At 35.2% G+C, this 72,089-nt stretch overlaps 1 protein-coding gene across 1 annotated transcript; it reads right to left on the reverse strand.

Annotated features, from left to right (window-relative positions):
* Positions 1 to 2,496: 2,496 nt before the first annotated feature.
* On the reverse strand, positions 2,497 to 40,905 carry WDR36 (WD repeat domain 36). The gene is made up of 23 exons (XM_054589980.1): positions 40,700 to 40,905; positions 39,013 to 39,040; positions 36,594 to 36,694; positions 35,301 to 35,418; positions 33,494 to 33,626; positions 31,777 to 31,831; positions 30,322 to 30,454; positions 29,884 to 30,059; positions 29,457 to 29,577; positions 28,884 to 28,949; positions 27,717 to 27,803; positions 22,976 to 23,121; positions 19,641 to 19,755; positions 19,111 to 19,276; positions 18,768 to 18,876; positions 16,048 to 16,127; positions 10,607 to 10,714; positions 9,182 to 9,279; positions 8,641 to 8,786; positions 6,148 to 6,267; positions 5,882 to 5,963; positions 4,205 to 4,392; positions 2,497 to 2,838 (listed from the first exon to the last, which is right to left on the reverse strand). Exons 1-23 carry the CDS (start codon positions 40,859 to 40,861, stop codon positions 2,689 to 2,691), a joined length of 2,688 nt encoding a protein of 895 aa, XP_054445955.1. The 5' UTR covers positions 40,862 to 40,905; the 3' UTR covers positions 2,497 to 2,688.
* Positions 40,906 to 72,089: the final 31,184 nt, after the last annotated feature.

A 72,089-nucleotide genomic window follows, 5' to 3' on the forward strand; every position in this document is an offset into this window, starting at 1 on the left:
CAGTCTATTTTCTGTATCTATGAGCTTGTTTCTATTTTATTTTTGTTTTTTGGATTCCACGTTAAAGTAAAATCATAGTGTTTGTCTTCACCGTATGACTTAGTTCACTTGGCATAATGTTCTCTAGGTCCATCCATGCTGTAATAAAAGGTAAGATTTCACTTGTTTTTATGGCTGAGTACTATTCCATTGTGTATATGTACCCAGAGAAATCTTTATATGCACACAAAGAGACATACAGGATGACATTCTTTCAGCGTTATTTGTAATTAGAAAAAAAGAAAAAGGAATCTGACCCAAGTATCCATTATAGGCTATACAGGTTGTGGAATATAAGGAGGTTAGACGATTGTAATGAAATAAAATAAACCAAGTAGAAAAGTTGCCTAATGATATCCACATATATTTATATAAAAACCAAAACTACACATTTTATTTCCTGTGGCTATATATAACATCTATATACATTCACAGAAAAAAGGTCTAGATGAAAGCTAACAACTGTTACTTCTAGGGAAGATATTGAGATTGAAGATCATTGTCAAAAATAGACTTTTCTCAGATGTCTTTACAAGTAAAATGTCATATATTTGCAGTTTGAATTTTAAAAAGCAGCATGCAAAAACTGATACATTTTAAGAAAAAATACACAATTCCTTTGTATTTCTTTCCCTCTCCCTCTTGATGGCAAACACATAGGTAAGGTTCTGGAAAATTACCTAAAAATGAGGCTGTATCTAAATATAACAGTACCTCCAATAAAAACAATATTCAACTTCTGTATTATCACTTAAAAGAGAGAAAAAATTCAGTTCAATTTGTAAAAACAATTTGTTTAGTGCTCTTATTACTTTCAGTCTCTTTATAATTTTCACATGGTACATGGTTGCATATTGGAATTTGGTTACATTTTTAGACTACAGTATTTGGGGCAAAGGAAAATAGTTTCTCAGATTAGAACTTAAGTCATTATTAACATTTTGGTCAGTGCCTCTGTTTGTAGACATTCCTAAAAAATGAAACAGTACAAAACCAGAAGTCAGTGGCTTATTCCTTTACCAGTTTACTAATTCTACCTTATACATTAAACCAAAACACAACACTGAAAACAACTTGTGAGGACTGTTCCTTCTGGAGGTTATTCTGTAAAACCTTATCCTAATGAGAATACTGGCATTCAGATACAACCAGGTGAATTTCATGAATAACACTACTTCTGAGTAAATACACTAAACATTGTTTTTAGAGCTATGCTTTTGAGAATTGCTTATTTTTAATTCATATTGCTGCAGTTTTGCAACAGGGAAAGAAAACAATGATGAGAAAAGAGGAAATGCCAGGGCTGTCTGGTTTCACAATGGTGATGGAGGAAAGTATACTCAGCAATTTCTTGCCAAATAAAAATGTCATCAGTAAGGAACAAAAACCTTTGAAGGATATTCTCAATGAATTCGGAATTTCCATCTATCCTGAACGTCTGTTCAACTGTCTCCTGTAGCAATTTGCCTCTCACATTCCTAATTTAGAAGGGCTACAATGCTTAGTTTGTTCCTTAGATTCCACATGAGCAAAATCACATGATGTTTGTCTTTCTCTGACTGGCTTATGTCATTTAACATTAATGTTCTCGAGGTCCATGAATTCTGTCCCAAAAGGTTAAAATTTTCTTTTTTTACTGCTGAACATTATTCCATTGTGTAAATGTCCCATAGTTTTTCTATCCACTCATCTACTGGGCTGCTTCATATCTTGGTGATTGTAAATAACACTTCAATGAACATAGGGGTGTTTATGTTCTTTTGAATTAGTGTTTTGGGCTTCTTTGGATAAATTCCCAGAAGTGGAATTGCTGAGTTGTAAGGCAGTTCCATTTTTAATTTTTTGAGGTAATTCCATACGGCTTTCCATAGCAGCTGCAGCAATTTCATTCCCACCAACAGTGCAAAAGGGTCCCCCTTTCTCCACAGAGCATGCTGACAGCTTGGGGGTGGGAGTGTGTTAGGAGGCGGAAGGATTGGCAAAAACGAAAACGGATTCATGGACATGGACAACAGTGTGGTGATTGTGGGAAGGGAAGGGGAGAAAGAGGGGGATAGATGGTGATGGAAAAAATACAATAAACATAAATTTTTAAAAAAGGCTACAATGGAGATAGCACAAGGGCAGGGTTAGAAAATCTGAGGCTGACTGTAGTGGCTTACAAGAGTGCTGCACGATGGCTGACTCCCCTCCCAGCTCTACAGGTCAATGAAGACCATGTTCAGCAAAGGCCACCAAGAAAGGAAACACCTTTTTACTTCATATCACAAAGGTGCTTTAACTATGTTATATATCTGTTTTATCTTTAGCATAATTAAGCAATATTTTACATGAAACATCCAGCATCTTATATGCAACAAATATTCAAAAAACATGAGCTGATAACAATTAAAAAAAAAGCCATACATATATAACTGATGTGAAGAGGCTCAGAAAATAAATCATGTAAGTAGGTTCTTTAAGTCTTTAAAACAAAAGGCTGGTGTAATTTTATTTCAAGAAAGTATTTTTCTTTTAAGTGGAAAATGAGAGACTAGTCAGTAGTGCTAGCATTTATTTTCTTTCACAAAGAAACCTGAAAAAAAAAGAGTTATACTGAACTCATTAAATATAAAAATCTTTGATTTATAAAAGTACTTAAATTTATTTTTATAACAAAGCACTTTTTATATAATTTAGAACACACATGCTTTGATTGAAGAGTGACTGTAAATGAATCCAGTTTTCTTCCACCTGTGATGACAACTTTGTCATTTCTTCTACAAGTTTTGGCTCTGATGGTAGCATTTTAAGGTGTAACTGAAAAAGAAAAAGATAAACATTTAATTTAAGAAAATTAAAATTGTGTTTATTCTGGATTCAACCTTCCTACCAAGGAACATCAGAAGATATCATTATGAATATTTTTTTCTTAAATGTAGTTTATTACCATATCCCATTTTACTCTTCTCCATCAAACTTTTCTTACTATGAATTCCTTTATAGTTCTGTCACTCTCTTAGCGGAAGAGAAGTGGTCATTACTGTCTTTCATTTAGGCGAAGTTCTGAAATAGATCCAGAAACAAGGACACAGTTCTAACACCAAGTCCCAATTTCTATGCTTCTTTAAGTTTCTCTTTTCATTGTAACCCACTGGTAATCTTTGCTTTATTCTCTAAAGACTTAAGTAACTTTATATTCATAAACTTGATAAATTTGGGAAAGAATGCAGAAACAATTAGTGGCATTTCTATTTTTTCATCCCACATGCTACCATCTAAATATCTACTTTTTAAATAATTTTAAATAATCAGCCCTGGCTAGTGTCGCTCAGGTGGTTCGAGCACTGTCCCATAAACCAAAGCGTCATGGGTTTGAGTCCCGGTCGGGACACATGCCTAGATTGTGGGTTCAGTTCAGTCACCAGTTGAAGAATGTACAAAATGGATAAATGTTTCTCACATCAATGTTTCTCTTCCTCTCTCTCCCTTCCTCTATCTCTAAAATCAATAAGCATGTCCTTGGGTGAGGATGAAAAAAAAATCAGATCAAGTGAAAAGATTTTATACATTAATGATAGATGAATCATATCTGTTATCATTGAAAATTAGCATCATGTACCTTCTTCACTACATTATACTGCTGAATAAGCATGAGTTCTCCATTATATTAGTCATAAAAGCAACTCTGTTACTGCCAAATCACTTGAAACTCCTTCAACCAAGATGGAAGTAAATATTTTGATTTCAGCAGTAGGAAAAACCAAACAAAACAGAAATATAAAACCTGACTTTCTTTTCATGATCACAGGAAAGTAGCCAAAATGTAACTACTTAAAAAGTTAATAGCTTAGTATAATGAATCACATAAATGACATAGAAGAGTCTGAGTTGAGTCAATATTGTACTAAGTAAAAAACAAAAACCAAAACAAAAACTACAAAGCTGCACACACAGTCTAGCTGTCCAATGCGGTTGTCACTGGGCATAGCTGACTGTTTAAATTTAGTTAAATTACTATAAAATAAAAAATTCAGTTTCTAAGTCACAGTAGCCACATGAGACAAATGGTTGCCATGTGGGACAGTATTCCAAAGACAGAATATTTCCATCTTTGCAGAAAGCCCTAACAGACATTACTCTAGAGGAAGGCAAACTGGAAAGTATTGTCTTATATTAGACTTACCTTTAGAAACAATGCTAGGTATGCCTGGGCCAACTCAAAGTCACGCTTTGTGTCTAACATGATTCCTATCATTTTTAAGAAACTCTGCATAACTTCCACAGACCCGCCACAGTCAGGAGACAAGCTTCGCAGCTCTGTTTCAATTCCTGATGGGCCTAATTCTTTCAGAAGGTTAAGAGGAGCTTCATCTGTATTAAGTTTTAAAAATAATCCAGTTATTACCTATGATCAGTTCAGTTAGGAAATTACAGTTTTTATTTCATATCCCAAGCAAAAATAAATAAAAAATAAATATATATGTGTATGAATATAAAATCTCACAGGAAATTCTTTCTGTGGGTTCATTTTTTCCTGTTAAGTGGAATAACACCCAAATTAAATAAAACCAGTGTAAATGATGACAGTAATACAATAAAAAGTACTAAAAGCACTAATTTTTTTGCATTTTCAGTAATTTAAGGTTTTCCTGCTGTTAAGGCTATTAAAGAAAATCTAATTAATGTCTAGCAACAGACACTTTAAGATGCTCACAAATAAATCAGAACAAATCTAAATATAAGAAGGCTATAAAATGTACATATCAAATTATCAATACCAGGTACAAATGGAAATAGAATGAGGTGGGGGAATTTATTTAACCTTCTTTTTTACCGTTAAAAAATTATAAAAGTAGCATATCCTCATTAAGAAACACTAAGTAACAGTACAGAAATATGAGGAGAAAGACGCCACCTTATTCTTACCCATCCCAAATCTACTCCTTTTCTAGAAATAAAACACTCATTCCACATGTATCCTATAAATACATATGCTATGCAGTTAGAACTATTTTAATGTGAGGCATCTGATGTTACAACGGGAATGAATATGCTTTAGTTTTTTAAAAAAGAACACTCCAATGACAAAAGACTAATAAATTTTATTTTCTGTCCTTCAGTGTATACTAAACACTACTGCTTTCTTTCTTCTTTGGCCACTGGCCCCCACCCCCATATACAAAACAAGTTAGTCCTTTTATGATCCCGCTCTCTTTCAGTCATCTACAATGGCCCATCGGTGCTATTCTCTAACTTTGTCAGTGTGGATTCAAGTGACTTTTGGTGCAAAAACAAAAGCACTTGGATGAGGAGACAAGAGAATACATCAAACAAGAGAGTGACTGTGATTTTGTTAATTGCTTAAAGTTCTTATTGTTTATTGTTACTAGCTATAGACTACAGCTTTCAAAATTTAAATCTATTATTAACAAACTCAATTTTAAAATTATCTTTTTATGAGATAATTTGGGAATATCTAAAATCACCAAAAACAACAAAAGTCTCTGCTATATTTCCAAATGTACTGCAAACTGTTTCTGTCAATAAAAACAAAAAACAAACATTTGAAAATAAAAAGCAAAAAAACCCCCTGATTTTCTATACAGAAAGTATAAAAGATTTTCAAGATTATTCTAATATCAGTATCATCTGAGTTTAGTGTCACTCATTTAATATAGCAAAAACAAATTAATATAACAAAGAGCTAAAATTACTTCAGAATAAAGCCAAGATTTCGATCTTTTTAGTTTTTACCATCTTTCAGCTACAAAGAAATATGCTAATATTTCCTTAAATTTCTCTTCATATAAAATAAAATAAGGTGAAGATACTTGGTAACATATTTTATAATTTAACTTACATTTATTATTTACCAGTCCTTCTTCAAGTTTCAAGCAGAAATCTGATTTTTGAGCCAAAATTCCAAGATTTACCACTTTAGACTTAAACAGAAAAAATGCACATTATTCAAAGAATGCAAGTATAGCCAAAACAATGTATAGTATAATTAAAAGCTATCATTAATTTACTTTATATGTGTAAAAACTGTGTCTTGGTAAAAAACTATAAATGTATAATACAAAACACAACCCCCATATACTTAGAATGCCCCAAGTTGTATTTTACCTGTTGGGGATCATTATTTTGTTCAGGTACAGCGAATCTGGGTATAAGGCCAGGAACTGTTGGTATAAAAAATGGTGCTGATTTGGGTACTTTGGGTGGTTCCTTTGGTTTATTCTTTTTCTGATTAAGAGAAAATGAGAAAAGTAAAGACTAGCAAGTAATTATCTTGCCCACAGTTTCTAATATTTAATTCCCAATCAATTTTAAAACAAAGTCCAAAAAATAATAGAGGAATGAAAAATTTTCAGATTAGAATGGTAAAATAAAATTCCATTGATCAGTATCACAGTTATCTTTAAAATGGGCTTTCCTAGGCAAACCTCCAGGACCCTTGCTGACAAAGGAGAGGAAAAACGGGGTTCAGGAGAAGCCCTAAGACAAACATTTCATTTTTCTGAAATATGAATATTTAGGTGAAGAAATAATCAAGCACTTTTGAACTTCTTGAATATTAAAATACAGCTTTTTAACAAACTGGGCTAGAAAGCAAATTTACATAAATGTCCAACAGTTTCTTAAATTTCTTTTCTCCAAAGAAATTCGGAGCCAGTGGTAAACTGTCATTAGAAGTAATTAGGTGAAATTGTTTTTTTTGTGAAGCTTATCTCTAATTCTTCTATTCTGTTGAAATTCTTTTTCCCGTAGTACATTGTGTTTTTAAGAAGCAGAGAGCAATACTGCTTGTTTATAAAATGTTTTAAGTGTTAGTAAAATACAATCAGGAAAATCACCATTAGATTTCCCACTGACAGGGTTTTGCTACATATCACTATCTCAGGACCATTTCATGAAGAGCCTTTCTACAATAAATTGTCTGATAAAGGAGTCTCACAATTTCACCTTACACTATTCCTGTTCCATTCCTTAGGAGCTATGTAATCCTAGAGATTGCTTTTTGAAAGAAAGCCAGGGATGTTTGTGGCCTCATGGAGGAACAGGATAAAAGAAAGTTACTACCTGAAAACAGGTACTGCTAAATTACAGTGTAAACACAGCCCTTCTTTGGGACAGTAGAGACTAATAAGAATCCCAATTACTTTTTGAACTCACTGTTTTGGAGTTAGTAGGGAGACAGTTCCTGAGTTGAAGTAAAAATAAAAACAGGCTTTGGAGGCGTGCATAGCACTATAGAAATTACCAGTCTCCTAAGGCAAACCAAAAGTGGAAAAGTTTCCCACAAACAAATATAAACATTTTAGCTTTTTTCATTCAGTAGGAAATAAAAATATTAGCGATGTAAGGATCTCTCATAAAATTATTCACTCAGTTTTCTATGTAAGTTTTTATGCAGAACAAACTATACCTTAGCAAGGAAAAGGAGTATTTCAAAAACTTAGCTCAATTAATTAGGCATTATTCTGATTGTTCCCTCACACTCACCTACTTATACTTTTTCATGCATTGCTTTTAAAGATATTTCATTGAATACTCCCTTAGACTGAAACATCAGACAACATGACGCAGAGACTTCACAACTATGCTCCTAGACAACATACCTTTATGATGACGCCCAATCTCTCAAAAAGTGAGCAAGTAAAATGAAACATGTTTAACTTCTGTGAGGAACATTAACATGTGAAAACTTCTCTTTTCTTACCAAAGACAGTCATATATTTTTGGGTACTACATTATTACTTACAAAAGTACTTACCACTTTGTCATAGTTATCTATGTCAGCGACCCTTACACTTTTTTTATGGCAGTGCACCATGTGACAGCACACACAGAACATCTAGAGAATGTGTATATCTAACCAAATCAAGTTTCACAAAGCAACACTTAGCACTGTAAGAGGATCATCTTTGAAATTTTCTACTCTTGTTTAGTCCCTTCAATTGTTTTTGCTACTCACCAAATGAGGGGTCATGACACTCACTTTGAAAACACTAATTTATGCTATTGTCCATTTTTCATGTAAAATTGTAATTTCCTCAAGTACAAAGGGGCAAGATTGTTTTTTTTTCAATGCTGTTGTCACAGGAAGTTACCTAATACCCACCTGGTTCTTTTTAACTTACATGTTTACGTCAGCAAGCTCTAAACACTTTCTTATAGCAGACAGAGCAGAGTATGGAACGATAAAGGGTAACTGAAGCATAATTTTCAAAAGACCAGTGAAAGTCTTTCCATCTCCAAATGACTAGCAATAGATATTACACATTATGGTCGCAACATTTGTTTTTAAAGAAGTTAAAGTATTTTATAGACTGGATTTAAAATAGTCAATTTCTAATAGCTCTGTAGTTGCAGGCTATACTCTTGCTATGTTCAAAGGTCTGCTGAGTGCTCTCAAAGTTAATATATATATAAAAAGAGAATCATTCTATAATCACACTGCATTAAACAGGATTCAACTAAATGGCATTCTCTTTATTACCCTAGGTATTAACTGCTCTCTCTAAAGCCCTCAAAGTAGAAACAGCTATCTCGACTAAAGCAAATGCTTCTGGAATGTGTCTTTAGGGGCAAATATTAAGTGTACTATAGTATTACCTTAATAACATCAAGATTAAGAAGGTTTTTCCACCGTGATTCAGGAAGTTGTGACAGAGTCACCAACTGCTCATTCAACTGTTCTGGGGAATCATATTCTATCATTTCATCGCTTTGTTCTATGGTTTCTTCTGATAATTCTACATCTTAAAACAAAAATTTTCAGGTTAAAAAAATAACATAGAACATTTTTATTATGCAAAAGCAATTTAATTCATTCCAAATCCATTAGTATTTCATAACATGTTTACTCAATGTAGACTTGTAAACTTTATTTATTTCATTTCCTCATCTTCTCATATTAACTACAACTTCTATCACTAGACCCAAAACACTTGTCCACTGGCATACTATTAGATATCTTATCAATGCCATATCAATCATATTTTTGTAAAAATTCATAAGGTCATTCAAAATATTTCTCTTCAGTTAAAATTCAAACTTTGGTTGAATGCAATTAACTTTGCCTTCAGTAGCAATACCCCCCATGTTAGGTTTATGACATTACACTTCAAAAATTATTTTACTATTCTGTGATTACCTTGGGTTTGACAAGTACCAGGAAGCATCACTACTGAAGGAACATAATCTGTGGGAAGTGGCCGTAATGAAACAACTGAATACAGGGAAATATTGGACCTGAGAAATTAGAACATAAGATATATTTTAAAACTTATAAATATATTTTGGAAAAATTCAATTATTGGTAAAAAAAAAACAAACAAAAAACAAAAAACAAAATCTCCTATTACACTACAATCTTGAATTTGGCTACAGATTCCAATCACAAGTTTAAAAAAAATCTCAAAAATAAATAGTTATTAATTTGAAAATGCCTAATTCATGTCATAGATGTTATTACATACACATTATTTATGTAGTACAAAAAAGTATTTATTTGAGATCAGTACTAGATAATAAATACTTTTATAAAATAATTTAACCTCCATATATTTATATTGTCTTGACAACTCTCAACCTTTATTTATGGAAACGACTAACTGAAGGAAGGTTGAACTCAGAGATTTAAGTCAGAGAGAGAATAAGATAACTGGATTCTTGAGGTCATAATGTCATAGATTTTCCTTTCCTTAGAGTGGTCCTCTAAGTAGCTGTGTTTCTGCTACTTTGACCCTGCACCATGACCCTGGATAACTAATCAAGATGCAGCTTCCTGTCCCAAAGTGAGTTAGTCAGATTCTGTTATTAACTGAATGGAAAATAAAAATTTGGAATATCAGGTTCTGAATTCTATTAGTAGTGGTACTATATGCTCCTGCTGCTGAGGTCCCAGAGATGCTATTTTTCTCTTGTCTTGATTGTTCAAGCCTCACAGATTCCAGAAGATACTCCATTTTGCTTGTTACGGTGGCCAGAGTTTATTTCTGTTGTATACTGAATTTACTTTTGTATCCTAAGAATTTAATTATAAAATTTTATAGTTTGAAAAAGAGATCATTTTTTTCTCTTCCTCAATAATAACAGCTAAAAGAATTAGACATCTGTACTGAGGATGTAGCCAAAAAATTTTCCTAGGCCTAGATGATGAACCATTTACCTTGGAGTCAGATTTTGCCACAGTGGAGTTGGAAGGTTACCGTATGAGTATCATTACATAATTATGAAGAGCTATGAAACCAGAATGATCTTAGTAAGCATCTTGCCCACACTGATATCCTATTTTATAGATGAAGTGTCTGGATTTGGGAAGTGATGAGCTAAGATCATAAAGTGATATGGGGGTACTTGCAGGAGGGAGGCCAGGACCTGGCTGGGGACTCTCTTTTTCTAACATTTTAAAATTCACTTATTCTTTCTGCAAACAAAAGCTAAATATGATAACATGTAAAAATCAATTGTGTGATTTAGAATGTATACTTGAATAAAGGAATCTGAACCATGGATGTCTGACAATATCATCTTCCAGAACTCCTTACCCCCAACAAAACTGTATGAGAGAACTTACCACAGATAAATTCCAAGGTGGTCCACGTGGGAAGTGGCCAAAAAGTCTCCAGTAGGGGACATAGTAACATTGAGAGGAGCTGAGTCCAACAAAAAGCTGTCTATAAGGCTATAAAATGATCAGGATGTTAAAAGTATTTAAACTCTATGAAAACATTTAATTCATAGAATAAGTTGTTGTTAAAAGATTATAAGAGATGCAAAAAATTTTTGTTTTTTAAAAATCACCAACACCAGTAAGTAATCAATAACAAAGAGCTTTGTCAACAAAGTTACTATGTGAAAATAATCTATCTTAATGAGAATGATGCAGAACATCAAGTCAGAGAAAGTTTCAGCAGGAAGAATATAGGAGAAAATACTCTTTTTCTGGGATGTCATTTTAGTAGACTGACTTGGGTACAATTCTGAAGATGTCACATATTTAATATTTCTGATTTTCACTATTTTCTCTTGTATTTTTGTTATCTCTGTGGAAATAATATAAGACTTAGGCAACAGGAGAAATTAAAATAAAATGGCTGCAAATAATAAGAGAATATTAATGAAAAAAACTTGAGCAATTCTGTTTTTCATACAGGTAACCATGCTACACATGATTAATATAAAAGAATTCAGACTACAGAGCATAGCCATCAAGCAACATATAAAACCTAGTCTCACAGCTTTAAAAGTTGGAGGGTTTGAAAGGCTGGGGAAGAATGGAGAGCGATTAACACCCAGGTAGGAGACTCAGAATAGCCTTCTCAGAGAACAAAGTATTAGAGATGAACCTTCCCAATGAATTTCAATGGATGGTGATGGTAGAGAAAGTATATCGTGGCTACAGGAAGTGTGGAGGGCAAGGTGAAGGAAAACACAACTGGGTCTAGTGAAGGGTGCAGTTTGACACATTGCTTAAGGCAACATGTAGGGCCTTGACTACCGAACAGCTGAGTTTATTTTTATTTTTAATTAATGAAAAGTCAAAAAAGGCTTTTGAGCAGAGAGTGGTGTAATCTTCACTTTCATAAAAAGAATCTGCCATCAGGATGTAGAGTATATCTGAACAGGAAGAATAGCAAAATTACAGTAGTATCATCTAACAGGCTCTAAAGATCTGAACTAGAATGGTGACAGTAGGAAGTGACAGTGAATTTAAGGAGCAAAGAAAGATCTCTTGCAAAGGAAGCTTCTTAGGTCGGCTAAGTGTGAATACTTTGTATACTTTTAAGAGCAGTATATAGGCTTTAATCACAGCTGTTTTAAAAAAACTGTTCACTGAAACCAGTCCATTCTCCATGGGAAGGCACAACAAAATGAACAAAGTTCAGAATCTACATTAAATAAAACATCTCAGGGAAAACAGTAAAAGCAGTTAGCAGGTTTTTTTTAGTATTCCATGCTAGCAAGTTTCCTAAACTCTTGAGTCTACTAATTTAAATCCTGAGAACCCTGTAAGGCAGATCTATCTTTACTATATAGATCAGAAAAATGAGGCCCAGTTATAAGACTTAAAAGCTTGCTCAAGGTAGAAAGCTGAGCCAAGACTGTCACCCAAGCACTCTGCACTTTTAATCACTATAAACTCAGTAGGAACACTGCTGAAACTAAAAGTATACAAGGCAGCTCAACAGCACATTTAGACACAGGGGATTCAAGAGCAGGTCAAATGTAAATGAAGACCCTCCAGTGGAGACAATTAAGTGACTTGTCCATAATAAAATCTGTCTTAATTTATTCAGAGTGTGATTATAATGTAAGCCTTAAATAATGAATGCAAGACAGGAAGACAAGACTCAGTTTAGGAGCCCTGGAAACACACCCTGATGTGTGCTCAGGACAATGACCACTACTTAATTCTCAGGAATAGGGAAAAAGGTGAGTAATAACCTGTCTAATCTGTGGTCAAACCTACTTTGGAAACTCACAGGAATGGCTTCTTTAGGGAATCAAGAGAATTGGGGAAAAGGAAACATTGGTAAACACTTATACCAGAGATGGTTAAATTATTTATTTTAATTGATTTAACCCGTTTGGGTAACTCTGAGCAGAAACATTACCCCAATCTATATAGATGAATGTTAAGCCTAAACATAATAATTTCAGATCTAACTATTTCTTGTCTTGATCAGTATTTATTCATTAAAAATGTAGTACGTGAGTGAAACTTCCTATCACATTTAGAATTTGTCTGCTGAAAAGGGAAGTTACTGCTTGAGCAAATTTATTTTATGTAGTAATATTAATTATTTTGTCAAATTCATTGTGCAACTTGATTCCACAGCTATTGTGTGCGGGTAGACTGACCTTCCATTATGTAGCAGCATCAAATTGAGGAAGGCTGTTTCCACACACACAGCATATTTTACACTGCCACATTAGTTCATAAAGTGTAAGTGTGCAGGCTTAAACCCAGACCTATCTACCACGTAGTCTCCGGCAATCCCAATTCCCAGTGTAAGAAATCAGATTTTCAAGCAGAGTCCTGCACACTAAGCCACTTCTGGTTATATCCTGAGCAAATGCAGTGTCAAAGTGATGGAATCATCTTATCCACAAATCTTTAATGAAGAGAACAAAGGGATGGTTTTGCCTCAGTGAGAAATGCAAAATAATGTTCTATTCCGATTATTTTCACATAATGCTCCTCAGAAAACAATGAAAATAAAATGCAAAATTCTATTAAAGCTATCTTATACTTTTGTCACCCCTAATGGAGTTCAAGTTGAACTTCCAGTAGATGGAAAACAAAGAAATAAAAGATGGTAGAGGTAGAAAATGACAGACAATTTCAGGGATAAAAAATTTCAACCCTGCTTCTCTGAGAATCCTATAAACACAAGAAAATTTCTGTACTTTAAAACAACTTTACAGGAACCAGTTCAGTATCTATGCAATTTGTTTTAGATAGGCATGGTTCCAGGTGGATTCACTTGTATGTTACCACACCCAAAGGGTTACTCATGAACAGTTTCACTTTTCAGGTTGTGCAATGAATATATTCATTCTTTAAATATTTAACATGTCATATAAATGACAGAGCTGCTTACTGAAGAAAGAACTAGGAATCTCCAAAGACTGTCATACTAATTATGGTTTGAAAGTGGGAATCAAAAACCCCAAAAGGTACATATGAGTGTATAATGAAATACTGATCCTCACTTCCCAATTATCTTCTACATCAAGAAAATCATCCTTATAACATATGACACAACCCGAGCAAGGCAGATATCACAACTGCTGGGAAATCAGTTTTTTCCTCCAACACTTACTGCAGCAAAATGTCATTTACAAGCTATGCCACCTTGGGCAAATCATGTAACTTCTCTTTGAGCCTCCATTTTCTCATTTGTAAAATGGGACTAATAACAGTAATAGTACCTACAGCCATTAGGATACAAGGGAAGATGAAAAAAGTATATAAAGTGCCTAGCAGCTCATGCTAAGTGTTAGCTTAGCTGCAATGTTATGTGATACTGCTTTTCAAGCTTTCTCATTTACTCCACTTCCAATCTTAACCAAAGTAGTACTTACTTTTGTCTTTATTAAAAATATATACTTTGGTTCAATCAGGAGATATTACATTCTCTTTTACCAATCCCTATGGGATTCATTTCTTGCTCTTGTGTTTCTCCCAGCTTTATGCTTCTGTATTGACTTAACACTGACTTAGTGTTCATCTAAAAATAAGTCATCAGAGTTGACAACCTGTCAAATTTATATCTGCTCAATTCTTTACTGATATTAAAAAAACAGCAAAAAGACTAATGCTGAGTCAAAGACTGATAGGTTTAAGTGTTTTCGGATCCCAATTTTCCATTCCAAAGATAAACTTGGCACTTCTGAAAAATATTTTGCCAATTTAGTGCTACTGAACATTAACCTATCTCTTCCATCTAATGTGAACTAAAACTATTATGAGGGAAAATGAAAATATGTCAACTCTATTACTTGTACAACTTTCTTACTGTAATTAAAGCAATTCAAATTATAATGTTCATTTTTAGAAAAACAGCAAGAGTCCAAGAAGCAACAGACTACCAATATTTCTAATGATGCCTTTCTGAAAGGGTTTTTTAAAAAAAATTAAGGAAGTACCAACTTTAGGTGGACTTTCTGAGGCAGAAGGACACAGTTAAGTAAATTTTGCTTTAAGTCAGAAAGAAACACACCTGTGGACAAAAGTCCCTAGTTATTAGAGCTGGCCTAATTAGCAACACTCTTGCTCTACACATTGCAAATCTGGTGTCTGCTGGATGAACAGCTGTGCTTCATCCCTATCTCAAACTTGAAGGGGAATGAGTACATCAGAGTTTTTCCTTTCTAAAAGTCAAATTGCTTTCAGGTATGGGCTTATCCAACTCCTGAGAAAAAAGACTAATTAGAATTGGACAGAGCTTAATTTAGAAACATTTTAGAAGATTAAAAAGTTCCATTTTCCTTCTTAATCTTCTTACCATATGTCTTTCCTTTGCAATTCCCATCACTCATTCCTAAGCAAGTGTATGTTAAGTAACATGATTTTAAATAGCATCTATTCCTATGTAATTTTTAACAATAAAGAACACACATATCTGTTTCTCTATATACTCCTCTCTCTCTTCCTCTCCCAGTCTCCACTGTTCAAATGTTTAATAGAATTAGATAATGTTTTCTCTTCAAGAGCTGTTTTGGTAGCAAGTTTCAGTCTATGAAACAGATTTCTGAACACTACCAGGTTTTACCCAAATCTTAAGACACGCATTTTTCATCACTTGAAGCTAACTAAAATGTCTTCTTTGAAGAACTATATTAGGGATAGAGAATATATAACATACATAAAGGTAAGGTTTCTGACCTATTAGCTATATTCAGTATGGAGAAAACAAACAAAAAACACAAAACAAAAATATGGGTCATAACGTGTGAGCTGTATTTTGAAGTATCAAAATGGCCAAATGAGCTTTTGTAAGATTTATGCAACTCACTTCTATATTTCAATTTTTTTGATTTTTTAAAAATCCTCACCCCATATGTTTACTGATTTGAGAGAGAGAGGGAAAGAAAGAGAGCGAGAGCGAGCCATCAATGTGAAAGAGAAGTATTGAAAGGTTGAGCCCATACACACCCGATCAGGGATTGAACCCATAACCTAGATATGTGCCCTGACAGGGAATGGAACCTGTGACGTTCTGCTGTATAGGATGATGCTCCAACCAACTGAGCCACCTAGCCTGGGCTGTATCTCATTTTTGCAGAAACAGGAAACCAAAGAGAAACTGCATTTTCCTCACTATTATTTTTTATGGCACTAATTCCTGATGTTTAAGAGGTCAAAAACATTCTAAAAAATAAAATACCACCAAGTTAGAAAAATTCCCAAATATATTCATATTTTTAAAAGCACACAATCCATTAACTACAAGTAAAAAAGGCAATGATTGAAAAATCTTCTGATAGGTTAGGGATTTTAAAACTCACCACCCAGAAGGAAGGTCCCAAGTTCTAACAGAGCAATCCATTGAGGCACTTATTAACCAACGACCATCAGGACTGAAAGCCTTTAAATTAAGAAGAATACATATATAATTTGTATGTGTGTGTACACATGTATATGTGCATGTATTTATGTTTGTATAGGTTTGTGTTTGTACTTTTAACAGCCTGAAGAATGCAAAAAATGAAAAGATGCAGGCTACATGAAAAATCAAGTTTGAACAAAATTTAGATGTCCTTATTTCATATAAAAGAAAATGCCTTTTCTTGGGAGGAGGGGAGTGTAAGGGGACTAAAAGATAATGTAAAAAAAAAAAAAAAAAAGAGACTTCTCAGAAAATAAAGAAAAAAAAGAAAATACTATTTCTTATATACAACCGATTTGGATACAGACATATGGATTAGGCTCTTATGTGAATTATAAAAAGTTTTACAATTTAACAATTTAACATAATCACTTACTTTTAAGTTTTTACTCCAGAATCTCCTATATTTATAGACAATTAACAAACTATATTTGACTACAAATCATTTTTTATATAAAACTGCTGCTCTGAGAACATTCAATTAGAAATATTTTGTTACCTAATATCAGTTATAACGTATCTGTGAAAGCAACAAAAAATATACTTTCTTGAAAAGTATGTATTAGACTAGCTTTCTAAGAATAAAAAATGATTTTGAATGCAAATTATCTTAAAATAGTAAACTTAGTGGGTTGGCCAAAAAGTCCGTTTAGTTTTTTCTGTAAAGTAAGACATGTTTTTCATTTTCACCAATAATTTTATTGATTTGGCTATTTTGAATATGTTGACTATCTCCTGTGTGGCAGAATGCTGAGGTTCTCAGTTAATGTTTTGATTTGATTGCTATCAACTTCAACTGGTCTACCCGACTGTGGAGCATCACCATCCAGTGAGAAATTTCCAGCATGAAACTTCACAAACCACGTTTGACATGTTTGATCTATCACAGCACCTTCTCCATACACTGCACAAATCTTTTTTTGCCTTTCAGTTGTGTTTTTACCTTTCTTGAAATAATAAAGCACAATGTGCTGCAGACGTTGCTCATTTTCTTCAATCTTCAATATTAAAATGGCTACACAAAAATTCACCAGTTTTGATGATTTTTTTTTTAATGCACTGATATGACAGCTGTCACAGTAAAATCTAAAAAAGTCATTCTAATGAAGTTAAAGACAGCTTAGTGCTACTATTGCCATCATAAAGAAAAAAAATGAACTTTTTGGCCAATCCAATACTAAAGAAGTTCTACTTTTACTTGTGGCTTCAGTTAAAAAATCTCCTTTTCTTCCTTAACATGTTTTATTTCCAAAATATGATTTAAATCCACAATAGTCAGATTTTCAAAATTAATTTAAATAATAAACTACTTATGCCACCTTAAAGAAGCTATATTTTTTCTATTAATAAAAATGCATAGATAATACTTCTCCTTGTCTGGGGCAAGCGTTTTGATGCTTTAGTCAGGCTGGATATGTAAGAAGGCCAAAAAGGAAAAACTTTAAGGCTTATAATAGCAACAGGTTGTGTTCATCCAGGACTCCAAGTATACCATAGGGTCATGACTATCCATATTAGCAAATGATATGGAAACAAATGAACTCTAATTTGTTAATCAGGCTGCAGTAACACTATGGTAACTCAAAACTGAAGGTACAGAGAGCTCAATTTACAGGACAGTACAAGATATTAAAGGATGGAAAAAGTTACTTTGATAGGTAAAATCATGTTATAAACTCTCATAGATTAAATTAAACAGGAGTAATTTATTACTGAGTAGGAGAAACTCCAGACACACAAGTTGAAAGTAAAGTGTGAAAAGGAAAGAAACAGAAAGAGGAAGTTGGCATTAACAGATGTTTTCAAAAATGCTATTTCATTAAAATTACCCTACTCCCACCCTCATGTCACAACAAATTCTGCTGATAGGTAGTTCTCCCAATTTCCAGTCTGCAGAACAACACAATTTCCTAACCCTTTTCTCCCTTCATTTTAAGGAAATGGGTAAACATTGTCAAGTCTAACTTTTAGTGTGAGAATTAATAAGTAAAACTAGTTGTTGGAACTGCCACTCAGTAGCTAAGATTTCATTTTTTTTCTTTCAAGTAAATCAAGGTATTAGCAATTGATGCAAAATGACAATATAAACTTAAAATGGTCCTCTACATACACTTTTTAAACTACAGTACTCCTTATCATAACATACATCCCACAGTAAGAACATAATAGTAAGCTAAAATGTATTATTAAATAAATTGTTCTGCAGTTAAGCTATATTAACTCTAAAAATAAAACAAAACTAGAATAAACCAGGTAACAGATATTCCAAGTTCCCTAGTATTAATTTGTTATGCATGTAGAGAATCAGAAATAAGTTCCTTCACCCTAGTTTAATATTAAGTCAAAAATGATATAGTTATGTGTCAATGGATCATTCAATCTCCAAAGTATATTTTAATCTGATGGCATTAACTCCCAGAGAAAAATCAAGCTTCTTTTAATTCTACATTTTCGTTAAAAATCTTTTTGAAAATTTGTCTCCAAATTATTTCTTTTGACTATCCTCATATGATGAGTAGGTTTGATGCTATTAAAGGATAACAGTTTCAATTAAAGATGTTGAACCTAAACAGAAATAGAATTGAGCCAAGTTTTGTTTAAACATCTAGTTTGTTTTACCATGTCATTTATTTGGCCTTGGTGTCCAGAAAACTCTCTGACAATCTTCCTAGTTTCTATGTCCAGAACACTAATGGAGAAGTCATCCAAGGCGAGTCCCAGAATGCCGCTAGCAAAATAAATTCATCAGTTTTAATAAACAAATAGACAGACAAAACCCTTGAACTAAAATCTCAGTCATTTTAATTTTATTTAATCAAGTGTAGCTTTGGGGAAATTAAGCAAAACACTGTTCTTTTATATTAAAAGTCTGATTTTTCCCACTTGGTAAGTTATGTACTTTACTTACATTAACTTTTACCAAGAACATCAAGAAGAAAACTCATTATCATTAAAACTTTACCTGTCTCTATGTAGCAGCATCATATTTGGAGATGAACTGAGGCTCATAGAATGGATTAAAATTTTGTTTTTAAAGTTCCAGAACTTGAGTAATCCTTCACTACCAGTTGTAATTGTCAACTGGTTTAATCCATCCACTGCAACACCTCTAACAGACCCTTTATGAGCTTTAAAGCATATGTTAAAAGAAAAAAAAGAAGAATTGGCATTACCTCTGAATTCTACATAAAAAGTGATTTCTTCATTAAAATATCTAAGATTCACTATTTACCTCCCCTAAAATTTTGAATTTACTCTGAATTTTAGGAAGTAGGGAGATTGTACTGCTCAAGTATAAACAAAATCCAATAGGTTCATGCACAAGGTTTCAAAAAACAGTTAAGATTTTCTGCTTAAAGGAAGAAGAAGAAAGCAAAAACTTTATAGCAAAATGGCTGGTACTCAAGAATTTAATAAATGTCAATGACAGTTACTAGTCTTGTATCTGACTATATTACATTTTAAAAGAGCAAAAGAAATAAAATTCAATACCTTGGTCTTCGCCAAAACTTCCTCGATGAATACCAGACTGCATGTTATATACATCTACAGTTCCTGATGAGAGACCAATTACAGCAAAGTTTCCACAAGAAGATATATCCACTGCCTTAGGAAAAAAATAAATAAATATGAATGACACAGAAGATAACATATTTTACTTTATATGTTAGTACTTTATAGTTTCCAAATTTTTGTTATCTACTAATTATCTTATATTTTTTCATAGCATAGCATGATAAATGAATTGCTTCTTTAATTTTGTTAAACATAATATAATTACATTTGGGTATATAAGAAACATCTGCTTGGTTCTATCTCCTTTCTAAGCATAAAAAAATTATGATCCAAGACAAGAAAACAGAACCAAAGTTAACTCTACTTTTTATAACATGTTTATTTTAATAGGATTTATTGTTATTAGTGGGCCTGCTTCTTGTAATCTTTTTTTTTTCTTATTTATTCATTCTAATCTCTTATTGAAGGCAGCATAAGCAAAGCAAAATGGCTAAACTGAGAGGGTTACTTTTGAGTAACAAATTGTACTTTAGTGCATGGGCTCTCTGATAAACACTTTTGTTTATACATTACTGGTTATTGGCTTTGTTCCAGGTAGCTAACTTTGCCAGGCAATTGACCATGTATCACTATATATACATATACTGAACGATCTATGAGGGTCATTACAGGCTGAGAGTTAACACAGGTTCTAATTTGAGTATTTCTAGGTTCAAATCCCAGTTCTCACATTTACTACAATAGCTTTACTGACCTTAGGCATATTACTCATTATGTTAAGCCTTAGTTTTATTGTCTATAAAAAGAGGCTAACAATAGACCATGTCATAGGATTGTTGTGATGATAATATGAAATAATATGTGCTAGGTGCAGAGCCTGGAACAAAGTAAGTACACACAAAAAAGTTAGCTGTAATTATCATTACCACTAGTACTACAACAGCTATTTAAAACTGAGCATGTAAATTTAAGACAGACTCTCTATGGTTTAAAAAATACTACAAAATCTAAAGACTGGACTCTTATATACTATGGGTAATACAGCACACATACTTACAAAGAAATCTGTACAAAATAGAATCAAATGTGGAGTTTAAACTTTTAATGAGTATTTTCAAAATCTTAGTTGCCTCCTTTGCAGATACTGACAAGCTGATCCTAAAACTCATGAAATACAAGGGACTAGAATAGCCAAAACAATCTTGGGGATAATAAGAATAAACTTGAAAGATTCAATCTTCCTGAATCAAAACTTATTACAAAGGTAAAAGGCACCATAATCAAGACAGTTTAGTACTGACATAACTATGGACACATAGAACAATAAAAAGAGAATTTAGAGTCTAGAAATAAACTCTCACATTTTGTCAAATAATTTGGGGCAAGGGTGCCAAGAGCATTCAATAGAAAAAGAATAATCTTCTGAACAAATGATGCTGAACAACTGGATTATCGATATTAACTCAGAAAGGATTATAGACCTAACGTTAACAGCTAACACTAATAAACTCTTAGAAGGACACAGGAATAAATTTTCATGGCTTTGGCTTGTGCAATGATTTTTCAAAAACCACAAGCAATACAAAAAAAAAGATGGACTTTATCAAAATTAAAACTCTGAGGCAGAAAATGACTTCAACAAGAAAACAAAATGATGGCCCATAGCATGAAACAAAATATTTCCAAATTGTATATCTGATAAGGTACTTATATCCAGGTTATATAAAGAACTATTGCAACTCAATAATAAAAAGATAATCTCATTAAACAATTGGCAATGGATTTAAATAAAATTTCTTCAGGAAGATATAAAACAGCCAATAAGGACCTGAAAAGATATCTATCATAATTAAGTCAATGAGGAAATGGAAATCACAATGAAATGAGATACCACTTCATACCAAATAGGACAGCAATAATCAAAAGAAATGACAATCACAAATGTTGGCTAAGATGTATAGAAACTGGAACCTTTATACATTGCTGATGGGAATGTAAAATGGTGCAGCCTCTGGAAAACTGGTTTACAGTTCCTCAAAAATGTTAAACATACAGAGTTACATTATGACCTAACTATTCTACTCCTAGGCATAAATGTGGAGAAACAAAGCATATAGTCATATAAAAGACTGAGTACTGATGTTCATAGTCGTATTTATTGCCCAAAAGTAGAAACAACACAAATATCCATCAACTAACTGACCAATGGTGAACCAAAATGTGGTTTACACACAAAATGGAATAGTATTCAGCACTAAAAGGTGTACGGTATTGATACATGCTATAATACAACATGGATAAACCTTGATAACATGTTAAGTGTAAGAAGCCAATCACAAACACTGTATATTGTATGATTCCATTTATATGAAATGCCCAGAATAGGCAACTCTATAAACAGTAGACCCCAGTTGTCTCGGTTACAGAGATGGGAGAGGTGGAAAGTGAGAGAATGGGGATGGCTGCTAATAGGTACAGGATTTCTCTGTGAGGTGATAAGAATGCTCTAAAATTACATTGATAAAATGTGATAATTGAACAATTCTACCATATACTAAAAACCATTGAATTAAACACTTTAAATGAATGAATTATATATCAATAAAACTGTTTAAGAAAAAAGGCACAGGCAATACTTTTGCAAGCCAAATGTGACATTATTTCTGTATATCTTAAAACCTGAACCTAAAAGAAGACTTACCTATTAACAAAAGCAAACAAAAATAAAATTTCAAAGAGGAATAAAACTTACAAGTAAATACTGTTATTTAAAAGCTGTATTTAAAAAGGCTTGGACAATCGGGAATTTCTCTACAATAGAAAAATATAAGAAAATAAGAAATAAAGGAAATAGATAACATCTACATCAATAACTCATTAAAGATTTAGCAAAATCCTACTCCTATAGGAAAAAGAAATCAAGGAGGAAAGGAAGGAAAGAAGAATATAAAGAAAAGAAGAGACAAAATCTTCAGATTCACACTCATTGAATAGGGTACCATGTACTCAATATACTTCATCTGAGAAAATATATTAATAAATGCTGACATCATTTTCAAAGTATTCTGTGCAATCCTATATTAGAAAATGGGATTAGAAAAGTAACCAGCATACTACCTCTGATGAAGCAAAGCTTAACTGAAACCTAAAGTAATTCTCTGAAAGCTGAAAACTTAACACTCTTAGGAGTTAATTTCAAAAATGAAACTATGTTCTTTCAACTCATGGTATCATCAATAAAGACGACTATAGCAAGACTACCGTGGGACAATTTTATGGAGAAAAATGCCCTTTGAAACAAGCTCACTTACTGTTGCAGTTATGTCATCTTTCTTCAGCTCTTTTGGCTTGAGAAAATAAGCGCCTATTGTAGATCTCTGATAGTTCCAGGTTGAGCAAGATAGCTTGCCTTGATGGCAAGCAATAATATTATCCCAGTCACTTTCACGAGCTTCCTCTAAAACATAAGTAAAATAAAAAATCAATTGCTTTTAATCCCCCATTAATTCACCTATTATTTATTAAGCATCTACTATTCCATGTTATTATTAGGCATCAGAGATACAATTATAAATAGGTAATTATTGATAGTGATGAGTTTACAATCTAACAAGAGATTCTGACTAGAAGAAATTAAATTAAGTACGACAGTGCCTTATAAGAGCACTAAGGGAGAGTTTGCTAAGAAATTTGGGAAGAGTAATAAATGGCTCCCTGAAAGAAGCAATAAAACAACAGAAAGTTAACTGGGAGGATGGGGTAGAAGGGCGCACGCAGGCCCAAGAATAACTGGAACAAAATTAAGCACAGCAAGTAAGCAAAGCACTTTGTTCACAGGGGTAAGAGGAGATCAAGGAAAGGAAGGAAAGAAGAATATAAAGAAAAGAAGAGACAAAAATCTTCAGATTCACACTCATTGAATAGGGTACCATATACTCAATATACTTCATCTGAGAAACTGGGGCCACACTGCAAAGTGTCTTAAAAGCTATGGTAAGGAGACAAGATTCCACCCTCAAGGTAGTAAGGGGCCACTGAAGATTTTTAAGGTAAGTGACATGACTCAGATGTTTTAAAAAGATCACTCAGATTCTAAAATAAAAAACAGAAAGGAGGGTGGTCAAAATTACAGTTTAAAAAATAACAATCATCAGGTTATTATAACCCTGAAGTAAAAATGGTGCCTATATGGTTATTTCTATGGTAGTTTACACTCAACAATCCCCTCACCCATACATTTTTCATCAAATTACTTCTTTGAATGAAGCACTGCTCAAAGTCATAGTACAAAGTAGGACCTCAGTAAATTTAGATCTTTATTAGCATATTTTTCCATGTTGAATGCATTCCCATGTTTTTGGCCCAAACATTCAGGAAAAAAATCATTTTTTTTAAATTTTTTAACTCAATTATTTATTTATTTATATTTAGAAACAAAACCAATTATTGCATTACCAGGGTATTATTTTGCATATGGATATCGTTACTACTTTCTAAAGTTACACTTTTAACACATAAGCATAATTAAAAGAATCAAAAACATTTATATAGATATGGATTTAGTACTACCTATGTATAATGTGCATTCTTATTCTTCCCTAAAAAAATCTGGGCAAAAACTGCGCATCATACATGGCAAAATGTGGCAAATTAGTCAGAACTCTGTGTTCTCAGTTCTTGCCTTTTTACATTAGTGGCTTTCATTATTCCAGGCACATAATAGAATAAAAAGGACTATAAAATGAAATATCAAATATTGTTTATTAGCAGATGTTACAGAGAAGATCAAAGGCTGAAATTAATAAACAACATGTTCGAAATAGGAATAACATTTTTAGGAAAATCAAGATGGTGGAGGAGTGAATGGAAGTCACAATGACCTCCTCCAAGGACCAATCTGGAATTACAACTAAACTGTGGAGAAATCACCTGGAACAAATAACTGAACAATAGCGAGAGAGGAGCCTTATAACCTCGCACAGACAGAAAAATCAGCATTAGCACAACCTAACTGGTAAGGAGTGCGGTAGAGAATCGATAAGGTGGGGGGGTGGCACCCATGGGTGGCAGCACCTCAGGGATACTGAAACAGCCAGTGGGATCTCCCTAAGAAGGGGGTCTAAACCAGAAGCAGGGATCTCCAGCCTTCAGCACCAGAGCCCAAAAAGTACACAGATAAAAACCAGCTGCAAAAAGTGCCAGGGTTCCTCTCTGCCAGAGACAGGCGGCTGCAGATGTAAAGAGTCTTTCAAAGGGCCAACGCATAAATTGTTATTTGTAGCCATTTACCCTGGGCTGCAGCAAAGGTGGGAGGCAGAGTGGACTAGAGACATCTGAGAGGAGGCTGGGGAAGGAGGCTTTGGGGAGAGAACTGAGAGAGTAGCTGGTAAGTTCCCGGTGCTGACTTATCCCCCATATGGCAAGAGCCATTTGGCTCAGGCACACCACTCCCTTCAGCCACAACAGCATAAGAGGACACAATAACCCTACCCTCAGGAGGGACTCTGCCCTGCCCTGTGGTGTCTCTAAGCCAGCCTGCTGAGTGCAGAGTGACTAGATTAACAGCTGAAGGAGACAGCCACAGACAGCAGATTCCTGGAAGTCTCGAACAGATTGCCTAAAGTCAGACAGGTCAACATCTGACATCATCAGAGGCAGATCCAGAAAGAAAAAACACATGTCTCCTACCACAGAAGTTCATACCACGAAGTCAGGAAGTCAAGACAGATCAATTTAAGAAGCAGAAACAAAATAGTCTCACAAATAATGGGAAGACAAAGAAACACCAATCAAAGGAAAAGGAGGAATCCCCAGAAAGAGAACTAAATGAAATATAGGCAAGTAAACTATCAGGTATTGAATTCAAAATAATTGTTCTAAGGAAGCTCAATGAGCTCAGTGAGCTCAGAGAGAATTACAAAAAACTACAAACTATTAGGAACTTACCGCAAACTATATCAGCATGAAAAAGGACATAGAAACTATGAATAAGAGACAAAAAGAAATGAAGAATACAATTTCTGACATTGTTCTTCAATTCAGAAATCAAATTCAGTAGAAGGAATCAAAAGCTGGCTAGATGAAGCAAAGGATCAAATCAGCGAGCTGGAGGACACAGTAGAAAAAAGCTCCCAGAAAGAGCAAGAAAATGAAAAAAGAAAATTCAAAAAGAATGAAGAGGCGTTGAGGGAAATGGAGGACAACCTGAAATATCTGTATAATAGGGATACCAGAAGGAGAAGAGGAGGAGGAGGGGATAGAGAACCTGTTTGAAAGGTAATGATTGGAAACTTCCCTAATCTGAGGAGTGAAAAAGTCACACAAGTCCAGAAAGCACAGAGGGCCCCATTCAAGAGGAACCCAATGAGGCCCACTCCAAGACACATTATAATTTAAATGGCAAATATCAAAGACAAAGAGAATCCTAAAGGCAGCAAGGGAGAAATAGGTAGTAACAAATAAGGGAGCCCCTATACAGCTAGCAGCTGACTTCTCAACAGAAAGACTACAAGCCAGAAGAGAATAGCAAGAAATGTTCCAAGTAATGAAAAGCAAAGGCCTGCAACCAAGGCTGTTCTACCCAGCAAGGCTCTCAATTAAAATGGAAGATGAAATAAGGAGTTTCCCAGACTAAAGAAAGCTAAAAGAATACACCTCCACCAAACCAGCACTGCAAAATATGCTAAAGGGACTGCTTTAAGATGAAAAAAGAGAGTCTATGAATACCCAGTTCCTTTCGTAGTCACCGATACTTGATATTACCAATATTTTTAATACTTATTAATCTGATTGTGACAATGATGTGTTGTTACTTTAATATTTGTTAAAACTGCACTTGTTTTTGTATATTTCTTGCCTATTTCTATTATTTTAAAAAGCTTTAAATGACATTTGGTATTCTTTATCCATTTTTTGATTAAATATTTGTAGAATTTTTTCCCTAAGAAAACCCCAAAAAACTAGTAACTCTTTTTTAGATGTGCTGCAAATACTTTCTTCTTCTATTCCTTGTCCTTTAAGTTTTTTTATATGTATATTACTGTATAGTCTTAAATGTTAATATAGTCATATTGTCAATATTTTACTTTATAGCTTCTGGATTTAAATATTTTACTTCAAGGTAAGAAATATATTTTTTATTTTCCCCTAAAACTCCTTAGATTTTACATATTAATTTTTAACTCACCTGAATATTTCTTGTATAATATGTGTAATAGGGCTCTATATTTGTTTTATTTCAAGTAATAGTGGTCCATGTACCTTATTTGTTGAATAAGCCTTATTTTCCCCATGATTTGAAATATCAATTTAATCATATATTACATTGTGAGACAGATATATATGTTTCTAGAATGTTCATTTTATTTCATTGATCTACTTGATTATATCTGTGCTGGTGTCATGTTGTTTTAATTGCTGAGACTTTATAATAGATTTAAATTTTTGAATATTTTATAATGGATTTTGACATTTAAAAAATAAAATCAATCTGCATTTAAAAAAAACAAAGAGGGAACTCCTACATTTTGTGACAACACGGATGGGACTGGAGATTATGCTAAGTGAAACAAGCCAGTCGGTGAAAGACAAATACCACATGACCTCACCTATAAGTGGAATCTATTCAACAAAATAATGAACAACATAAACCACAGGCATGGAAGCATGGAGCAGACTGAAAGTGACAAGAGGGGAAGGGCCTAGATGGGGATGGTGAAGGAAGACAATGGTGGAAGGAAGGGGAAAGGACTAGACATGTATGAATGACCCATGGACATGGACAACAGTGTGGGAATTGACTATGGGAGCGGGGTGGGGGATGGGATGGGTGGAGGGGGGCAAAGGGGGAAATATTGAGACAACTGTAATAGAATAAACATGATTAAAAAAATAAATATTTTTAGTCTTCATACAAGATCAGCATACACTTGGGGTTACCGTCTAGAAGCTTATTAATATTTTCAAAAAAATCTATTAAAATGGTAGAATAAATATATAGTAGGAAATAAAAACAAAGCAGAACTTCTTGAAACACCATGTAAAGTTACTTACCAGCTGCAAACTTTGTGATGGGTGGAAGCCTCACTGACATGGCATTCTGAAGTCCTTTACGTTTGACTCTCTTTTTATTTATTAATCCTGGGATCAGGGGACAAAGGAACATAGCTATGAATCCTTCCTAATGAAAATGTATATAAAAGTTATTCACTGTCACATAATTTTAAAGTTCAAGAAATTACCATTTACATCAAGAGCAAAATAAAGATGTTATTACCACTATCATTAAATCATTTGTGAAGTTTAACCTAAGTAATTATGCCACAGGCAAATAAACTGAGATGTAAGTAACTGAAAAAAAGAAGGTGAAAGTATCTTTTTTCTTTTCTGCAGATGATGTTATGGTCACACGGTCATGTCAATCAAGAGAAACAGCCAAATAATTATAAAAGTAATAGTTCCATTGGACAAGATACAGAACCAATACAAAATGTTGGTGAGTTCCTCAAAATGAAGCAATATTTAGTATCATTATAATATATATTTACCACTGACTAATCTTAAATATATAGGAACAGGAGAAAAATTAAAATAAACTTCACTGAGCAAATGAAAAGACAACTTGAATGAGGACATAGCATATTGCTAGATGTAAAGATTCTCTAAAATATCAAATTTCTTCAATTTAATTCAAAGAGAAATAATTTTGGATATTGATTTTAAAAATGATCCTGAAATTCACCTGGAAGTATATACATGCATGAATAGTCAGGATATTTGCTTAAAAAGAATAATTATGAATAAAACTGAAAAACATTTTTGTTTACTAAACAAAAAATCTTTCAGCGATGGTGACCATGGGAAGAAAACAAAATGTGTCCAATTTACAAAAAGATGGAACACTCTGATCCTTTCTCTAAGTTTTGTTCTATCTTTAAGATTCTGTACTCTACAGATGGCTCTTTGGGCGGCAGCAGTATGCTTTTGCCACTAAAGATGTCTAATGCTTTCCAATAATCCTAAACAGCACCTCAACCACTTCTATAGCAACATTAATCTTAGGAATGTTACTACTACCCTTCTGAACAAGGGTTTTCCCCCTTCCCCGCAATCTAAGAAAAGAGGAAATGTATCAATAAAACCTCTTCTGGTCACCTCACAGAATCTTGAAATGTTTCTTTTGTGACCAGCAGGGTTTTTTCCACCTTTCAAATGACCTACCATGTCCCAAGCTCTTGTTGAATTTTTCATGTATTGTAGAAAATGATTGAAGAGTTCCATCTTGACCTGTTGACATATATAGAAAATGCTAAATCAAGCTTCGTCAAAACAACAGACCATCTGAATCACAGGTCTTATAAAATTAGATTCTATAAAAAGACTGAAGTTACAGTTTAGACCATTTTAAAAGGAGAGCCAGATTGCAACTCTATTTTTCATTACGGTATTCAATTGTGCACATATTATTTATTATGAACGAAGAATAAAATGAAGTACTAATAATCCCCAGCACATTATTAGAATAGGCAAGAACTACATTTTCAGAATCTGGCCATTCTCTCAGGATTAGTAAACAGAATGACACTCTAAATGAAGATAATTATGATCTACAGTGTTTCCTAAGTAGTCAAAAAGAATCACTTCATTTTTCTTCACCTCTCTTTACTCAGATTTCCAAGTCAATCAAAGTGACATTTGAATTTAAAAATGTGCAAATAACAAACTTAATAAATACTAAGCACCCTGTTCTCAACTCTTGCTGGAATAAACTAATAGCATGAAGCAGAAACTCACTTGCACTAAGAATTTGTTGTCCATTTTGTCCATAATATCTAATTTTGGTAAGAGGAGCACTATGTCCCATTCTGAATCTCAGAAGCCGGCCTTCACCTGTGGGACCATCAAATATCCATATCTGCCAAGAAATAAAAAGGTCAAATTCTTCCACAACGTGTTAAGTGATCTGCAAACAGTCAAATCATCTTCGACATAAATCAACTGGGACTGGGTAGTGCTTGCCAGGTGGCTGGCCCTGGAGTGACGGTTAGGGGAGAGAGAAACTAACAGTGTAACCTGCTATGCTTTTGGTTTCATCTATACCAGTACTTATTCCACATTCCTTCCATCTTCTAGGTTCCAGGCTGATACATTAAAGCAGACTTGTAATAACCTGAAGAGTAGGACAGATGAGCCAGGAGGATGACAACAAAAATCATAATACCCTGAGAGCATTGTCAGCACCATTTGTGACAAGAAGTGGCTCTCTATGGAGAAATGTTAGTCCGGCAATTGCTGTAGAATGTGCATTTCTCATCTGATTGATAAATTTTTTGTCTTCAAGATCCCAGAGTCCAATATGGCCACATGGGCTTCCAGCTGCCATTATTGGATGACCATCTGTTATTAAAATAAAATACATTAACAAAAACATACACTATAAAACAATTCATCAATTCTTTTTTCCACCCTTTTAATCCATAAATATATAGTTAGAAAAGACTGTACACCAAGAATCAATATTCCTTGTTTGGACTCTTTATATTCCAGTATTTCATTCACTTCTATTAAATTGTAAGAAAACATCTACTAAGAAAATTTCTGAGCTTCAAAGTAATGCACTTTAAGTGTTCTTAAGTGTTATCAATAATTAAAGAGTTACCTGTGCGAAATGAAATAGAAGTAATAGGTCCCCAATCTTGACGAAACTTCATTAATGTTTCATCAAACTTAATGTTGTGAATGATAACCTGACCCGACATAAGACCAATAGCAACAACATCCACAGCTGGTGCCTGAAAATTAAATTATTTAACTTTTAAAATATTTTCAAATAGTTTTAATAATCCTGAATATATGCATCATTACTTAAGTGTTAGCAAAAGAAACTGCCATTTAGCATGTAAGTATTTAAGAATATTTTTTTTTTATAGGTTCCTTTCTACCTACAAATCTGGTAGTCACCATCACCTCCCCTCCCTCAAACCATATCCAACTTGGGAGGAAAACAGACATAACAGAAAAGGAAGCTCATGTGTAAAATCATTAGATCAATGACTGCATAGAAATAGAAAAGAGAGACAATTCTTGAAAAACATAAAGGTTTGCCATGTGCACAGCAACCACAAAGGCCAACTACAAAGGAAGTGTTGTTTACGCAAGGGAAACAGGAAAAACATATATGAAAAGGCAAAAAAGTTTTACAATTAGTATGTTCTAGCTACAATAGCCTAATGATCATAATCTTCATTTGATACAATGGTCTTACATACAGGCTCTATAATAAGTTCCTCTATTTTAGCACAGAGGATCAATGTCCGATACCATGATAAACAGAATAGTTAGCCTGCTAACTATTTTATTAATTTGCCATCATATCACTACTGTGCATTAGACCCTGTATAGAAGCTATGGATACCAAAACAAGTAAATCCATTTCCCCCAAGGGACCTAATCATTTGATACTTTGAGGGTCGTCTGGGTAGACAAAAACAGAGCAAGGTTGATAGTAATAAGAGAGAATGAAGAAATGCATATAAATTAGGCAGGTATAAACAATGGACATTTAGAAAGACAAGGGTACCTTGGCTGCATATTGTGTCTAATATACATTTAAGATTCTCTGCAAACACGCTTTTATTCATTCAGACATGTTCTGTACTCATAGAAACAAGTTAACAGTTGTTTTTGCAAGAGCCCAGAAATATTAATGAAATATTAGAGCTTGGGCCCCAATTATTTCAAGCTACAAATCTCAACATCCTGACAAATGTCTGCATGACCTAAAACCTCCCTTGTTTCACTGAACAACTCATCTCCACCCTATACAAAGTACTGGGCTACATGCTTACAAAAAGATTGGTAAACGTGATCCCACAGCAACCACTGGTTAAGAACCTAATTTCAGGCAAAACAGTTTCCACAAAGTTTGTAGGCAAAGCTTTTATTATTTGTTTTCAATTACATTTCCAAAACAATATTTTTAGCATAAAATTTATCAAGATAAACTCGTCTATATATTATTTTGTCTTTTGGTCTAAAAATATAATTGACCCTTGAAACTAAAAAAAAACCAAAAACTACTACTGTTTTTTTCTTTGACTTAAAAAATACTAACCTGCTGAAGAGCTGTTACCCCAACTTTCCATCCCGGAAATGTATATAGAAGTTTACTACAAGGAGAAAAGTAGTTGAAAGTTATTTTTTGGAAGAAAACAAAATCAACTACACATTAAAAAATTAAATAATAACAAGTGGTACTTATTCTTTCTCTGCCCCACATAGTCTAAATATGCATATTAGTTCATTTAATACTCAAAACAATCCCAGTGATTGCTGGGGCGGGGTGGGTGAAGGGAGGTGAGCAGGGTACATGGGGGATAAATGCGATGGACAGAAACTTGACTTCGGATGGTGAACACGCAATACAGCGTACAGATGATGTGTTGTAGAATTGTGCAGCTGAAACCCACATAATTTTGTTAACTACTGTCGTCCCAATAAAGTCAATAAAAAGGGAAAAAAACCCAGTGAGATAGACTTATACCACTTCCCACATAAAGAAACTAAGAAACTTAAATATGTGAAATAATTAAGCTAATGTCACATGGCCAATAACTGATAGAATGTAGAGATCAGTTCCAGATCTCAAGCTGCCAGTAACTACTGTACTATTCCAACTCTAAGAAATTAAAGAGAAAAAAAATACATGACCAAAAACTACTTTATATTATAAAGTACCATATAAAACAGTCTTAGAATATAGGCAGATCTCATTTTTCACTGCAATGTGTTTCTAGAAACATTACAAAAGGGATTGCAACTACAATACTACTTGTGTGTTCTATGTGTTATGCTGCTCTAAATTTCAGAATCAAGCTGTGCATAAATAAGTCCATGGACCAAACAGAGGCATCTGAAATTGTTATAATGATAACAAAGTATTAAAATCATGTACTAAATTCTATAAGTGGGCACAGATTAGGTCACTCAATGATCATGCAATGGATACTTAATGTACTATCTATAAAGAGTGTAAACATCACATCAAGAGCCTCCGAGACAGTCTCTCAGTCATCCCTGAGCCTACCACAGTCAATGATATTTGTTAAACTGAATGGAAACACTGATTTAAAACTAAAAACTAGGATAAATATTAAATCTTTGACAATCTTATTTTCTCTTTTGAATTTAGAAGGCCTTTGGAAAGGGCAATTTGGATGGTCATATATTTTGTTTTCTTTTTTAATACTATACAAAGAAGCCTGAGCTGACACTTTTTTCCTCTGGATAAATGTTCAAACAACAGGTAGAGGTATTCAAAGTCATTTATCTAGCCCTCCAGCTGTACCAATATTATAGTAGATGTCTGTCATGTTTGTGATTGATGATGAAAGTACTTCTACCCTGAATATCATTCTTAAATGCTGCCACTAAATTAATACTGATTTGCTTTGCCTTCTTTTAATTTTTTAGTTTATCAAAAACTAGAAGCTGCCCAGTGACTATCTTATAGTTAATTATTTTCTGAACTTATGTTACTTTACAAGAGAATTCTTTACAGCTACATGGATTTTTTTCCTTCGAGTGACTAGGGCCATTAGTATATACTTTCCAATGGACATATATGAAGATACCCATCATGTGCCATGACCGTATTCCAGCTTTCACATATGAGATGCAATGAGTAACAATTCCAAAAACATGTATATTTATTGAAAGCATTCCAAGTAAACATATAAAGGCAGGGAGAATTGAGAGACTTAAGTACACATTAGGGAGTAATATATAAGGTAGGTGCCACCCATATATAATAGTCTAAAAAAAGTGCTTACTTGGATTTCACATTCCACAACTGAAGACTTCCTTGTTCACTGCCAAGAAGTATTTTATTCAAGTATGTACTTGGATGCAAAATTGCAGTAATTTTAAATACTGATTTATCAAAAGTCAACTGCAGGTATTCTTCTACAAAAGTATAAGTGATAAATAAGAGGTAATTATGTTTTATAAACTAGCTCAAAAATATTTTTCATATATCCATAAATTTAGCAATTAAAATAAGTCAACAACATTAAAGATTTATATACTAATAAAAATCAGACTTATATACTAACCTGTAAGCATTCCATCAGAAATTAAACAAATGTAATGGGGGCAACTGTAAATGTCATTTATATAGTCAAAAACTTTACAGAAATTCTAATATCAATGCTATTAAATATTTCACTCACTGCTGAATTTGTTTATAGAAATAAAAAATAAGAAATTAAAAAGGTGACACTAGGAATCAGCCTTAATATTTTTATAATCAAAAGGCAGAGTGAATGTTCCACATGAAGTGTTTGCTCTGAGCCCTTCCAGGGAGTGAAGGGCCAGACACCTAGAGGGCTGATGGGCCACTCAAAGATGGAAAAAGAGGCAAACCTTGGTGAAACTAAGAACATACTTCTCACACATTTCCACAGAAGAACTTCTAACATTTTTAAAATCATACATATATTTTAAATTCCTAGGTGTGACTTTTGTTTTCTACTTCACACATAGTTCATCTATGATGAAAACAATTTTTCACTAAATTTGAGTATCCAAGAAAGTATTCTTCACTTAATCTTTAGGTTCACACACTATCTGGAACACTGTTGCATACTCTGAGGGGTATGTATATTCCAATTAAAGGAGTAGATACATAGGTAAAAATTATACATTTACTTTAAATACTATTTTTTAAATCTTCCCTTTATTTGAAATCTTCATAAATAGTCCCCTGAAGACACCGGTTCAATGTGCTGATGTAACAGTAACAAAAAGCTGGGCATCGGCATCAGCAGAAAACCAACTGGACTCTAGAATCAGATTCTCAAACTTTATAAAAGGCCTTTTAATATCCATCTGCACAGGGACTACTTTTAGAATTCTGTTCCCTCTACTTGAGCAAAGACAAAATAAAACAGACTGATTAATTTGGACAACATGGAGTAACTCCCAGGGGGGCAATCTCTAGGATTTCTACTAAAAGCAAACTTACTCATTGAATCAAACAATGAGGTAATCAAGAGGTACTAACAGATTAAAATGTGAGCAGATTAAAAAAACAAAAGCTTTCTTTTATGATAGACCTGCAGTCTTTTACTGAGGAAAGCTGGGTATATTCTGGTGATAAATTTCTAACCTTTGAAAATAAAATAGTCCCATAAACTTAGCTCTGTGCCACTGTATAAGAATATCACTGTTAAAGGACATTGACTCATTCTTAAAAAAAGTAAGCACGCTTCCTTTAAGACTACAGGATCTTCAAGTTTACTGTTATAATCTCCTTTACTAAAAGATGAAAATACAAACCGAGAATTAACAGATATAAACATATGCCAAAGTTCACTCCACAGAAAATATGTTATTAAACTTGAAGAACTGCAATGGAAAATGTATAAGTTGAGATGAACACATTAAACAAGTTATAAATAGTTCAACTAGCTGACTAAAATTGCTTATCTGTTTTTACCTAGAACCTTCTTCCTATACATGTTAAAGATTTTTAAATTTCTTTTTACTGCTTATATGTGAAACCTCTCATATAGATTGTTTAATTTTAACTATAAATATACTATCCCAAGATAAAGGAATAAGTTGGTTAAGTCTTACCTTCTGAATATATGTGCCAAATAATAAGAATGCTGTCAGTATCAACAGAGATAATGTGATCTCCAAAGGGTTGCAAAAGATGGATTTCTGCCTTATGGCCCTTAAAGGTATGCACTACCTACAATGTTGAAGTTCAAAAGAATTTCATATGACTCATTCATCATGTAATATTATTCATATTAACAACAACAACAAAATGCTATTCTTGAAGATGCTCATGTTAAGAAGCGTGGTCCAACTTTTGATCATCCAAGTTTAGGTGAACAAAGAGCAAGGAATCAACATTTTCACTTGCTCCCCTAGCCAGTTCAATAGTAAGGAAGCACAGAAATGAGGCCTTAGAGGCTCAGCCTCTCACCTGAGCTCAGGGAGGAGGCACACACACACATCTGGGCCCCTCACTTAACCAGCACAACTCCATGCTTCTTAGAAAACTGGTGTGTGCTAGGAGGCTGACCTCTATACATGCCATCAAAAGCTGGCTTTTACACGAGATGAGGAAGGGTGAGAGGCACGGGGTACTTCTAACAATAGCTTTCTGTTTTAGGGAAGAAGTACTGGGTTCCTCATTAACTATAGCCTCTTCTTCACGGTTTCAGTTCTCACCAGGCTCCAGTAGTGTTATTTATTTTCCTTATCCCTTTGCCCTACTGGTGGTAACAGAGACTTCCTACAGTTGATAGTCTTTGATGCCTTCCCTTACCTGATATACATACACTTCCCAGGGAAAACTACAAACTGCAATGCTTTGCAAAAAATAGACATTTTTCCTAACTATCTAAAAATCCAAACATCTCCCATTAAAGAACTCCACAGGTAAGCTGTCATACTGCCATAGGCAGTGATGATGGAGGACTTTGGGAACAAACATCAGTCCCTTCACCCTTGACAAGTACAATGATTCTACCATTTGGCTGTCTAGGCATACCTACTGCCATTCCCCTTCATGCTGGACCACTAAAGCCAGGTCATCTCTCAAGTGAGTTGTGCCAAGACAAATTTAGAAACCAACTGGTAGATTAAGACAAAAAAAATCTTCCTTAGCAGTGGAGAAAACAAGAAAATCTAGCTCTCTCTACATAGGGAACAAGAACTTGATTCTTAGAAAAAAAGTCACAAGCTAAGTTGTCCATAATGAAAATGCCAACTCCTATGAAGCAGTGGCACAAATGTGAATAAAGTCCTGGAAAGAGCCTGATGAAAAGTGGCAACACTAAAGATCCCTCCCCTACCATGCAAATCGAGTATTAACTGCAAAAGACAATCAAATTAAAATAGTTCAGTGATACAAACCTCTTTATTACGGGCAAATGCAGAGAAAACATTCCCATAAGCAGCAAAGACCAGCCTCCCATCAGCTGCCATACAACAAATATCCTGTGGAAGAGAGTTACCTAAGAAAAAATATAAGATAATAAAGAACTGTTAAGATCTTGAAACAGACAGAAACCTCAAGTGTACATATAGTATTTTTCATGACTATAATTTAAAAATATGTATATGAGGTCTATCCAGAAATAGTCCAACCACTGTTAATATAACAAAAATGGTTTGTGCGACATGGATGTAAACTTGCAGCCACAGAGAGTGGACTGGAATACGCATGCATGAATAATGACGACTTCACTGTACTAGTCAGTGGGGGCAGTAGACTCTGTTGGGTGTACAAGTCTACTGTGTGCCCATCGCATTCAAAATGACTGAGCAAGTAAAGCAAGGAATCTACATCAAATTTTGTGTTAAGCTTGAATATTCCTTCGCAGAAACTATTCAGATGATTCAGAAGGCTGCCGTTCTGGGCAACTGGTGGCTGGCAGCTCCATCATGACAAGCCCCACTCAGGGCTCAAGTCTTGTGCAGTGTTTTGGCAAAACATGAAATCACCTAGGTGACTCAGCCTCCCTACAGCCCCAATTTGGTGCCCTGAGACTTCTAGCTTTTCCCAAAACTAAAATCACTTTTGAAAGGAAAGAGATTTCAGACCATTGATGAAATTCAGGCAAATATGATAGAGCAACTGATGCTAAATGGGAGAACTGTGTGAGGTCTCAGGGTGCCTGCTTTGAAGGGAACTGAGGCAACACTGTCCTATGTATGATGTCTTTTGTATCTTCAATAAATGTTTCTATTTTTCATATTACATGCCTGGATACCTTCTGGACAGACTTCATATGTAAATGAAAGCTGAGAATTAAAGTATAAAATTTTGACTTTAATGTTATTTTAGACATCTAATAATAACGAGTCTGAAACTATGAAATCACCCTAACCCTTTCTAAGAGAATTAATGTCTCATATTTGCAGACATAAAAACAAAATTCTAAAGAAGTGAAAGAAGCCTTTTGAGATTCTTTGGAAAAAATCCTTGCTTTATACATACAACTATAGGAGATGATCACCCAGTCTGCATGTGGATACTTTCAGGGACACCAAGTTCACTAATAACTCCAGGAGAATTTTAAAAGTAAATCAAAACTTAGAACCCTAACTCTATACTTTGGAGTATCCTCAAAAATATTCCATATGACATGCTACATGCTACATGCTGACCCCTCAAATGAACACCATGGCTTCTACCCAAGGTCTTCTCCAAGGTAAATACGCCTAGCACCTCTTCCCATGCCTATCACTCCTAACCATTATTTGTATGACGATTTCTTGAGCCCTCTCTCACTATCATGGTCACGCGGGCCCTTTTTTTGTTTGCTTGTTCACTCTTTTGGGAGGCAAGAGGATTAAGTATTTCTCATGCTGCACATTACACTTTGGGATTTCATTTCCCAAATACTATTTTTATAGGTTTATTATTCACTTCAGTATTCAACTTAGGTTACACTGTCCTTCTTATGCCTTCTATAAGTTTTTAAAAAATATAAGTTTATCAGATACACCCACTGGATTCCTTACAGCTATGCTGTTTCTCTCATAAAGATCATATTTAATGGTAAAAGTTGAATCTCTCGGCTATGACTAGCCCATTATGCTATTAAACAGTGCCTAGAAAAATAAATATTCTTTCCATTGGGGAAAAAATCTAAATGTGGGAAAAGGGAGAAACTCATCCTTACAGTAAAAAATACTGATGAAATCAGAAACTCACTATTTGGTAATCATAATGCTAATTACTGATTCAGGCAAGAATCATCACTGAATGATAAAAGCAGTGGATGACACCTTAGAGTACTAGAATGTTTACATAGTTTCAATGTATCTTACCAAAAGATACATTTTAATTACAAAGGGTAAACTTTAAAATGGAGCCTCCTGAAAAATATCACCTTAGCCAAATAATCAAAGTTATCACTGCTAGGACAATGGCTAACGAACACTACATGTCTCCTGATATGATTTACTGAGAATTCAGCATCATTTCTTTGTTTTTCTTGCCATTGTGCATAACCTGAATCTAATCATGAAGAAATATTTTTTAAAAATCAAATGAAAGGACATTCTAAACAGAATAGCCTATACAATCTTCAAAAATGTCAATACTGTAAAACACAAAATAAGTCTGACAAACTATTCCAGATTAAAGAAGACAAAAGAAGCATGACAACTGAATGCAACACATGATCCCGACTTTTTTTGTTGTTATGTAAATATATCAGAAATACACACTGGATTCCTTGTATGTTCTGTAGGTCTTACATTTATGTCAAAATTTTAAAAAGATACACAACATGTATAAATTCAGAATAAAGTCTACACTTACTTACTGCGACCAGACTAAGTTTCTGAACCTGTTTAAAAAAAGAAAAATAAATTTTCATTAACAAAAACAATTATAATAATCTAACACTTGAAGATCAAGATATAACCTCATACATAAAGTTGCTATGTTGTTCTTCCTAAAAAGATACTTACTGATGCTAATTTTTGTTGTTGCTGTTCCAACTACTCAACGGCTGACTTACCAAGAGAGCAGCCATATATAATATATAAACAAATGTGTATGTCTGTATCCCAATAAACTTAATCTATGACTACAGAAATTTGACTTTCATATAATTTTCATCTGCCATGAAATGTTATCCTTTTGATTCCCCCCACTCCTCCACCATTTAAAAATGTCTAAACTGCTAATCTCAGGAGCACAGAGCTCGGAGGGGTATAAGCAGGAACTCAGGCCCCAGAGATGCAGGAGTGCTAAGACTGAAAGGGCCCTTAGAGATGAATTAAATATCATGTTTCTTAAATGAGGGTAGATGCATGTCTCCATACCATGTCAAAATGTGATCATACTGCATCCTACTACTGTGCAAATTTTACTTGGAGGTTGTTATATTAGAATAAGCAAAATATACATGGAAGAAATTAAAATGTCATACAGAAACAAGTGGTGGGCAGGGTTGGCTTGTAGGCTGTAGTTTGATGACCCCAATCTATAGTTATTGATCTAGCTGCATAACCTTGAGAAAGTTAATATCTGTGCCTTAATGTCCTCATCTATAAAATGAGGATGAATACACACACACCCACTTTATGGGATTATTATGAGGATTCAATAAATAGAATTTGTGTAAAGCATAATGGAACCAGTCACACAGTAACTGCTGAATAAATGTTAGCCGCTGTCATCATCCCTTCCACCTTAGGCATGGCCCTCACTTTCTTATTCCACTAACTCAACAGGCTACCAGCAGGTTTCTTCTTGTAATAACCCATTTGATTTTCACCATCTTTCAAGGAATATAACTTTATAGCACGATTTCCAGAAAAGGTGCTTAATTAACACTTGCTATTATAATCTTCCTCACCAAGAAAAGATTCTTCCTTTCACGGAACATACGTTCATTTGGAGAAGACAAAAGAAACAAGTAAACAGCAACAAAGATTATTTCAGTGATTGATGAAAACAGAGAAAAGCCCATCACTAACAAGCTGGAAGGCTTTGGACAAATTACTTAATTTTTCTGACATCTTGTTTCTTGGTTTACCTAAGAGTGTTACAAAATGACATATGACCAAAAAAAAGCCGCCCATAAAAAAAAACCCCCTCCCCCTTTTTCAAAAAAACATGACCAATTGCACAATAAAATGCCTCGCAATACTTTCTCACACAGTGCGGGGCCTAAGGACTTTTCTCACTCATACTAACATTTTCAAGGGAACTTTATTAAATATTTACCGAACTAATATATTGCCACAGAATTTAAATGTTCTCTCGTACTTTCCGCTAACAAGAATGCTACGCAATCTCGCCCCCAGCGGACTGCGAGGTCTAAATCAGCACGAGGCGGTGATGCGACGGCGAAACGGGGTTAAGGAGAAGGGCAGATAGAGTAAACTTAGGTAGGTTGTGTGTGGGCGGGGGCGCGGGGAGCGGGATCGCCCCAGGGTAGCCCTGGGAGCTCGAAAGGGTGGTTCCCGGGAAGCGGGTCAAGGAATAAGTCACTCACGTCATACGTGTGGAAGCTCTTGCCCACGCAGGTCGTCACATAGAATCGGCGCTTCAGGGCACTGAACCGCACCACGTGTGGAATGTCGTTGCTGAAAAGCCCCAAGGCCCGGAACCCTGCGAACAGCGCGCTGGCCGTGCGGCTTCCCGCATCCCCCTCCATGGCTGCGGCGGCCCCGTAGACTCTGGGCTCCAGTCCCGGTGGAAATCGCGCGCCCGCTTTTCAGCGTGTCTCGTGGGACAAACCTTTGCTGGGGCTGTAGACTCACAAGCGCTTCCGGTGCCTCCTGCCAATCGCGTCAGCGAAGACTGTCTTCAGTGCAATTGAAAAAGAGTTCCCTCCGGAGCTCACAAGGGGGATGCGGCTCAGGTTCCGCGGGCCATAGTTTCCAGCAAGTTAGCAGCGTTCCGGAGCTCTGGTGGGGCTCATCAGTCACTTTTCAGAAGGACCTTGAGGAAGGGGAGCGACTAGTGGAGTGCTCAGGTCCAGGAGGGTGAATGGGAGACCAAAGTCTTAATCCAAAAGTAGTCAGGTTAAACATGTGGATTTAATAAAGTATAAAACTATGAGGCTATCGAGAAAATTTGAACACTGGATATTTGATGATATTAAGAAGTTATTATATTTAGGTGATAGTAGTATTATGTTTTTTAAGATCCTTATCGTTTGGAAATACATATCGACATATTTTCGGATAAAATTATATGTCCGTATTTGCTTCCAAATAATTAGGAGTAAAGTGCAGGGTTTGGATGAAACAGATTGATAATTTTTGAACCTACGCAACGAGTATGTGAGAGTTCATAATACTATCTTGATGCTTCCAATGAAATTGAAATTTTTCATAATAAAAAGATTTTATTAGCTTTTTACTGGGTTTGTTTACAGTGAAAAGATTGGAGTATTAATGGATTGCCATGATTGGTGTGGCTCAGTAGACTGAGTGCCGGCCGGGGAACCGAAGTGTCGCTAGTTCAGTTTCCAGTCAGGGCACATTCCTGGGTTGTGGGCCAGGTGCCCAGTTAGTTAGGGGAGTGCGAGAGACAACCACGCACTGATATTTCTCTCCGTTTCTTTCTCCCTCTCTTCCCCTCTCTAGAAATAAATAAATAAAATCTTTAAAAAAATGAATATTAATGGTTGTAAGTTTTTTACCTCTTAGTTACAGAAAACATGTAAAATAATTTTAATTACTAGATAGACATTTTAAAAGAATTTTCTAACTTGTATGTAATGCATACATTATTTTAATAATCAGAAGCAAAGACTTCTGTATCCATTGGCAGTTTAGGGAGAAGATTAAAAGTTTCTCAACCAGGACTGTACGGTTCAAAAAGCCTTTGACACTTACTATCTTCACATAATCGTTAAAATTAAGGTTGAGAGGTGTTTAGGGCCAATAACAAAACAAAACAAAACACACTGTTGTTTAACAAATGAGAAAATTGGTTCATTGGGGTTAAATGATATATCCAAAGTTCCAAGATTATTTAGTGCCCCAAACCAGACCAGTACAAGGTTTAGAAAAGGGGAAGGAGAGATCCCTGAAGGGCAGCTGGAGGATGAGAGAAATAGGTATTCAGCAATCACATTTTCAACACTTAACCTTGTGCCAAACGATAGGTGTGGATTCACATTAGATAAAGAGCATGAGGTGCCTGGAGATAACTTGTTGTTTAATTAAAGGTAGTGTAGAAATATGAATGTAAGCCTGTCTGACAATCAGATTTATGTTTTTTGACCTACACCTGGACAGTGAGACAAAAGTTTAAAAATTAGAACTGTCATGGAATACATAACAGCAATAGCTATGTGTGTTAGCTGTTGTGCTGTGATCCTTTAAAGGAAGGGTGGTATGGGCTGATTGTGAATTTTCCAACTTGAACAGTTGGCCAGAGTTCGTTTCTCCCTTCCAGTGCTTCCCTGAGTTATTTGCTAGTCACCTGCCAGCAAATCATGTGAATATGTGGTGGGAGAAAAGGAAATAACTGTTATTTTTTATATTTAGAGATGTTCACAAGGATGCCAGTACCAAGTTTGATTTAAATAAAAAGTTGATGTAGTAGTTTATTAACAAATGATCATCTTCAATTTGATCCAATACATTGGGGCATCATAATATATTCAGGTAAATATAGCTAAATCATATTGTCGTTTCTCACTTTTTAAAAAAGGTTAAATATGACTGTTTCTGAGTAGTTTATATAATAAAGATCATTTCCTTTTGTTACTGACTTTATGTATCGTGATCACCAACCTCCAAGATGGCCCTCAATGATTCTTAGCACTTGGTGTTCATGTCCTTATGTAGTCCCCTCTCATACTAAATTGCGTTGACATGTATAAGCAGGCTACATCATAAAAGACATTGAACATTTTGACTTTCTTCTTCTTGAGTCATGTGCTCCTGAGAAAGTCAACTGCCATGTTAGGAAGCTACTCAAGCAATCCTATGGAGTGTTTCACATGGCAAGGAACTAAGGGCCTTCTGCCCACCATCAGCATTACCTCCTGGACATGTGAGTAAAGCACCTTGAAAACAGATCGTCCAGCCCCAGTCAAGCCTTTACATGACTACAGCTGTGCTGACATATTAGCTGCAAGCTCATGAAAGTTTCTGAGCCAGAACCGCCCTATTAAGCCACTTCTGAATTTTTGTCTTAACTGTGTAACATGTTTTAGACCACTAATTTTGGGTAATTTGTTACACCTTAATACATAACCAATATATTTATGGTTATCTTCCTTATCAAATTTAGAAATGATTACACTTCATTTCATTGTGCTGACAGAAGTATGTCAGAAACCTAAGGATGTTTCAAAATCTTTCTTGTCCATCCCCTTAATTCATAAATGTGTGAACTACTATGAAATACAACTGAACAATTTATTGGTGCAAGAGGAGGTACTATATGTCAGTTCTCCTTATTCTTTACCCCAGGTTCTTTCCACCTTGGGGAATAGTTTATTCTAGCTGTCCCATTTTTCCCTGGTTCAGAAGTGCCACCAGAATTCATATTGCCCCAAGATATTGTTAACTAGGCAGAAAGAAGAGGGTATTTGCTGAATAAGTTAGATCTACCTTTTCACAGATAAGCATGTATAGAGCACTAAAATGTTGTCATGTGAATCCTGATCTGGAGTTTGGAGACTAATGGAAATTCTTGTTTCAGCCAGCCTCCTTGAGAAATGTCACTTAAATTTTGCATAGAGAAACATCTTTACCTTACCAGCACACCATTTATTTTGACTCTTTTTATGTACCATAAATCCCTTTTCATGTATCCAACACTACTCTCTGCTCTCAAAATGATAAGGGGTTTAAATTAATCTGCTTCACAGTTTTGCCTATGGCCAGATATAAATTGGCGATTTCTCTAATCACCTGCTTTGATAACACTGCACTACCCACAGAGTCAGTCTTGAGGATTATCAATGTTGCTGCCTTTATTAAAGTTTAACATAAAAATGGACCGTGAATGCCTTTTTCAAAATTCAGAACAAACTTTGTCTGATTGAATAGAAGCAAGTGAAACAGTTCTCTGTTAGTATCTATGCTATCACTTAGCCTGAAAGAAGAGTCAGCTCCCTGGAAAGAACATGCTTAGGTTTGCTATCACTACAGGCATCCATGTAAAAGCATCCTCTGCTATAGTCTGGGTGGAGAAATTCTTTTGGTCTTAAAGATCCTTTTACTTACTTTTTCAATTGCACTGGGAACTGAAAGTGGAAGTGCTCCATTGTAATGACCTGGGATAATAGGAAATGTGGGCTAAAAGCATTAGATGATATTACAGAAATACCATTCAATGTCCTTCTGTTCTCTTAAGGACTTTTCTGATTTGAGTGCCAGAAATCTAGGCTTTCCAATGATCTATAAAATGTAGCTCCCAAAGGACACTACCTTTCATGTAACAGCTTTTCCTAAGTATGCTCCAGAGTATTTTGCTTGAAAAGAATATCTGATATTGGACTAGACCCTATGGCTCCCTGACAGTGAGGTTACTGCATTTATTTTACCCTCATTAAAAAAAAAATATCCTGTGCTCCTTTGATGGGAGTAGAGACTTTCTTCTCCATTCATAACCAGATCTTTCTGACACTAAGGAACTAAGAGTAGAAAAAAACAAAAGGGAAAGAATGAATGAAAAAATTAGTTTGCAAATTACCTTGCATTAGATCTTTATAATAGAATTATCTGGAGGGAAGGTTTTGGCATGTTTTATTCTCAACATAACTTAAAGATATTTTAGGTACATAATAAACACAAAATAATGACATTATGATTAGAGGTGTCCACCAACCTTGAGAATTGTTTGAAATAGAGTTGTGAAAGCATAATTTCCCATATTTATCTCATTGGTACAGAGCCAGTACCCATGGTGCAAAAATGGTCACCCCAGAAGCAATACCCTGACCATCAAAGACCTTTCCAAAAGTAGAAATTGAGAAGGAACAATAGTTTTTTTTTGTAGTTCCTTTCCTTATCTGCTACATATCTCAAAATACCATTAGTTTAAACAATGTTTATGGGTCAGTTTAAAATTCTAAATATCTAATTACGTGGTTAGATGTCTGACTAAATTATTGTCACTGGTGGTGGTCAGTATGCAAAAGAATCACTGAGACCCTACAAACCAATAGTTTGATTAAGAAAGAAAGGCGGGGGGCAAACAGGAATCTGCATTTAAACAAACTTCCCAGGAGATTCTGATGCCACAGGTCCACAAGCCTTTGAGGCCTATTGACCATTAATGGAATGACTGGCACAATAATGCTGTTGGATACTGGAAATAAATGAGATCATGGAATGTGTGCTGCCAGTAATGTGTGCCCTGTTATCAGGGCTTCAAATTCTCTGGCACCAGTTGAGAAAGGTACCATTGAAATAACACAGTTTGCATGATGGAAAACCTCAGTCACATACAGCTCTGAACTTATTACATTCACTCTGAAGTCTTCTGGCAAGTCCCAGAGAAAGGAACAACTGACTCTCATTTAAGAATTATTTACAGCCCTTTAAAATAAGAACAATGAGGCTATTATTCTACTCTTCTGGAGACTACGGTTTATTTTCTAGAGATATTAATCCGAAGTAATCCGGATTTGGACAGCATGCACACAGGGATGGTGCAGCTGAGACTGGAAGATGAGGGGAACATCACACACTGATCAGTGGTTCCTCTAATTCCTTCTACACTGCACTCCTAGAAAGCCAACCTTCTGGCCTATATTTACCTCAAAATAGAAGATTACAGGAAAGCGGAGCAGTCCCAAAGAAAACACCCACAGAAGCTGCCATTTGGTGATCTTGCACTAAAATGTCTTTTGTCACCTGAATGATCTACATTTCATTCAAGAAGTATTTAACATCTAATGAATACCAGACTCTTCTAGATGCTTCTGAAACTGCTAAAATCAAAACAGATATACAAGCCTCGCTTTAGACATACAAATAGTTAAAACAGGCATATAAAAACTTGCCCTTGTAGAGTATGCCTTCTATAAGAGAGATAGACAATAAAGAAGAAATAAACAATAACTTTGAAGGATGTTAGTAAGTGTTCTGGGTGGGGAAAAAGCAGGCTAAGGAATAGAAAGTGTCAGAGTTTCAATTTTAAATAATTCCCAGGGAAATTCTCACAGAGAAGGTGACCTTTGAGCAACAGATTGAGATCACAAAATATATTTTTTGTATCCTGCATACATCATATCATGAGTACATTCTCATATAACTGAATATGATGATATTATTTAATACTTATATAACATGTATGTTTTAAATAGTGATATTGAAACAAATGTTCACGTGACCACCATTCGCATAAAGAAATTAAACATTGGTAGTAAGTTAGAAGTTTCCCAAGTGAATGCCCAGTATTATATAATTGTTGCTAACTTTTTGTGATAATTATTTTGTTTTTTAATTTATCCATATATCATAATTTATTTAATCAGATCTTATTGGATGACATTTAGCTTTTTTCCTAATTTTTTACTATTACAAATCATATCCCTGGATTGTAATTTTGTTTAATATACTGTTTCTCTGGGTAACTATTATTCTTCAATTTTCCTATGAATCAGATGCTTGCTCATAGCACAGTAAGATATTATCAAGAGAGCAATACATGAACGGGTATATGAATGTGTGGGTGAGTCAATGAGTTAAAGGTTATATTCTCACACAAGTTACGTTTTTATTTGAAGAAAATATTGGTGAATTTACACAATGCTTGGTCCTTAAAAACAAAAGAAAACAAAAGTTACCCTTTTCAGTGCTCAAACCACCTGAAAAGTCTGATTTCAATGAAAGGAAAACATGTGCTAATCATTCTCCTCCCCATTATCACAGAGACTGCAAATCATCCTTTTTGAAAGATCCCTTTCTAAAAGGGAAATTTGCTGTAGTGACAATGTTAGAGAGTTCAGCTTTATTCCAAAAAGGAGCTTGGGTAAAGAGATTAATCTAAAAAGGTAGAGTCCTACAGAAGTTATCTTTCAAGATAGAGCTTGTATCAGAATATTTCAAAAATAAGAAACTGACTTTCCTAAGAAAACTCTTTTATTTTTGCCCCTACCCATCCTTACTGAGACCCCCTAATACCTTTTATTTCTGTATTGGTTAAAAATGTTTGGGTTAAAAGCACAAAGAAACAAGCAAACCAAAAAAAAAAAAAAATCCAAAATTATTCTGCCTAGTCTACGAGAAGAGAAAAAGAATGAGAAGAATCTGGGGTTGCTTATAGAACTAAAGGAAAACCTAGAGAATCATGCTTCAGAAAGGACAGGAGCCAGACTGGCTTCTGATCATCTCTTCTTTTACCTTCCTTACCCCGTCATCTTGAATCTGCTCCTTCAAAATCAGGGAAGGAAGAGGATGTGAAGAAAATATTGTATTTAGATGGTTCTTTTGTTAGTACTCTCTTCACTGTCAAACATCCTCCATCTCATGCGGCTTGACCAACTCTTGACCCCCCTCAAGAACTTAGCAATTACAGGCCATTCTGAATAACCTCCCTTCCTTAGACTTCTCCCAATGAGAGGTAGGCATTCTTTTCTATGCACTATGCTTCATCTGCAAAAATACCTAGGAAGATCTTCCAAGAACTGTCTTGGAACATGTGAAAATAGTATATTACTCTTGTTATTTAAGCCAGCTACATGGAAGTTTTCTACATGCAGAGATAGATTCTGTTTTCTGCTGAAAGTACTCAAGTACTCAAATGTGACCTAAATAATTGTGGTATTTATTATTTCGTATTTGAAGAAATTTAGTGGTAATGTGGTTCCAGAGTTGGTTCACTAGCTCAACAATATCATCACAGCCCTGGCCAGGTGGCTCAGTTGGTTGGAGCATCATCTAATACACCAAAAGGTTATGCGTTTGATCCTCTGTCATGGCACATACCTAGGTTGTGGATTCAATCCCTGTTTGGGGCATGTACGGGAGGCAGCAGATTATTGTTTCTCACATTGATGCTTTCTCTCTCAAAAAAAAATCAATAAGCATATCTTCAAGTGAGGATCTAAAAAATCATTAACATCATAAACTAAGGTACTGACCGGTTGTCACAAAGTTGGTGATATCTTCCCCTCAGGATTATAAAATGGATGCAGCCATTCCAAGCACAATATGCAGAAACAAAATGTCCAGTTACGAAGAAGAATAAGGAAGGAACACCTTTACAGAAACCCCATAGCAGACTTACCTTGTGTCTTATTGAGCAAAACTGTGTTGTATACTCACGTTTTAGTGGCAAGGGAGGCTGAAGAAACAACTATTTGACATTTTCAGCATCTTGAGGGGGAGGTGATCCCTGCCATCAGCCAAAGCATCTTTGAAACATAAATAAAAATTTTCTCTTGTATTCTGGCATATTTCAATCCAGAGAGTCAAAAAATTATCCAATTTAGAGATTCCATTTATAATAGATAAACATGGAAGTTGTACTTTATTTGTTTTACAGGACAAGATCTTAAGAGAAAAGTTCTTTGTTCTATCTTTTTGTGCTATCTCCTCTCAGGAAATTAAAACTTTGATAGTTCTGAACTAAAATGACAAACCACAATACTTTAACAATATTAATTAACAACCCCACTAAACTCCCAGTAAACTTTGTATCTTGTTTTTTTACAAACTGGAATGCACATTTATTAACTTTCCTTCCTAGTATATTATCCTGTTTTTGAAAGTGGCACCAATCAGGAGTACATACTATTTTTAGAAGTTATAATCATAGGACTGATCATTTCTAGAACCTTCAGTCTGTATAAGAACCCTCAAACCATAAATCACTTCTCAGAGCAAACTTATAGTAACAGACAAAAAGGAAATTGATAAAATGTGTGATTATTTACTTAAGTCTATATATTTCATAGGAAAACCAGATTATTCTTGTGAACATTTACAATATGATATTTTATCAAATCAGATTCTTTGGAGTAGTTAATGACAAAGAATGACCTTTCCTGATCTCTGCTTCTCTATGGGGGCAGGAATGAAAGAACTCCTTCATCTTTTTCTAAACCCCCTTTGATTATAATTTTCTAAGCCCCCTTAAAATTGCATTTTAAGGCTAAACTCTGAGATTTTGTTTGGTTAACATTAGTACCACAAAGATGATCTATATAGCTCAGTTTCATTGGCAGAGTTACAGAGTTTAATGATATCTCTTTTCTCTTTGTAGTAAAAAATGATGATTAGTACTACTTAGAGAAATCTTAAAAATGCTTTTGCATTTGGCATTCTTTTTCACACCAAAACTTAAGAACAGGATACTGTTCTTTTTTGCGGATGAGTTGTTGAGTTCTGACTCACAGTACCCACAGGTAGTCTTAACTACTAACGCAAAAATATTTGTGATCCCAAATTTCAGTTGCAATGTTAGTCTTCATTTACTGGCACCAATATCAATTTAAACCATAGGCTTGGAATAACTACTGGGAAAATATTGAGTATTGTCAGGTATATATTTTAATACAAATAAAAATGTGTTTATGGAAACAAGAATACTGCCATTTTGAAACTCTTCATACAATGGCCACCTAAACAACTTAATCATTTTTTTATTTCTGCCAATTTTGAAAGAAAGAAATGTTGAATAACAGCATAATACGTAAAATTGGGCATTGCTTATAGTTTTAAAACTTATAATAATCACTTAATTACATTAGAATTAGTAGTACTATAATTTCTCAATTCTAAGTTGTTTATTTTTCTCGTTTCACTTTTTTTGAGTTTGCAATGTGTTGTACAATTGATGTGCTTAATGCAGATTTACATTGTGTTTAAAATAATGGTATTTTCTTTACTTTTAAAAATTTACTTGAAAGCTATAAATGGATGTTGCAACTTGCAAGGAATTGAGGAGAGGCAGATGTCAAATGAAAGTTACCTAGTCAGGTTAGACATTTGTTATTTTGAACAGTGATAATTACACACCTGTTCTACCCTTTGACTTAACAAGTAGTTTCAATAAATGACTTAGTTCTCAGACTAAAGGTATTTTAGGAGACTTTATCAGCAAAAGATAAAAAAATGAGATACATTAGTTTTCCTTTTTTTTTGAAACGTAGGAGTAGGAAAAATGAAACTTGAATAAATACACATTCAAGAAGATAATAGCATTTCAAAAAGTTTCAGGAAACTGTACCAAAAAAAAAAAAAAGCCTACGTAAGTTTCATGATCAAGATGAGAATAAGATATTTTGGAGGAGGAATTTTAAAAATTCCTAATTTCCATATCTTCTCCTATGATAAGCATTGAGGCCCATACTTGTTGCTATTATTTTTCTTCTTTCTGCATCTAATTAAGTATTTGGCTGGATCTCCTGAACATTGAAAAGAATTTAATTGCTCCACCATCTGTGTTGTTAATTTTCCAAATAGGCCACCCAACCGCATGGTCAGGGAATGTAGGTAGCTTCACAGAGCACTCTATAAGTAGTGATGGAGGGCAATGGGGATGGTAAGAAAATTCTAATGGCAATTCTTCCCAGAAGTATTCTTAATTATAAAAAGAAAGAAATAAACATGGTACTATTTAATTTATTATGTAGTATTCTTATAATTATATTCTGACTTATTCCAGGATATTTTAAAGGCAATTATAAAATATACATACAATATAACCTAACAGTAAAACTAAAAGTAGAATTAGAGTAGATAAAGAAAAAAACAACAACAACAAGATGTCAAGGGGAATAAAATGGAGACAGGTTTGAGATCAAGCAAGTATACAGGCTTCTTTATCGTAAACAGAGACAGGAAACATCAATTAACACTGAATTTTAAGAGACAGCTTTGGTTCTTATGACTTATTTTTATCTAAGTTGGCTATCTTTCCAAGAAGTAAAGTTGAATATGCAGTTAAATCTACCTGTTTAATCCTGTCTGGAAATCAATTTTCTGGTCCTAAACAGAGTGTTTCAGGAAAAAGAGGAGAAAAATCACTAAAAGCAATGTCCTAACAATATAACTCTGCGTTATGGAATGCTTGGCTACTTCAAAACATTTTTCTAGAAGAGAGGTTAATACATTTCTCAGACACATCTTACGACGATATTAAATATATTTAAATATTCAATGTCAACTTCATTTGTCAATTTCTGTTTCTCTCCTTCCATTTCCAGAAATGTGCTTCTATGTAAAATCTAATTATTTTTGTTCTATAAAATGTATACATTAACGGTATAAAATTACCATAGTTTTCCTGTTTTACTTTACTACATGGACATCCTTGCTTTTTGTTAAAATTTGTTTTTGAATTCTGAAAATAGGTGATGTAGTATTATGACAATTTAAATATCTTTCTACTTTGGTCTAGAATGTGTAATTGATGGTTGCGGTTTTCTGAGGTGAATTAGCATATAGACATAGAAAATAATTAGAAGCAAACTAAAAGGAGTCCGAGATGCTTTAGTCCTATTTCATAGTAAAGAGAGTATGTGAGAGGTACAAATAATCTGCTTGCATTTGCGAACACTACCATCAGTAAAAATACAGACAAATAGGTCACGTCATGACTCTTATAAACCATCTTATGGATGTAAGGCATATTCACGAAATGCCTTATATTGAGTAAAGTTCCTCATATTAGGATGAAGACTTCCCAGAGGGCAGAGAATTAGGTAGAGGAATGATTTTCTGGGCAGACAACCTGCTAGACACTGAACAAAGTAAATAAGTTGATAGAGGCAACATAGTTGACCGTGCCTGTGTAGCATGTCACACTAGCCTATCAGTGTGGCCTATCGGTGTTGACATGGTGGTGATTCTTTGTGAGGCAGCCAGGGAGAACTTCGTGGCCTGGCTTTGCCTTGTCCCAAACTATGTGGGAGAACCTCAGAAACCCAGGCATAGTTATGAGAAGATGGACAGCTGAGTCAAACAAGAAAGGCAGTGCAGTGTAATAGATAGAACATTGAATAAGATGTTTCCTTTTATCTACTGTTTGATCCACATCTCTTAGTTTCCTTAGGCCTGGGTTTCCTACTTAACTGGTGCTCATGGCTTGGCTCTCTGCAGAAGGAGACAAGTATCTTTGGAGCAGCTTTTCATCATTATGATAAAAATAAGCTGAAGGACTTAGCAATGCAGTTGGGAGCCCAGTATGTTAGGCTGTTCTGGGCAAAAACTACAAGAGCCCATTTCAAACTGAACAAAGGGGAGCCCTCATAGAGTGCCTGGTGTGTAGAACTGGTGTCTTGGGGGATGCAACTGGTTACTTGGGCAACTTAGGTGAGTTCAGATGCCTCCTGGAAAAAATACATGATCAAGATTAAATGTTATCAGTCTCTATTGATTGAAATGGTACTCTCTGAGTTCTTCTGTCAAAGCGGACAGAAGGGCTCTAAAGAAGGCTCTAAACTCATCATAATGGGAAGTGGAGTCTGGGCAGATGGTTAGAGCTAAAAAGTGCCCTGAGAATGCTGGCAATGGAGGATTCTGTTCCACTGGATAGCAGAGACTCCTCCTCTCAGGAGCCAGCTGCCCTAACAAGGTGTAGTTTGGGAATAGCCTCTGGCCACGTGAAAGTGAACTAAACAGCAATGACCTTAGAACCCAGGCCAAAAGTTCAACATACAAAATAACCTCTTTATTTTTTTATTTCCAGATGCTTTTTATTTATGAAAAAAAAGCATTTAAATAAGATTTGGATTAAGTGACTAAATAATAAGTAAAAATGTACATGACCATTTTTGTGCTTGGCAGTGATGAGAAGCCTTATCTATCATATCTAATGAACAGAGGTCTGAATAAACAATCGCTTATGTTTCTTTCAGTTCTACAATGTCACTTTTATTATGAAGATGAGAATAACTTGTCAATTAGTTTGAACATCTGACCTATATATTCTTGAACACAAGCATCTTGATTTATTTTCTAGTACTTGGCACAAAAAAATGCTGAACATTTGGGAGAGTTGAGTAATTAAGGAGCAGATTTTAACATAATGATAGCTTGTTATTTGGTTCTTGACATGTTGTACTTACTTGAACTTTCGTTTTTACCCCAATGCATATTTCTACCCATGTTTGGGACTTGCCTTGACACTGCTAACATGCTAATTACTATAAATATTTATTCAAATTCAAAAATAGAGAAAAGCTTCTTATTATATTATTGACTTACTTATTAGATTTATTTTAAGTTTTATGATGGTGGAGATATTTTTTCTTGTTGATACACGACAAGCATCCAGAACAGTGCCTAGAACAAAAGAGGTGCTCAATAAATATTTATCAGGAAAAAAAGCCTCTACATTTAAATCTATAAAATACTGAAAATGTGAAATATTCTTTCTTTCTTATATCAGTTAATGTCCCTTCCAGAGTAATGAATTGTGTATATTATTTTAGCACTGCCAGTATTTATGATCCCAACCTGCAAAAAGATTTATATCCCTGCTCTTTGCTCTGGGCCTTGTAGCAAATGCTTTGTGGGTTGGGGAGGGAACATTTGATTTGCTTTGGTCATTGCACATGAGCAAACATGATGTACACTGTGTCCTTGCAGAAGCTTGAAGAGTCACTAAATGCTTCTGTCAACTGACTTGCTCTTGTCCTCTGTCATGAGAGAAAGGCATATTCCAGGTAAGGGCTACTTTTTCACTCAGGAAGAAAAAATATGCAGAGAAGACCTGGAGTTGATTTGCAATGGCCAGTCACAATGCGAGAATTAACTGTTGTTGCAAGCCTTCAGGATTTGGTTGTTGTTTATTATCCTAGTATATAAACTGATGAAAGTATATATGATTTTGGGAGAAATGTGTGAATGTTAGCATATAAAATATTTTTTTTGAAAAAAAAAGGTAGTTATTTTAAACAGAAGTAGTAAAGCTGCATTATAGAATTCACAAATGGTAAATATTCTTGGTATAACTGAAGACTTTTAAATTATCCATGCTCTCAGCTGCGTGCCCAGGGATGATGAAAATAAAGGCTCAGTGGATGTTTGATGTTTGAATTAATGCAAGTTTAATTGTTATATTGCGTTTTCGGGGGAAAGGGAAGTGTATGGAGGAGGGTTGTTGGAAAAGAAGCCTGTGTGGAATAGTGGCAGACTGCAACTACATTGGTAATTTAGGGATGTGATCATTTTTTTCCTTTCACATACTTCACAGAAGTAATGGGCAGGAGGAGAAGAAAGCAGGCGGCAGATATCTGATAGCTAATCTGATAACTGCTGTTGCCAATTCAATTTTGGGGTCATGATGGCCTTTAAGGACCACTTTATTCTTAGGAAACAAGCATTTAACTTTTAAGTTCATTTTAATTCACTTATTCATCAACTCAACATATTTACTGAGAACCCACTACATGTTAGCTATTGCACCAGGACCAAGTATGAGCACTGCTATAAGATTTCACCAGGTCTTCCTTAAACTCCACATCCATGTGATCTGTTTATCCCAAGTTACTCTGAAAATTTTCATATCCAAGATACTGGCCCCAAACAGAGTCTATATTCACTCTCAATACAATTTAAAATCCGTTGGCATTCCTCTCCCCATAAGAATCTTAGTAGAAGGGAAAGTAGAAGGGAAGGGAGCAGGGTCATAAAAATAGTGCATCAGGGAGCATGTTCTAGAAAAGTAGCATCTTAACTAGAATCTCCAGGGCAATGATACCTTAACATGAGAGGTTACTGATCTTTTCTTCTGCAATGCCTAATCTCCCATTAATGCCATCCACTGTATTTTTCATCTCACACATTGTAGTATCCACTGCTAGAAGTTGGATTTGAGTCTTCTTTACATCTTCCATGTCTCTATTTAACTTTTTGGAAATATTGAAACATATAAAAATCTCTTTAATGTCCTTGCCTGCTCATTTTAACCTCTGTGTTATTTGTGGGTAAGTTTAATTTTTTTTCTCTTCGCCATGGATCATATTTCCCTATTTCCTCACGTCTGATAATCTTTAATTGCATGCCAAATATTGTGAATATTGCCTTGTTGGATGTTTTTTATTCCTCTACATATTCCTGAGGTTTGTTATGGAATGCAGCTAAGTTACTTGGAAATAGTTTGTTCCTTTCAAGTCTTGCTTTTAAGATTTGTTAGGTGGGATCATTGCAGAGGTTAAGTTTGGCCTAATTATTCTCTATTATTGAGGTAAGACCCTTTTCAGTATCCTTCCCAGTGCCTAAAGAATTGAGGTTTTTCGTGTCTGGCTGGTGGAAACTGGCAATCTTCCTGACCTTGTGTGAGCACAGGGTACTCCTCTTTCTAATCTTTCAGATGGGTTTTTCCCCCTAGTCATGGGCCATTTTCTCACAGGCATGTGTTGGTCAGTATTCTGCTGAAGACTCTAGGGGTGCCTTCTACAGATCTCAGGGTATCTTTTTCTGTGTACCCATATCTTCTCAGGTACTGTCTTCCAAACTCTACTGCCTTGTCTCGCTGGACTCTCGGCCTGTCTCCTGAACTCAGGAAGCATGCTGGTTCTGCCTGAGTCCCATTCTTGTGTTAACTCTCAGGAAACACTCTCAAGCCAGCAAGTTGGGTAGCTGTAAGGCTCACCACATCTGTTTTCCTTCCTTCAGGGTTACTGTCCATTATGTGGTGTCCAGTGTTATGAAAAACCATTGTTCTATACATTTTGTGTGTTTTTTCCCTTGGTGTACATGTGTGTTGGGATGGGGAAAAGTCATTTCAGGTAGAAGGGTAAATCCAGACCCTGTTACTCCATCTTGGTGAGAAACAAAAGCCCTCAATCAAAAATTTTAAGTACAAATTGCCAAGCTGTCAACAATTATATGATTAAGCTTTTTAGTCTTCTTTCCGTTGCTACAAAGCGGTCCTGGACAGAAAGCTAAAAACTAAAAAGAGATTTACCAGACTCTGTAACGAGTTTTCTTGTTTTTATAATGAAATAGACATTTGAATAGCTACATTTACATATTTTTACCATTTTCCAGAAGTTTTATATTTATTATGTACTTTAATTTTCATAATAGTTCTTTAATGTAGACAGCATCGTCCTAATTTCAGAGATGTAGAACCTGAGACTCAAGAAAGTTAATTAGCTATTATCCTCATGTTTAAAATATTGTCTTTATGTTTAGGCAGACATAACTTTTACATAATAGTAATCAGTGAAACTTTATTAGCTGGTATTCTATAAACAATGGATGTCAAAAAAGCATAATTGTATTTATAAAGTACGATGCCAGCTAGGGCATACTCTCAAAGACACAGCAGGGAAAAAAAATTTGAAAAAAATTAATACTTTTGGAAAGTATATAATGGAAAGGAAGAAACACTAAAAAACCCAGAACAGCTTGACATTATTCTCTTCTTTAATTGTTATTGGTCTGTAAGATTTAGAAATGAGTACAGTTGAGATATAAAAATATTTTATTTATTTTTTGGATAAAATTATTTAATTGGTAGATTTGAGTGATTGTACCGGCTTAGTAGGTTTTGACTTCAGTAAAGCATTTGACAAATTTTCCTTAACAAACTTTATTTTGAAATGGAGATCGTGGGGAAATGGAGATTCAGTTCTACAGTGTAAAAGGAACCTTTTTTCTTTTTTTTAAATTAAATTTATTGGAATGACATTCGTTAATAAGATTATATAGGTTTCCCGTGTACATTTCTATGATTCATGATCTGCATATTGCATTGTGCGCCCACCACCCACGGTCAAACCATCTTCTGTCACCATGTACTTGGCCCTCTTATCTCTTTACTTCCTCCACCCCCTTCTCTCTGGTAATCACCATACTGTTGTCTGTGTCTATGAGTTTCAGTTTTATATCCCACATATGGGTGAAATCATCTGATACGTAGCTTTTTCTGACTGACACATTTTGCTTAGCATAATGTTCTCAAGATCCATCCATGTTGTCACAAATGGCAGTATTTTACCTATTTACAAACAGTGGATAAATGAAAGCCTTATTAAGGGACAACATATCCCTTATGGTTCAGGGATATTCATAATATATATGTACCACATCTTCTTTATCCAATTCTCTATTGAAGGACACTTTGGTTTTTTCCATGTCTTGCCACTGTGAATAATGCTGCAGTAAACACAGAGGTGCATATATCTTTGAAAATAAATGTTTTCAAGTTTTTCGGGTAGATACCCAGAAGAGGGATTACTGGATCATATGGTTATTCTATTCTTAATTTTGAAAGGAATGGCCAGACTCTTTTTCACTGTGGCCATACCAGTCTACTATCTCACCAGCAGTGAATGAAAGTTTCTTTTGCTCCACAACCACTCTAGCACTTGTTATTACTTGACTTGTTGGTAATAGTTATTCTAATAAGTGTGAGGTGGTATCTCATTGTAGTTTTGATTAGCATTTCTCTGATAGCTAGTTATGTTGTGCATCTTTTTATATATTTCTTGGCCATTTTTATACCTTCTTGAGAGAAATGTCTGTTCAGGTCCTCATTATCTAATTGGATTGTTTGTTTGGTGTTCAGCTGTATGAGTTCTTTATACATTTTGTATAATGACCCCTTGTCAGAACTGTTGTTTAAAAATATTTTCTCCCATTTGGTTGGTTGCCTTTTTGTTTTGTTGGTGGTTTCTTTGGTTGTGCAGAAGCTTTTTAGTTTGGTATAGTCCCATTCATTTACTTTTGTCTTTACTTCCTTTGCCTTTGGGGTCAAATTCATAAAATCTTCTCTAAGACTAAGATGTATAAATTTAGTACCTATGTATTCCTCTATATAATTTATTGTTTCAGATCTTATATTTAAGCTTTTGATCCATTTTAAATTAATTTTTGTACATGGGGACAAACTATAATCTAGTTTCATTATTTTGCTGGTGGCTTTTCAAGTTTCCCAGCACCATTTATTGAAAGGCTTTCATTTATCCACTGTTTGTTTTTGGCTCCTCTGTCAACTATTATTTGCCCATATACATGTGGGTCTATTTCTGGGCTCTCAATTATATTCCATTGGTCTGTGTGTCTGTTTTCTGCCAAAAACATGCTATTTTGATTATTGTAGTTCTGTAGTATAATTTGAAGTCAGCCAGTGTGATACCTTCTGTTTTGTTCTTTTGTCTTAGGATTTCTTTGGCTTTGGGGTCTTCTGTGGTTCTATACACATCTGATGATTTTTTGTTTTATTTATTTAAAAATGACATTGGGATTTTGATGGGGATTTTATTAATTATGTATATCACTTTAGGTAATATGGACATTTTAACTATGCGATTCTCTCAATCCATGAACAGGGAATATCTTTCCATTTTATTGAGTGTTTTTCAATCCCTTTTAATAATGCTTTATGGTTTTCAGTATATGGGTGTTTCACATCCTTTGTTAAATTTATTCTTAGGTATTTTATTCTTTTTGTTGCAATTGCAAAAAGTTTTTTTTTTCATTTCTATTTCTGAAGTTTCATTGTTAGTGTATAAAAATGCAGTGGGTTTTGTACATTGATTTTTATATCCTGCAATTTTACTGTGTTTGTTTAGTGTTCCTAATAGTATTTTGGTGGAGTCTTGGAAGTTTTCTATGTACAGAATCATGTCATCTGCAAAAAGTGACACCTTTACTTCTTCGTTCCCAATTGGGTTGCTTTTTATTTTTTTCTCTTGGTTGATTACTCTGGCTCAAACTTCCAGAGTTATGTTGAATAAGAGTGGTGAGAGTGGGCATTCTTTTCTTGTTCCTGATTTTAGAGGAAAAGCTTTCAGTTTTTTGCCATTGAGTATGTTATTGGCTGAGAGTTTGTCATACATGGCTTTTATTATATTGAGGTACGTTCCTTCTATACCCATTTTATTGAGTGTTTTAATCATAATGGATGTTGCATCTTTTTAAAGTATATTTTATTGATTATTCTATTACAGTTGTCCCATTTCTTCTTCCCTTTATCCCCGGGACCCATTACCCCCATTCCCTCCAGCATTCCTCCCCTTTAGTTTATGTCCATGGGTCATACATATAAGTTCTTTGGCTTCTACACTTCCTATACTGTCCTTAACCTCCCCCTGTCTATTTTGTACCTACCAATCATGCTTCTCATTCCTTGTCCCTTTTCCCCCATTGTCCCCTTCCCAATCTCCACTGATACCCTCCATGTAATCTCCATTTCTGTGCTTCTGTTCCTATTCTAGTTGTTTGCTTAGTTTGTTTATGTTTTTATTTTGTAAGTTCAATTATTGATAGTTGTGAGTTTGTTTTCATTTTACTGTTCATAGTTTTGATCTTCTTCTTTTTCTTAGATAAGTCCCTTTAACATTTTATATAATAAGGTCTTGATGATGATGAACTCCTTTAACTTGACCTTATCTGGGAAGCACTTTATCTGCCCCTCCATTCTAAATGATAGCTTTGCTGGATAGAGTAATCTTGGATGCAGGTCCTTGCTTTTCATGACTTTGAATACTTCTTTCCAGCCCCTTCTTGCTTGCAAGGTTTCTTTTTAGAAATCAGCTGCTAGTCTTATGGGAACTCCTTTGTAGGTAACTGTCTCCTTTTCTCTGGCTGCTTTTAAGACTCTATCCTTATCTTTAATCTTTGACAATTTAATTACAATATGTATTTGTGTGTCCCTCTTTGGGTCCAACTGGTTTGGGATCCTCTGAGCTTCCTGGACTTGTATGTCTATTTCCTTCACCAGGTTGTAGAAGTTTTCTTTCATTATTTTTTCAAGTAAGTTAACTTCTTGCTCCTCCTCTTCGCCTTCAGGCACTCCTATGATTAAGATGTTGGAACATTAAAATTGTCCTGGAGGTTCCTAAGGATCTCCTCATTTTTTTCAATTCTTGTTTATTCATTCTGTTCTGGTTGAATGTTTATTTCTTCCTTTTGTTCCAAATCATTGATTTGAATCCTGGTTTCCTTCTCTTCACTATTGGTTCCTGTATATATTCCTTTATTTCTCTTTGTATAGCCTTCACTTCTTCCTTTATTTTGCATCTATACTCAATCATTTCTCTGAGCGTCCTGATTACCAATGTTTTGAACTATGCTCCTTGTCATTTAGTTCTTTTTCTGGAGTTTTGATCTGGTCTTTTATTTGGGCCATATTTCTTTGTCTTGGCACAACAGTCTGGATGGATGTTTCTTCTTCAACTCCTTGGTTGTTGAATTTCCATACTTCTCAATTTTTCTGGCAGCTCTGGATTTTTTTTTCCTTTTAAATTGGTTCTTATTCTTCTTTTGGTTGTGCAAGGAAGCAAAGTGTATTTACTTATGCCTCCATGTTGGACAGAACCTGGATGTTGTAGCCTATCAAATACTTTTTCTGCATCTATTGATAAAATCATATGATCATTAGCTTTTGTTGTGTTAACGTGATGCATTACACTGATCAATTTGTGTATGTTGAACCATCCTTGTGCCCCTGTATAAACCCCACTTAATCATGATGTATTATCTTTTAATGTATTTTGTATTTAATTTACTAGTATTTTATTTAGGATTTTTGCGTCTTTTTTCGTCATAAATATTGATTTGTAGTTGTGTGTGTGTGTGTGTGTGTGTGTGTGTGTGTGTGTTATCCTTGCCAGGTTTTGATATAAGGGTTATGTTGGCTTCATAAAATTGTCATGAAATATTGTCTCTTCTTCAATTTTTGGAAGAGTTTGAAAGGGTAGGTATCAAATCTCTTTTGAATGTATGGTAGAATTCACTAGTAAAGCCATCAGGTCTTGAACTTTTATTTTGTTGGAAGGTTTTTGATGGTTGTTTAAAATTCCTCACTGTTGATCAGTATATTTAGATTTTTCAGTTCTTCATGATTCAATCTAAGACGGTTATATATTTCTAGGAACTTATTAATTTCTTCTTGGTTATTGAATTTTGTGGCATATAGTCTTTCCTAGTATTCTAGTATGATCCTTTGTATAATTGTGATCTCTGTGCTAACTTCTCTTTCATTTCTGATTTTTTAAAATATGAGTTCTTTCTCTTTTTTCCTTAGTGAATCTAGCCAGGGGTTTTCAACTTTATTAATCTTTTCAAAGGACCTGCTCTTTGTTGAATTTATTTTTTTACAGTCGATTTTCTACTTCATTCAATTCTGCTCTAATTTTTATAATTTCCTTTCTTCTGCTCAATTTGGCTTGTTTTTGTTCTTCTGTTTTTAGTTCTTTAAAATTTTAATGTTAGGTTGTTTATTTGAGATTTTTCTCATTTCTTGAGATAGGCCTGTAATGATGTAGACTTCTCTCTTATTACTGCTTTCAATACATCCCAGAAGTTTTGATATATAGTGTTGACATTCTCATTTATCTTTATATATCTTTTGGTCTCACCTTTATTTCTTCTTTGATACAGTTATTTTTTAGTAGTATGTTGTTTAATCTACACTTCCTTGTGGGTTTCTTTACTTCCTTTTTGCTATTGATTTCTAATTTCAAAACATGGTGGTCAAAAAACTGCTTGGTTTAATTTCAGTCTTCTTAAATTAATTGAGGCTAGTTTTGTGACCAAACATATGGTCTATTCTTGAGAATATTCCATGTGCAGAGGAGAAGAATGTATATTCTGATGTTCTGGGGTAAAAGGCTCTGTAAATCCTTCTCAAATTATTCCAAAAAATCTAATAGGAGGGAAGACTCCCAACTCTTCGTATGAGGCTAGCATTATCCTAATTGCAAATCCAGAGAAAGACACAACAAAAAAAGAAAGCTACAGGCCAATATCACTGATGAACATAGATGCTAAAATCCTCAACAAGATATTGAGAAACTGCATCCAACAATACGTAAAAAGGTCATACACCATGATCAAGTGGGATTCATTTCAGGGATGGAAGGATGGCACAATATTCGCAAATCAATAAACATAATATATCACATAAAAAATGAAAAATAAAAACCACACGCTCATATCAATAGATGCTGAAAAGCATGTGATAAAGTCTAGCACATATTTAGGATAAAAAACCTTAGCAAAATGGGAGTAGAAGGAACATACCTCAACATGATAAAGGCCATATATGAGAAACCTAGAGTCAACATCGTACTCAATGGGAAAAAACTAAGAGCTTCCCTCCTAAGATCTGGAACAAGACAGGGGTGTCTGCTTTCACCTCTTCTATTCAACACAGTATTAAAAATTCTAGCCATGACAATCACACAAGAAAAGAAATAAAAGGCATCCAAATTGGAAGGAGGAAGTAAAACTGTCATTGTTTGCAGATGACGTGATAGTGTACATAGAAAACTTTGTAGGCTCCACCAAAAACCTACTTGACTTAATAAGTGAATTTGGCAAAACAGCAGGATACAAAGTCAAAATTCAGAAATTGAAGGATTTTTTGTACACCAACAATGAAATATCAGAAATAAAATTTAGGGGAAAAAAACCATTTACTATAGCAACAAGAAAAATAAAGTAACTAGTAATAAACTTAACCAAGGAGGTAAAAGACCTGTATTCAGAGAACTATACAACACTGAAGAAAGAAATTAAGGAAGTCACAAATGGGAGCATATACCATGTTTATGGATTGGAAGAATTAACATCAAAATGTCCATCTGATCCAAAGCAATTTATCAATTCAACACAATCCCTATTAAAACACCAATGACATATTTCACAGATATAAAGCAAACATTTCAAAAATAGATGACCTCAAATAGCTGCAGGAACTTTGAGAAAGAACAGAGTAGGAGGGATCACAATATCTGACAACAAACTATATTACAAGGCCACTGTAATCTAAACGGTCTGGTCTTGGCATAAGAACAGACACAGGGATCAATGGAACAGAATAGAGAGCCCAGAAATAAACCCATGTCTTTATGGTCAACTAATATTTGACAAAGGAGGCAGTTGCATAAAATGGAGTAAAAATAGTCTGTTCAATAAATGGTGTTGGAAGATCCAGACAGGTACATGAATAGAAATTAAACTAGACTACCAAATTACACCATACATCAAAATAAACTCAAGATGGATAAAAGAGTTAAATATAAATCATGACACCATAAAAGTCCTAGAGGAGAACATAGACAGGAAAATTTCAAATATGTAAAATTTTCACTGATACGGCCCTTAGTGCAAGGAATATAAAGGAAAGAATAAAGAAATGGAATGACATCAAATTAAAAAGCTTCTGAACCACTAAAGAAAACATTAGCAAAATGAAAAGGGAACCAACAATATGGGAAAGCATATTTGCCAATGCTTTATGTGCTAGACTTTATCACATGCTTTTTCAGCATCTATTGATATGAGCATGTGGTTTTTATTTTTCATTTTTTATGTGATATATTATGTTTATTGATTTGCGAGTATTGTGCCATTCAATGCAATACATTAGACAAGGGTTTTATCTCCAAAATATGTAAAGAACTCACATGACTCCACATCAGGAAAGCAAACAATCCAATTAAAAAATGCACAAAGGACCTGAACAAACACTTCTCCAAGAAGGACATATAGCTGGCCCAGAAACAAATGAGAGGATGCTCATCATTGCTAGCCATCAGAGAGATGCACATTAAAACAACAATGAGAAACCACTTCACACCCATCAGAATGGCCAACATTAATAAAGCAACAAGTGCTGGCAAGGTTGTCGAGAAAAGGGAACCCTAGTACACTCTTGGTGGGAAAGCAGACTGGTTCAGTCACTGTGGAAAACAGTATGGAATTTCCTCAAAAAACAAAAAATGAAACTGCCTTTTGATCCAGTGATTCTGCTGCTCGGATTATACCCTACGAATCCTGAAACACCCATTCAAAAAACCTATGCACCCCAAGTTTCATAGTAGTGTTATTGACAATAGCCAAGTGCTGGAAAGAGCCCAGGTGCCCATCAGTAAATGAGTGTATCAAAAAACTGCGGTACATTTACACAGTGGAAAGAAAGAAGGAACGCCTACTCTTTACAACAGCATGGATGGAACAAATATCAGCAAATATCAAAAAACTGCGGTACATTTACACAGTGGAAAGAAAGAAGGAACGCCTACTAAAGAGTAAACAGCATGGATGAGCAAAATAGAACCAAGGACATGGAAATAAAATAACTGACAGTAACCAGGGGGCAGGTAATAAGGGAAAGATGGGGAAGGTCCAAGTCAAGGAACAGGTATAAAGGGCCCATGGACATAGCCAACAGCCTATAGATTGATTGTGTGAGTGGCTGGTGTGGACAGGGCAGGGGAAAGCAATGGGGAAAAAACTGGGACAACTATAATTGAACAAAAATAAAAAATAGCTCCCTGTTGGAGCCCAGCCAGACCTCTCATGCCTCTACACTTTTTACCAATCTCATTGTGTTGAAGTAGTTTCTTCTGCAAGTCCTTGGTTATAAGACTTTTCTCCAGCTAGTTTTCAGTTGGTTATTCAGAATGATCTTTCTATAATTTACTTGTAATTCTAGTCTGGTTCTGGGAGAAAGTTAGTGTAGCTTCCACCTAATCTGCCGCCATCTTGGATCTCTTGTCATTATTTTTTGACAGTTTTAATACAATATGATTTGGAGAAGACCTCTTTGGATTGGGGTAATTAGGTATTCTTTAGATTTCTTGGATTCAAGGACCTAGCTCTTTCCATAGATTTGGGAAGTTCTCATCAACTATTGTTTTAAATAGGCTCTCCGTTTCCCTCTCCATATCTTCTTCTTCTGGTATGCCTATTTTTTAAGTGCTCTTTCTGATATAGAGACAGATAGTTCTCTCATTTTTTTTTCCATGCTCAAGTCTCTCTCTCATCTTTGCATAATTTCTAGATTTCTATCATCAATGTCACTAATTCCTCCTTTCATGCGGTCAACTCTATTTCCTGTGCTCACTAGTTTATTCTTAATCCCTTTTTTAGTGAGTTCTTCATCTCCAGAATTTCTTTTTGGTTCTTTTTAAAGGTTCCAATCTCTTTGGTAAAGTACTTGTTGATTTGTTTTCTGAGCTCATTAAACTGCCTTTCAGTGTTTTCTTGCATCTCATTGACTATTTTCAGAACTGTAATCTTGAATTTTCTGTTGTTTAAATCACATATTTCCATGTCTTTAAGTTTTTTTCTGGGGGATTTTAAATTTTTTTCCTGAGCTACCTCACTACCTTGGTTATTCATGGTGTTTGATGGATTCTTTTTCTATCTACGCATCTATGTATGAATGGCACTTCTCTATTATACTGATAAGCAGTTTTTTATTTTCTGGTAGGTGGTGCTGAATGACAAGTGTTTTTTTTTTTTTTTTTTTTTTTTTAGCTCTCTTGCACCCCTCTGGCTTTTCAGATCTCCAAGGCATGGCAGAAAATGGCCTGTGTTCCCTAGGAAGGTAGGTGTTTCTTCTGTGATCTGATTGCTTCAGCCACAGGGAATCAAACCTGCAGGGGAATGTGGTAAGCAATGGGGCTCCAAATCCATGAAGTTCAAGCACAGTCCCCCACAGCCAGACACTGCCATCAGTGTAGCCATGATGCATGGAGGTGTGGTGGGCTAGGGGAACCCAGCCACCTTCTTTGTTGCTTTGCCTTTCCAGTAATGTTGGCCTTGGACCGCTATGGAGTTTCCCCTGTGTCAGATGCTGAGACCAGTCAGAGAGTGTGCTTTTTGCTCAGGGAAAAGGCAATCCTCTAGAACCTGTTATGGGGCTTGCAAATAATGTGTTCTGCAACATGATACAAAGGACAAAGGGAAGCAAGCTGTGGGAGGTGAAGGGGCAGCCAGGCTCTGTGGCTTTGTCTGTTTGTCTGAAATGCCAATCGCCTGACTTTTGTGGCTGCACCTCTGTGTTGTGTCCCTGGCCAGGACATTAGGCTTAGCTGCAGCTCTTACTGCCCACTCCTGTAAGAATGCCCACTGAATCTCTTTGATCCTCCCTGCTGAAGGAACACCAACCACAACCTGATTCCAGCTCTTTCTGGGCTGAGCGCCATGGTGAGCTCCCTGCTGAAGGACTGCCTCTGTGGCTTCTTTGAGCTTTTCTCCTTTCTCGCTTTCCCGGTTTAATCCCACTTGCCCACCTTTAAATATTTCAATGTGTGGACCCCTCAGGCATGTTTGTGAGTCGAGCAGGAAATCCTTTGTTGAAGTATAGCTGTCCAAATTGTTGAAACTCCAAGGGGGGGATATAAGGGTATCTCTCACATCACCATTCCTTAGATGTCACTGTTCCTTTTTTTCTTTTTAGCATAAAACATGGACAAGCGACTTCATCACTTTATAAATTTCTCTGTTTCGAAGGAAAAAAACAACCTTGCTCTTGTCTTGATCAACATTTTTAAAATAACTTGAACTGAACCGTAGAAAGCCTATGAGGGAGAATCAAAAATTCCAGGATCAACATTCAAAATCTCAAGATCTCAATATGCCTGAATGATGAAAAGAAGTCAACAAGAAATGCTCGGCAGGAATAAATGTAAAGGCCTCTTTTAGGTAAAAATTATACAAATAATGTAACTGTAAAAAAAGAAAACATAACAATCCAATGACAGTGTTAAAACTAAGCATGCTCCTCCTCATGCCAATAGCATATATTACTTGGCAAGAAACATGTAATGAACAAATTGAACTAACAAGGAAAATAGACTCATAGAGAGCAGGATTACAGCTGGGGTGGGGGAAATTAGGAGGTGGAGGGATGGAGCAAAAAGGAAAAAGGACTCATGGGCATGGACAACAGTGTGGTGATTGCTGGGCAGAAGGCTTTTTTTCCCATTACCATAAGAGGACTAAATAGTAATGAAAAAAAAATACAATAAAGATTAAGTCAAAAAGGAAAATTTTATTAAAAGAAAGAAACATCATGTTTGGACATATAATGACAAAGGGTACAATTCTCAATAAACAGCTCTCATGCATTTTTAGGCATTAAACAAATATAGTAACAGCAATCAGGGAAATAAAGTATTGCAACAGCAGTAGACTTTACCTCAGTTCTCTCAACCTCTGACTGAAGGAGACAAATGTAAGATTATGTAAATAGCATAATTAACAAGATGGTCCCAGTAGGTATATATCGAATTCTATATGCTTAAACCTGAGTGTGCAACGTTCTTTCCATTGACTATGGAACATTTATAAAACTGATCATATATTAGCCCACCAAGAAAACTTCAATACATTTCAAAGAGTAGAAATGTATAATTCATTTTTTAACAATATCAGGAAAAGTTGTTACTAGATTAATATGAAAACTTTTACATGATAGTAAATAATTTAAATGATTGTTCTTATGTTAAAACATTTATGGAATATAGAGAAGAATAAAATACATAAATTATATTAATTTTTAAAGATAAAGCCTGAAGCTCAAAGAAACTACATTCAGTGAAATGATGTTGAGTTGTCTTCTCCCTCCTCGATCCTTCATTTCTCTCTGCTTATAGGAAAATTAGATGAAAAAACCTTAAGAAAAATTGTGAGGGTATTCTTTTTAGAGTTTAGTGAAATCTAGTCAGCGAATCCTTACTAAGGTGGAGTTAATAGGTTTAAAATGTCTTCCCCTTCCCCACTTTTTATTCAGAAAATTGATGAATACTGATGAAAGGAGTTTCTCTTATGATGGTATTTATAGCCCTAGTCTTTAAACAAAATTTTTTGAAAAAAGATATGTCCTGCTTTCCACCAGAGCAAAAACAAAACAAAACAAAAAAACAACACCCTGCCTTTTCAGATACAGTTTGAGGTTCTCTGGGTAAGAGGTTTTTCTTATTTCCTTTTGTATTCCCAGTACTTGGCAACTTGGCTGGAGGCTTGACATGCAGTAGGTGCTCTGTACATATTTATTGGGTACATAACATAAGCTTCCTCTTACCTGTGGGAAGGCAAGATGGATTTAGGGATATTAACTCCTCCCTCTTCTCTCATTGCTCAACACCATCCCTGAGGGCAGTAGTCAGGAGAAATTTTCCACTCACAGGACAAATCACTATATTCCTGTCTACTGTATATTGGCCTCAGTGGTACAGCCAGGTTGGGCCTTCCCGCTGTTGTTCAGAGCATTCTGAGTCAAGGGTGAGTAAGGCAGTGCCATTGATGCTAACTTGCATTAGGCATTTCATAGGATAATGGATTTGACATCTCTTCTTTATCCTTGCTTCCTTTGCCTCTTCCAAATGTGGGGAAGTCCACCCAAAAAGAAGGAAAGGACTACAGTCATGATTTAAGAAAAGAATTTTTGGAAAGTATCCTAAAGCCACTTATCCCCATATATTCTCTCTATAGCAGGCACAGTGCAGGACGGGAGTGGTCAATGGGCTCCAAGGATCAAGGGAGGTAAAGAACTGAAGAAAAGTGAACTCCTTCAGAAAAGTGTGTAGGTGAAAATCACCTCCTAACTACATTAAAAAAAATACCCGTAAGAACTTAATTTGAGGATTATTTTATTAAGAAATGTATTGTGTCAATAACAAAGCAGTATGTACATTTTAAAAAGTGATTACAAAATAAATTAAAAATATAGTCTATAAGTTTAAAAATATATATTACTTTAGCTTTAACAAAGGCATTTCTTCAATACCTGCTTGCATATACCACTCTTGTCTGTTATATAATTTTAAAAACTTGACTTAAAATACCTTCACGACATTAATTTGAGTTTCTTTCAAATTGCTCCATTATTTTTACAACTTTTTGTGTGTACCCTTTTGCTTTTATTTGCTTCTTTTGTAAATTTTTAGTTTGAGAACACAAGAAGTATCAGTACATATGAAAGAAATGCCTGCCTTTTAAACAGAGGTTTATATGCCATTGAGTTCAACGTTTTTCTTTTTCTAAGGGAAAAAGTTCTCCTCCTCCATTTTTATATTTTCCACTTTAGTAAGATCAACAGAGTTACAGCTGAGATTTACTATCACAAAGCCAGTTACTCAGACATCAATTCCACAGAATTATCCTCAAACATTTGAGGGATAGTACATCCCCCACATTATAAAACATTATTAAACAATAAAAGCTTACAAAAATAAGTTAAGAAACTTCGGTAATTAAAAATGTCACAGAATTAACATTCCATGTACCTTGCAATGATAATTAATTTTGTTGCTGTGAAATATGACTTCAATGAAGGTTTATTTTGTTTGTTAAGAGCGAGTGAAACGACGCCACAATCCTAATAAGTTTAAGACTATTTCTTGGCATTCATCTATTGTGTCTTCTCTTTTCTCTGTTTTGTTCATTGCTTGGGAATTATTTATCTGTGGAATAGGAAAATTAATAATCAAAATTAATTGTCACTATCTTTAACAACTGTTTAGAAGTAGGTTATTTTGTCTTCTCTATACAAATCCATCTCTCAATGTACCACCAGAACACCTGTTTACTCTCTGTTCCTGTGTGCTTTCTCCAGAGGAATGCCCTTCCTTCCATTTTTCCACCCATCTACTCATGCTTCAGGGCCAAGCACCACTTCCTTTACAATCTTCTGCTAATTGCTCAGAACTTTCTTTTGGAAACTCTTCTAGTGTTTCACCAAGCATTTCATTTAACTTGGCTCTCACTTAAATGCTATTTTTATTATTGCATCATGGGCATTCCCCATAGTGGTGAGTAGAACATTTTGTATATGGGAAACACTGGATATTCATTGAATAAATAAATGAATGCATAAGTCAATAATTTCATGATCTCCCTGACAAGATTACAAGTTCTTTAAAAACAGAGTATATCTAATGCTTTTTTATAGATATAATTCAATTCAGTAAACTTGTGTGAACCTGAAGTGCTCCTGCCTTCTGTCCCTTCTACCACTGAGATGTGCCACAGACACCTGAAAGCTTTTCTGAAGAGGAGCCTAAACCTAAAAGAGAAAAGATTGCAGTAATATTCTGGTGTTTTCTTCCACCTAAATTACTCTTGAGTAGTGATAGACTGAGCCTCCTAGACACACAATATTCAGGTCAATAAAGTTCACCAGGTTACTAAGGAAAAAATCTTACAATCTAAAATTTGCTAAATCATAATTCAGTATTATTGGTCTTTGGTTCTTCCTTTGGGCTTGAGACGGGGGCTGAATAAATTACTACAGACTTACTGTCCAGAACTTGATCTGGCCTGTTCTCTATGCTCTTCTTATATGGATAAACTTCACTGTGGCCATCTGTAGATTTACAAGAGTCTCCTTGATAGAAGACATAGAACCAAACAGGTTTTCCACATGCAGCCAGAACCACCCTATGGCTTCAATCTTCAATCCCTAATGAAATGACTGCCTTAGCCACACAGGTATACTCAGTGTGCAGACTGATAAAGTTCATTAGTTACTAAACAGCAATCATACATATCTGCACTTGTTTCTCTTTGTCTTTTTATAATTTGTCATCAGGAAGACAAATACCCCGCTTTACTTGCATGCTGAGATAAATACTTACTGAATGCTAGTTACATGCCAGGCACCATCCCAAGTGCTTTTACAAATATTGGCTCACTTAATCCTTATAAACGCTCTGTGTGGGACTTGCTAATATGAACCTCATTTTGCAGAAGAAACTGAGCACACAGAGGCTAAGTAATTTATTTAGGTTTTCACAGAAGTTATGGGGCTAGGAATCAAAGGCAAGCAAGACCATCTCTAGACTTTCTGCTCCTAACCCTGCGCTACTGTTTACATATTCATTCGCATGCATGTAACTGCATATGCAAAAGCCGCTGTGTAAAGAAGCAGCAAGAATACCCATACAAGCAATTAAGCAAACGTGGGGGGTGATTTATTATTTTAAAAAGGAATACATAATTAATTAAGTGATAAGCCTAAGTAATGCTGCTCAAATTTTGGAATGGGTAAGAATTTCGTAAGAAGCTCATGCACAAGGACTGTGATTTTGAAAGTCTAGGTTGGATCTCTGATAATTGACATTTTGGCCAACAACCTTCCATGCTCAGGTAGTCAGGTGACATTCTGATGTAGAAGTCTCACTGACCACACCCTGAAACACTCGCCTAAGGTTTAGAACAATGATTGTGCCCAAATAATCACAACCCTAGAAACCGGGGGGTTTGGGTCGCGGTATCAATGCGGAACGAATTGACAATCTACAGCCCCGACTGATTTGCTCTCCGAAAGATAGAACCTGAATGAAAATCATAATGACTTCCCTGTACGACCTCCCCGCCCCCCGCCCCGCCACTTTAATTCAAGATTAGCGCCGAGATATTAAAAAAGCCGGAGTGCTATCGGCTTACCTGCCTTCCGGAGTAGCCTGGGCACTCCCGAGTGAACGTGGCGTTAGTTTTAATTGCGAGCATTCCCTTGTCCGGTGATTTGCAGTCGGGGGTGGGAGAAAAGGTAAGGTGCTCGATTATAGTGAGGCACTCTGGCTGCTCACAGGTGCCAAAGTTTAGGAGAGCGGGACAAGTCGCCAGCGGTGGGATGTATTAAACAACAACAACAACAACAACAACAACAAACCGGAAAAAGAAAAAAAGAGTTGATCAGAAATGAGTGAAGGGGGCAGCGGGCAGCGGGGGAGACAACAAACGGGATTCGAGTTAGAGGAAGGAGGTCTCGGGTGAGGAGGGGGAGGAAGACCCCCACGGAAGGGGAGGGAGGAGGGTCGTCAGGAGAGCGGCAGACTGCGCTGCGGCAGAAAAGACCGCGCCCCGGCTCGCTCCGCCCAAGATACCCTCCCCGGGGACTGCCAGGAGGCGGCGCCGCGCGCCGACCGCCGCGCCCGGGGGTGTGAGGGGTGTTCTCCTGACTTCGTGCCCTCGCCCCAGTTCTCTATTTGCCTTCGCTCCCTTGGGGGCGGGGGGCCCAGGGAACCTCCCGCTTGGTTTCGAGACTCCCTCGCCTTAAATCGGAACAGAAGTGGCGTTCCAAGCTGGGCACCACCGGCCCAGAGGTTCCGGTAGCCCAGTCGTCCCTACTTGGTCGGAGCCGCCTGGGAGCCCAACCACCGTCTGGGGTTCTACCCACGGCAGGGCAGCCCTTCCCTGAAATGTCTGGCGTCTCTCTGGAGAAAGCCAGCAGCACTGTCCCGCTACTCACCGGAGTGTGAC

Source organism: Pteronotus mesoamericanus, unplaced genomic scaffold (assembly GCF_021234165.1).
Source record: "Pteronotus mesoamericanus isolate MK-2021 breed Mesoamerican mustached bat unplaced genomic scaffold, CSHL_Meso_final scaffold_167, whole genome shotgun sequence".
In the NCBI taxonomy this organism is placed as follows: domain Eukaryota; kingdom Metazoa; phylum Chordata; class Mammalia; order Chiroptera; family Mormoopidae; genus Pteronotus; species Pteronotus mesoamericanus.

Coding starts and splice junctions, on each gene's coding strand:
- WDR36 (XM_054589980.1), bottom strand. CDS start 40,861: ATGGAGGGGGATGCGGGAAGCCGCACGGCCAGCGCGCTGTTCGCAGGG. Junction 36,695..39,012: donor ACTTAGTCTGGTCGCAGTAA/GTAAGTGTAGAC, acceptor ATTTTTTCTTAG/GTAACTCTCTTCCACAGGAT. Junction 19,756..22,975: donor AAGATGACATAACTGCAACA/GTAAGTGAGCTT, acceptor TTTTTTCCTAAG/GCAGTGGATATATCTTCTTG.